Here is a 72,089-nt window from a genome sequence, read left to right as displayed (position 1 = left end):
GGTGAGAGGCCTGCGTACCGCAAAAAAGAAAAAAAAAAAAAATAGGCAAAGGATTTGAACAGACATTTCTTCAAAGAAATATACAAATGGCCAACAGGTATATAAAAAGGTGCTCAACATCACTAATCACCAGAGAAATGCAAACCAAAACCACAATGAGATATCACCATATACTAGTTAGGACAGCTATTATCAAAAAGACAAAAGATAGCAAATGTTGGTGAGGATGTGAAGAAATTGGAACCCTTGTGCTCTGTTGGTGGGAATGTGCATATTATTTTATACAATTGCTTATTAAGTTCATTAAGAAAAGAAAGGAGAAAATGCATTAATAATACATGTTATAATTGCATAATTACCTTACTGGTGCTTTTTGTTTGTACTTGTGGATGCGAATTACCATCTGGGGATCGCTTGCTTTCAGCTATAAGAACTTCCTTTAGCATTTCTTGCATGGTGTGTCTTCTAGCAATGAATTCTCTCAACTTTTCTTTTTCTGGGTAAGTCTTTATTTCCTCTTCATTTTTGAACAATAGTCTTGCTGGATATAGGATTATTGTTTAAACAGTTTTATTTCTTTGAGCACTTTGTTTTTAAAGAATCCTCTTTTGTTTATTTTAATTTTTCTTTCAGTTTTATTGAGATATAATTGACCTACAGCACTGTATAAGTTTAAGGTGTACAGCAAAATGATTTGACTTACATGCTTCATGAAATTATTATCACAATAAGTTTAGTGAATATCCATCATCTCATGCAGATACAAAATAAGAAAATAGAAAAAAAAAATTCCTATTATGAGAACTCTTAGGATCTACTCTCTTAATAACTTTCATATATAAAATAGAGTAGTGTTAATTATATTTATCATGTTGCACATAAAATCCCTAGTACTGGAATCTTATAACTGGAAGTTTGTACCTTTTGGCCACCTTTATCCAATTCCCCCTCCCCCCAATCCCCTCTAGTAACCACAAATATGATCACTTTTTCAATGATTTTGGTTTATTTTTGAAGTGTAATTGACCTACAACACTATGTTAGTTCCTGTTACACAACATAGTGATTCGATATCTCTATACATTTCAAACTGATCACCATGATAAGTCTATTATGCTATGTCACCATTACAAAGATATTACAGTTATTGACTATATTCCCCACACTGTATGTAGCCATATGTATATATATTATATATATATAATTATTTTAAGTTGCTGATCTCTTAAGTTCAAACACATTTTAACAACCTTGCATTTTCACTCCTCCCACTGACAATTACTGTTTTTGACATCATATTTTACATCATTTTGTTTTGTGTATCACTTAATTACTCATTGAGGATACAGATGATTTTACTACTGTTGTCTTTTAACCTTTCTACTAGCTTTATACACTGCTGATTTACTACCTTTACTATATATTTGCCTTTACCAGTGAGATTTTTCCTTTCATCATTTTCATGTTTCTAGTTGTGGCCTTTTCTTTTTCGTTTAGAGAAGTCCTGTTGACCTTTGTTGTAAAGCTGGTTTGGTGGTGCTGAACTCTTTTAGCTTTTGCTTGTCTATAAAATTTTGATCTCTCCATCAAATCTGAATGAAAGCCTTGTCAAGCAGAGTATTCTTGGTTGTAGATTTTCCCCTTTCATCCCTTTAAATATATTGTGCCACTTCCTTCTGGCCTGTAGAATTTCTGCTGAAAAGTGCTTTCTGTTGATAGCCTTATGGGAGTTCCCTTGTATGCAACTTGTTGCTTTTTCCCTTGCTGCTTTTAATATTCTCTTTATCTTTAATTTGGGTCATTTTGATTACAGTGTGTCTTGGTGTATTCCTCCTTGGGTTTATCCTGCCTGGGACTCTCTGAGCTTCCTGGACTTGGGTGATTGTTTCCTTTCCCATGTTAGGGAATTTTTTTAGCTATTATGTCTTCAAATGTGTTCTCTGCCCCTTTCTATCTGTCTTCTCCTTCTGGGACCTCTGTAATGTGAATGTTAGTATGCTTTGTTGTGCCAGAGGTATCTTAAACTGTCCTCATTCCTTTTTTTATTATTTTCTCTTTTTTCTGTTCAACTTCAGTGATTTCCACTACTCTGTCTTCCAGCTTTCTGATCCCTTCCTCTGTATCACTGACTCTATTGTTGATTCTTTCTAGTATATTTTTCATTTCATTTATTGTATTCTTCATCTGTTTAGTTCTTCTTTATATTTTCTAACTCTTTTTTAAAAACTTCTAACCTCTCACTCCATTAATCCAATCTTCTCCTGAGTTCTTTGAACAACTTTATGATCATTACCTTGAACTCTATTGAGCAGGTTGCCTATCTCCACTTTGCTTAGTTCTGTTGAGGTTTTATTTTGTTCCTTCATTTTGAACATATTCCTCTGTTGCCTCATTTTGCCTAATTTGCTGTTTTTATTTCTATGTATCTGGTAGGTTGGTTATGTTTCCCGATCTTGGAGAACAGGCCTTTTGTAGGAGACATCCTATGTGTCCCAGCAGTGCACTCCCTTCTGGTTACCAGAGCTACATGTTCTAGGGGTGCCCCTTATTTGGGCTGCATGAGTCTTTGTGTTGTGGTGGGCTGACTACTGTGGGTGGTCTGGTAGGTGTGGCTGGTAACCACTCAAGTTTGTTGCCAGGCCCTGCCTTGTGTGGAGGCTGCTGGCCCTGGTAGATGGGGCCAGGTCATAAGGGTGCTTGTTGTGGGGCCCTGGGGGGTCCTAGGGCAAGTGCTGGCCCACTGGTGGGCAAAGCTGGGTTCCTAGGTCACTGGTTGCAGGGCCTTGGGAGTTCTGGAGCTGTTGTTGTCCCTCTGGTAGGCAGGGCCATTTCTTGACACATATGGCTGTGGGGTCCAGGGTGCCCTGAAAATGGTGTTGAACAGCTGGTGGGTGGGGCCAGACTCAAGGTTGGCTGGCTGAGAGGTCTAAGGTGTCTCAGAGCTGGTGCCAGCCTTCTGGTGGGTATGCTGGGTCCTGGGGCTCGTAGGGCTGGTGCCCACCCCTTGGTGTGTGAGGCCAGATCCTGGGGCTAGAGTTGGCCCATTAATGGACTGAGCCAGGTCCTGGGGTCTCTTGCTGTAGGGCCCGAGGTTCTTGGAGCTGGTGTGGGCCCACTGGTGGGTGGGGCCAAGGCTCAGGGGTGTCCCAGGGCTAATGCCAGCTCACTGGTGGGTAGAGCTGGCTCCCCAGGGTCTCTGTCTTCAGGGTCCTGTGGGTCCTGGAGTTGGTGTTTCAGCCTGCTGGTGGGCAGGGTCAGAGGTCAGGTGGTCCTAGGGCTTGTGCCTACCCACTGGTGGATGGAGCCAGGTCCCAGTGTCCCTGGCTGCAGGTCCCTAGTAGTCCTGGAGCTAGTGCTGGCACACTGGTGTGTGGCACCAGGTTCCAGATCAACTATGGGTTCAGGGGTTCTTAAGGCAGCAGGCCTGTAGTTGCTTGGTCTGAGGCATCCTAGTACTGGCGATGACAGGCTGGTAGGCAGGGCTGGGTCTTGGTGCTGATAAGCTAGGGGGAGTATTCCAAAATGGCACTTGCCAGCACCAGTGTCCATGTAGCAGAATGAGCGCCCCAAAATGGCTGCCACTGGTGTATATGTCCCCAGGGTGAGCTACAGTTGCTTCCTGCTTCTCCAGGAGGCTTTCCAAGATCAGCAGGTGTTCTGACCCAGGACCCTTTCAAATTACTGCTTCTGCCCTGGGCCCCAGAGTGGGTGAAATTTTGTGTGCCCCCTTTAAGAATATCCCACAGCCATCTGGCTCTCCTGAAAGTAAGCCCCACTCACCTTCAAAGCCAAACATTCTGGGGGCTCATCTTCCTGTTACAGGACCCCCAGGCTGGGGAGCCTGATATGGGGCTCAGACCACTTGCTTCTTAGGGAGAACCTCTGCAGTCGTAATTATCCTCCTGTTTATGGGTCACCCACATGGGGGTATGGGTCCTGATTATATCATGTCTCCACCCCCCTACCTGTCTAGTTGTAGTTTCTTCTTTATATCTTGTAGAAGATATTTTCTTCTAGCCTTCCAGTTTTTCTCATCAATAGTTGTTCTGTAAGTAGTTATAACTTTGCTGTGCCCATGGGAGGAGGTAAGCTAAGTGTCTTCCTACTCTGCCATCTTGGACACTCCCTCCTCTTGGGGAGCACTTTGAATATGTTATCCTACTGCCTTCTGGCCTTCATTGCTTCTACTGAGAAGTCTGCTGTTAATATTACGGGGGTATCCTTCTACGTGACATGTGGTTTTTCTCTTCCTGATTTCAAGATTGCGTCCTTGTCATTGATGTTCAGTATATTTACTATGATGTGTCTGTTTGTGGGTCTCCTTGCATTTAACCTTCTTAGAGGTTGCTGAGTTTTCAGGATGTGTAAACAATTCTGGGGCTTTTTTCAGTAAATGTGAATTTCAGTCATTCTATCTTCAATTTTTTCTTCTCCTTTCTCTTCCTCTCCTCTCTTTCTTGCATTTCATTTATGAGTATGTTGGTGTACTTAATGGTATCCCACACTTCTCTGAGGCTCTGTTCATGTTTTCTTCAAGTTTTTCCCCCTCTGTTGTTCAGCATGCACAATCTCTATCAATATCTCTTCAAGTTTATTGGTTATTTTTTAGGCCAGTTTGAGTGTAGTGTTGAGTCCCCATAAAGATTTTTAAAAATTTTACTTATTGTACTTTCGACTTCAATATTAATCTGGTCACTCTCACAGGTAGTTTTTGTTGCCTGTTTTTTCCCAAGTGTATAGGTCATATTTTCTTGTTTCTTTGCATGCCTTGTAATTTATTGTTGGAAACTGAACATTTTGGATAATATATTATAGCAACTCTAGGTACTGCTATCCCTCTCCAACTTGTTATTTGCTTCTTTATTTGTTTAGAGACTGGTTGAATTTTTTTAGTGAAGTCTGCTTCCTCCTCCATCTTCAACACTGTTAAGTTTCTGGTTTTGCTTCTCAGGGGAGCACAGCTTTGTGTGTGCCACAGTCACCTTGGAATAACAGTAGTAAAGACAGTCCCTGAATTATGATTTTTCCACTTTACAATAGTGTGAAAGTGATACACATTCAATAGGAACTGTACTTCAAATTTTGAATTTTGATATTTTCCTGGGCTTTTGATATTCAGTACAATACTTTCTCATGATGCTGGGAAGCTGCAGCAAGCTGCAGCTCCCAGTCAGCCACATCCCATGAGGGTAAACAACCAGTGCACTTACAACCATTCTGTACCCACACAACCATTCTGTTTTTCACTTTTATTAACAGTATTCAATCAATTACATGAAATATTCAGCACTTTATTATAAAATAGGCTTTGCGTTACATGATTTTTCCCAACTGTAGGTTAATGTAAGTGTTCTGAGCACATCTAAGATAGGCTAAGCTCATGCTCTTTCAAGCAGTAGACATTGACTTCTTTCTTGTGGGGTGCTCTAATTTCAGAGAACCTCTAAAGTCAACAGAAATATTGTAACAGAAGCCAAATGCAATATGAAACAGGGTGCCAGAGTATTTCATCTCAGCAATAACTGAGGATTGTGTCAAGACTTTTGCAAGCAGGTACGTATGAGATCATAGTCTTCTAACTTCCTTTTAACAAATCAAAGCAGAACACATTTAATTAATCTTGTCATTCCAACTCACTGATAACTAGGTTTGATACTGCAATTTGTAAAGCAGGAGTCTAAACAGCTACAGCATTGCTTCTTTCCTTTTGATTGTTTTGAAAGTTTGAAGCATCAGGTTTACACAGGTAGTATGATAGTGGGATTGTTTGGAATTATATTTCTTTCCATCATAAGTTGTGTGCCTTTGGAAACAGACTCTGAAGTAGAGATCTGTGTACAAGAAGTTTAATATGGAGTGATTTTGAGAACCACACTTAGGAATAAAGGAAGCAGAATTGTAGAGAAAAAAGTTGCAACAGAGGACTCAGACAACTTCATGAGAAGCTCTGAGGTTGGGATGGCCTTTCAGAGATGTTTCAAATTGAAGCAAGGGGTCTGAGTCTTTGTATCCTCACATGGAGCTGTCAGTGGATGCAGGCTTCCCCTGGAGAGGAGAAAGGGGTGTAGCACTGTGTGGAGGCAAATTCCTCAGCATAGGACAGTTCCTGTAGAGGGAATAAGTTGTGAGCTTGGCAGGTAGCTGCAGGGATGAGTGCCTAAGTCCTTCACAAGGGGGTGAGGGTGACACACTACAGTATTCACACTTTCCTTCCTTTATATTGGTCTTCTCCCAATTCCCCACACTGCCACCTCCAACTGGTTTCTTTAACTCATTCCTTGTCTTACTCTTTGCACTATTAAGCCTGTAGCAGGGTTCAGCAGAATTGCACTCTCTTTCTTTTTGGTTTTGAAATACGGCTTTTGTTAATTACTTAAAATCTTCAGGCAGGAAGAAGTGAGGGAGACTGACCAGAAGCCAAAAGCCAGGAGCCATAACACCTCAGTTCTTTATAAAAACTTTTATTGTGGTAAGAACACTTAATGCGAAATCTATCCTCTAAACAAATTTTAAGTGTACAGTACATTACTGTTGACTATAGGTACAATGTTGTACAGCAGATCTCTAATGCTTATTCATCTTACTTAAATGAAATTTTATGCCTATTGATTAATATCTTTCCATTTCCCCTCCCCCAGCCCAAAGTAACCAGTCTTTGATTTTATGAATTTGACTATTTAAGATACTTCATACAAGTGGAATCATGTAGTAGTTGTCTTTCTATGTCTGGCTTATTTCACTTAGCATAATATCCTCAAATTGCATCCATATTGTCACATATTACAGATTTTTCTTCTTTTCTAAGGCTAAATAGCATTTCATTGAATGTATATGCCACATTTTCTTTCTCCATTCATCCATTGACAGACACTTAGGTTGTTTCCATATCTTGGCTACTGTGAATTATGCTCCAATGAACATGGGAGTGCTAATATCTTTCTGAGATACTGATCTCAATTCTTTTGGATATATACCCAGGAGTGGGATAGCTGCACCATACAGTTCTATTTTGAATTTTTTTGAGGAACATCCATATTTTTTTCCATAGCAGCTACACAATTATTCATTTCTACCAACAGTGTGCAAGGGTTCCAATTTCTCCACATCCTCACCAACATTCGTTGTCTTTTTTTTTTTTTTTGCAGTTCACAGGCCTCTCACTGTTGTGGCCTCTCCCGTTGCAGAGCACAGGCTCCGGACGCACAGGCTCAGCAGCCATGGCTCACGGGCCTAGCCGCTCTGTGGCATGTGGGATCTTCCCAGACCGGGGCACAAACCCGTGTCCCCTGCATTGGCAGGTGGACTCTCAACCACTGTGCCACCAGGGAAGCCCTCTTAGCCCATTTTTATTTTTTTATTTTTATTTATTTATTTTTTTAAACATCTTTATTGGAGCATAATTGCTTTACAATGGTATGTTAGTTTCAGCTTCACAACAAAATGAATCAGTTATATATATACATATGTTCCCATATCTCTTCCCGCTTGCGTCACCCTCCCTCCCACCCTCCCTATCCCACCCCTCCAGGCGGTCACACAGCACCGAGCTGATCTCCCTGTGCTATGCGGCTGCTTCCCACTAGCTATCTACCTTACGTTTGGTAGTGTACACATGTCCATGCCTCTTTATTGCTTTGTCACCGTTTACCCTTCCCCCTCCCCATAGCCTCAAGTCCATTCTCTAGTAAGTCTGTGTCTTTATTCCTGTTTCACCCCTAGGTTTTTCATGACATTTTTTTTTTCTTAAATTCCATATATATGTGTTAGCATACGGTATTTGTCTCTCTCTTTCTGACTTACTTCACTCTGTATGACAGACTCTAGGTCTATCCACCTCATTACAAATAGCTCAATTTCGTCTCTTTTTATGGCTGAGTAATATTCCATTGTATATATGTGCCACATCTTCTTTACCCATTCATCCGATGATGGACACTTAGGTTGTTTCCATCTCTGGGCTATTGTAAATAGAGCTGCAATGAACATTTTGGTACATGACTCTTTTTGAATTATGGTTTTCTCAGGGTATATGCCCAGTAGTGGGATTGCTGGGTCATATGGTAGTTCTATTTGTAGCTTTTTAAGGAACCTCCATACTGTTCTCCACAGTGGCTGTATCAATTTACATTCCCACCAACAGTGTAAGAGGGTTCCCTTTTCTCCACACCCTCTCCAGCATTTATTGTTTCTAGATTTTTTGATGATGGCCATTCTGACTGGTGTGAGATGATATCTCATTGTAGTTTTGATTTGCATTTCTCTAATGATTAGTGATGTTGAGCATTCTTTCATGTGTTTGTTGGCACTCTGTATATCTTCTTTGGAGAAATGTCTATTTAGGTCTTCTGCCCATTTTTGGATTGGGTTGTTTGTTCTTTTGTTATTAAGCTGCATGAGCTGCTTATAAATTTTGGAGATTAATCCTTTGTCAGTTGCTTCATTTGCAAATATTTTCTCCCATTCAGAGGGTTGCCTTTTGGTCTTGCTTATGGTTCCCTTTCCTGTGCAAAAGCTTAGAAGTTTCATTAGGTCCCATTTGTTTACTTTTGTTTTTATTTCCATTTCTCTAGGAGGTGGGTCAAAAAGGATCTTGCTGTGATTTATGTCATAGAGTGTTCTGCCTATGTTTTCCTCTAAGAGTTTGATAGTTTCTGGCCTTACATTTAGGTCTTTAATCCATTTTGAGCTTATTTTTGTGTATGGTGTTAGGGAGTGATCTAATCTCATACTTTTACATGTAGCTGTCCAGTTTTCCCAGCACCACTTATTGAATAGGCTGTCCTTTCTCCACTGTATATTTCTGCCTCCTTTGTCAAAGATAAGGTGACCATATGTGCGTGGGTTTATCTCTGGGCTTTCTATCCTGTTCCATTGATCTATATTTCTGTTTTTGTGCCAGTACCATACTGTCTTGATTACTGTAGCTTTGTAGTATAGTCTGAAGTCAGGAAGCCTGATTCCTCCAGCTCCATTTTTCGTTCTCAAAATTGCTTTGGCTATTCGGGGTCTTTTGTGTTTCCATACAAATTGTGAAATTTTTTGTTCTAGTTCTGTGAAAAATGCCAGTGGTAGTTTGATAGGGATTGCATTGAATCTGTAGATTGCTTTGGGTAGTAGAGTCATTTTCACAATGTTGATTCTTCCAATCCAAGAACACGGTATATCTCTCCATCTGTTTGTATCACCTTTAATTTCTTTCATCAGTGTCTTATAATTTTCTGCATACAGGTCTTTTGTCTCCTTAGGTAGGTTTATTCCTAGGTATTTTATTCTTTTTGTTGCAATGGTAAATGGGAGTGTTTTCTTGATTTCACTTTCAGATTTTTCATCCTTAGTGTATAGGAATGCCAGAGATTTCTGTGCATTAATTTTGTATCCTGCTACTTTACCAAATTCATTGATTAGCTCTAGTAGTTTTCTGGTAGCATCTTTAGGGTTCTGTATGTATAGTATCATGTCATCTGCAAACAGTGACAGCTTTACTTCTTCTTTTCCGATTTGGATTCCTTTTATTTCCTTTTCTTCTCTGATTGCTGTGGCTAAAACTTCCAAAACTATGTTGAATAAGAGTGGTGAGAGTGGGCAACCTTGTCTTGTTCCTGATCTTAGTGGAAATGCTTTCAGTTTTTCACCATTGAGGACGATGTTGGCTGTGGGTTTGTCATATATGGCCTTTATTATGTTGAGGAAAGTTCCCTCTATGCCTACTTTCTGCAGGGTTTTTATCATCAATGGGTGTTGAATTTTGTCAAAAGCTTTCTCTGCATCTATTGAGATGATCATATGGTTTTTCTCCTTCAATTTGTTAATATGGTGTATCACGTTGATTGATTTGCGTATATTGAAGAATCCTTGCATTCCTGGAATAAACCCCACTTGATCATGGTGTATGATCCGTTTAATGTGCTGTTGGATTCTGTTTGCTAGTATTTTGTTGAGGATCTTTGCATCTATGTTCATCAGTGATATTGGCCTGTAGTTTTCTTTCTTTGTGACATCCTTGTCTGGTTTTGGTATCAGGGTGATGGTGGCCTCGTAGAATGAGTTGGGGAGTGTTCCTCCCTCTGCTATATTTTGGAAGAGTCTGAGAAGGATAGGTGATAGCTCTTCTCTAAATGTTTGATAGAATTCACCTGTGAAGCCATCTGGTCCTGGGCTTTTGCTTGTTGGAAGATTTTTAATCACAGTTTCAATTTCAGTGCTTGTGATTGGTCTGTTCATATTTACTATTTCTTCCTGATTCAGTCTTGGCAGGTTGTGCCTTTCTAAGAATTTGTCCATTTCTTCCAGGTTGTCCATTTTATTGGCATAGAGTTGCTTGTAGTAATCTCTCATGATCTTTTGTATTTCTGCAGTGTCAGTCGTTACTTCTCCTTTTTCATTTCTAATTCTATTGATTTGAGTCTTCTCCCTTTTTTTCTTGATGAGTCTGGCTAATGGTTTATCAATTTTGTTTATCCTTTCAAAAAACCAGCTTTTAGTTTTATTGATCTTTGCTATCGTTTCCTTCATTTCTTTTTCATTTATTTCTGATCTGATTTTTATGATTTCTTTCCTCCTGCTAACTTTGGGGTTTTTTTGTTCTTCTTTCTCTAATTGCTTTAGGTGCAAGTTTAGGTTGTTTATTCGAGATGTTTCCTGTTTCTTAAGGTAAGATTGTATTGCTATAAACTTCCCTCTTAGAACTGCTTTCGCTGCATCCCATAAATTTTGAGTCGTCGTGTCTCCATTGTCATTTGTTTCTAGGTATTTTTTGATTTCCCCTTTGATTTCTTCAGTGATCACTTCGTTATTAAGTAGTGTATTGTTTAGCCTCCATGTGTTTGTATTTTTTACAGATCTTCTCCTGTGATTGATATCGAGTCTCATAGCGTTGTGGTCGGAAAAGATACTTGATACAATTTCAATTTTCTTAAATTTACCAAGGCTTGATTTGTGACACAAGATATGATCTATCCTGGAGAATGTTCCATGAGCACTTGAGAAAAATGTGTATTCTGTTGTTTTTGGATGGAATGTCCTATAAATATCAATTAACTCCATCTCATTTAATGTATCATTTAAAGCTTGTGTTTCCTTATTTATTTTCATTTTGGATGATCTGTCCATTGGTGAAAGTGGGGTGTTAAAGTCCCCTACTATGAATGTGTTACTGTCAATTTCCCCTTTTATGGTTGTCAGTATTTGCCTTATGTATTGAGGTGCACCTATGTTGGGTGCATAAATATTTACAATTGTTATATCTTCCTCTTGGATCGATCCCTTGATCATTATGTAGTGTCCTTCTTTGTCTCTTCTAATAGTCTTTGTTTTAAAGTCTATTTTGTCTGATATGAGAATTGCTACTCCAGCTTTCTTTTGGTTTCCATTTGCATGAAATACCTTTTTCCATCCCCTTACTTTCAGTCTGTATGTGTCTCTAGGTCTGAAGTGGGTCTCTTGTAGACAGCAAATATATGGGTCTTGTTTTTGTATCCATTCAGCCAATCTGTGTCTTTTGGTGGGAGCATTTAGTCCATTTACATTTAAGGTAATTATCGATATGTGTGTTCCCATTCACATTTTCTTAATTGTTTTGGGTTTGTTATTGTAGGTCTTTTCCTTCTTTTATGTTTCTTGCCTAGAGAAGTTCCTTTAGCAGTTGTTGTAGAGCTGGTTTGGTGGTGCTGAACTCTCTCAGCTTTTGCTTGTCTCTAAAGGTTTTAATTTCTCCATCAAATCTGAATGAGATCCTTGCTGGGTAGAGTAATCTTGGTTGCAGGTTTTTCTCCTTCAACACTTTCAATATGTCCTGCCACTCCCTTCTGGCTTGCAGAGTTTCTGCTGAAAGATCAGCTGTTAACCTTATGGGGATTCCCTTGTGTGTTATTTGTTGTTTTTCCCTTGCTGCTTTTAATATGTTTTCTTTTTATTTAATTTTTGACAGTTTGATTAATATGTGTCTTGGCATATTTCTCCTTGGATTTATCCTGTATGGGACTCTCTGTGCTTCCTGGACTTGATTAACTATTTCCTTTCCCATATTAGGGAAGTTTTCAACTATAATCTCTTCAAATATTTTCTCAGTCCCTTTCTTTTTCTCTTCTTCTTCTGGAACCCCTATAATTCGAATGTTGGTATGTTTAATGTTGTCCCAGAGGTCTCTGAGACTGTCCTCAGTTCTTTTCATTCTTTTTTCTTTATTCTGCTCTTCAGTAGTTATTTCCACTATTTTATCTTCCAGGTCACTTATCCGTTCTTCTGCCTCAGTTATTCTGCTATTGATCCCATCTAGAGTACTTTTAATTTCATTTATTGTGTTGTTCATCGTTGCTTGTTTCATCTTTAGTTCTTCTAGGTCCTTGTTAACTGATTCTTGCATTTTGTCCATTCTATTGTCCATTCTATCTCCAAGATTTCGGATCAACCTTACTATCATTATTCTGAATTCTTTTTCAGGTAGACTGCCTATTTCCTCTTCATTTGTTAGGTCTGATGGGTTTTTATCTTGCTCCTTCATCTGCTGTGTGTTTTTCTGTCTTTTCATTTTGCTTATCTTACTGTGTTTGGGGTCTCCTTTTTTGCAGGCTGAAGGTTCGTAGTTCCTGTTGTTTTTTGTGTCTGTCCCCAGTGGCTAAGGTTGGTTCAGTGGGTTGTGTAGGCTTCCTGGTGGAGGGTACTAGTGCCTGTGTTCTGGTGGATGAGGCTAGATCTTGTCTTTCTGGTGTGCAGGTCCACGTCTGGTGGTGTGTTTTGGGGTGTCTGTAGACTTATTATGATTTTGGGCCGCCTCTCTGCTAATGGGTGGGGTTGTGTTCCTGTCTTGCTAGTTGTTTGGCATAGGATGTCCAGCACTGTAGCTTGCTGGTCGTTGAGTGAAGCTGGGTGCTGGCGTTGAGATGGAGATCTCTCGGAAATTTTTGCTGTTTGATATTATGTGCAGCTGGGAGGTCTCTTGTGGATCAGTGTCCTGAAGTTGGCTCTCCCACCTCAGAGGCACAGCACTGACTCCTGGCTGCAGCCCCAAGAGCCTTTCATCCACAGGGCTCCTTAATTTGGGATGATTGGTTGTCTATTCAGGTATTCCACAGATGCAGGGTATATCAAGTTGATTGTGGAGCTTTAATCCGCTGCTTCTGAGGCTGCTGGGAGAGATTTCCCTTTCTCTTCTTTGTTCTCACAGCTCCCAGGGGCTCAGCTTTGGATTTAGCCCCGCCTGTGCGTGTAGGTCGCCGGAGGGCGTCTGTTCTTTGCTCAGACAGGACGGGGTTAAAGGAGCCGCTGATTCGGAGGCTCTGGCTCACTCAGGCCCGGGGGTAAGGAGGGGCACGGAGTGTGGGGCGGGCCTGCGGCGGCAGAGGCCGGCGAGACGTTGCAGCCTGAGGCGCGCCTGTGCGTTCTCCCGGAGGAGTTGTCCCTGGATCCCGGGACCCCGGCAGTGGCGGGCTGCACAGGCTCCCCAGAAGGGCGCGTGGCCAGTGACCTGTGTTCGCACACAGGCCTCCCGGTGGCGGCAGCAGCGGCCCTAGCCACTCTGGGCGGCCCTAGCCACGTCCGTCTCTGGGCTCCGCACCCCTAGCCGCGGCCCGCGCCCGTCCCTGGAGCTCTCTCAAGCAGCGTTCTTAATCCCCTCTCCTCGTGCACCAGGAAACAAAGAGGGACGTAAAAGTCTCTTGCCTCTTCGGCAGTTCCAGACTTCTCCCCAGACTCTCTCCCGGCCAGCCGCGGTGCACCAACGCCCCGCAGGCTGTGTTCACGCCGCCAACCTCAGTCCTCTCCCGGCGCTCCGACAAAAGCCGGAGCCTCAGCTCCCAGTCCCGCCCGCCCCGGCGGGCGAGCAGACAAGCCTCTCGGCTGGCAAGTTCCGGTCGGCCCGATCCTCTGCGCTGGAATCTGTCCGCTTTGCCCTCCGCACCCCTGTTGCTGTGCTCTCCTCCGCGGCTCCCAAGCTACCCCACTCCGCCTCCCGAAGTCTCCACCCGCGAAGGGGCTTCCTAGTGTGTGGACACTTTTCCTCCTTCACAGATCTCTCCCGCTGGTGCAGGACGCGTCCCTATCCTTTTGTCTCTGTTTAGTTTTTTCTTTTGCCCTACCCAGGTACGTGGGGGGTTTCTTGCCTTTTGGGAGGTCTGAGGTCTTCTGCCAGCGTTCAGTAGATGCTCTGTAGGAGTTGTTCCACGCGTAGATGTATTTCTGGTGTATCTGTGGGGAGGAACGTGATCTCCGCGTCTTACTCTTCCGCCATCTTCCCGGAAGTCTCTTAGCCCATTTTTAAATGAGGTTATTAGCTTATTCAGTTGTACGAATTCCTTATATTTTGGAGATTAACCCTTTATCAGATATATGCTTTACAAATGTTTTCTCCCATTCCACAGATTGCCTTTATTCTGTTGTACAGGAGCTTTTTAATTCAATGTAGTATGACTTGTTTACTTTTGCTTTTCTTGACTGTGCTTTTTGTGTCATATCCATGAAATCATTGCCAAAACCAATGTCATGAAGCTTTTCTCCTATATTTTCTTCCAGGAGTTTTACATTTTCAGGTCTTATATTTAAGGTTTTTTAAATTTTATTTTTTTATTGAAGTGTATAGTTGTACAGTATTATATGTTACAGGTGTGCAACATAGTGATTCACAACTTTTAAAGGTTATACTCCATTTATAGTTATTATATTGGCTATATTCCCCATGTTGTACAATATATCCTTGTAGCTTATTTTATTAAAAATATTTAAGATTTAATCCATTTTGAGTTGGCTTTTGTGTATGGTGTAAGATAAGCATCCAATTTCATTCTGTTACATGTGAATATCTAGTCTTCCCAACACCATTTGTTGAAAAGACAATCCTTTCTCCGTTGTGTATTCTTGGCATCTTTCTCAAAGATTTGTTGACCAAATAAGCGTGGGTTTATTTCTGCACTCTCTATTCTGTTCCATTGGTCTATATGTCTGTCTTTATGACAGTACCATACTGTTTTTATTACTGTAGCTTCATACTATATTTGAAGTCAGGAAGTGTGATGCCTCTAGCTTTCTTCTTCTTTCTAGGATAGGCTTGGCTATTCATGGTCTTTTGTGGTTCTATATGAATTATAAAATTGTTTTTTCTATTTCTCTAAAAAATACCTTTGGAATTTTGATAGGGCTTGCATTGAATTCATAGATTTCTTTGGGGAGTATGGACATTTTAACAATATTAAGTCTTGCAATTCATGAACACAAGTTTTCTTTTCATTTGTTTGGGTCTTGTTTAATTTCATCAATATTTTGTTGTTCTCAGTATATGAATCTTTTACCTCCTTGGTTAAGTTTATTCCTAAGTATTTTATTCTTTTTGGTACTATTATAAAAAATGATTATTTTCCTAATTTCCTTTTCAGATAGTTTGTTGCTAATGTATAGAAATGCAAATGATTTTTGTATGTTGATTTTGTATCCTGTAACTTTATTTAATTCATTTGTTACTTTTGTTTTTAAAGGAACCCATGGTCATTTTTTAAAAAATTTATTTATTTTCTTTACTTTTATGGCTGTGTCGCATCTTAGTTGCGGCACGTGGGATCTTTCGTTGCAGTGTACAGGCTTCTCTCTAGTTGTGGTATGCAGGTTCTCTAGTTGTTGTGCACGGTCTCCAGGGCACATGGGCTCTGTAGTTGTGGCACGTGGGCTCCAGAGTGTGTGGCCTCTGTAGTTTGCAGCACACGGGCTCTCTTGTCGAGGCACACAAGCTCAGTAGTTGTGGCGCGTGGGTTTAGTTGCTCCATGGCATGTGGGATCCTAGTTCCCCAACCAGGGATCGAACCCATGTCCCCTGCATTGGAAGGTGGGTTCTTTACCACTGAACCACCAGGGAAGTCCCCATTTGTTAGTTCTAATAGTTTTTTTAAAATGGTGTCTTTGGGGTTTTCTATATATAAGATCATACCATTTTGCAAACAGGGATAATTTCACTTCTTCCTTTCCAATTTGGATAGCTTTTATTTCTTTTTTTGCCTAACTGCTCTGGCTAGGACTTCCAATACTATGTTAAATAGAAGTGCTGAGAGGTGGGCATCCTTGTCTTGTTCCTGATTTTAGGGGAAAAGCTTTCAGTTTTTTATGATTGAGCATGATGTTATCTGTAGGTTTTTCATATATGATCTTTATTATGTTGAGGTATTTTCCATCTACTCCTAGTTTGCTGGAAGTTTTTAACAGGAAACTGTTGAATTTTGACAAATACTTTTCCTGCATCTATTGATATGGTCATGTGATTTTATCCCTTATTCTCTAGATGTTATGTATTATTTGATTTTAGCATATTGAACCACCCTCACATTCCAGAGATAAATCCCACTTAGTCATGGTATATGATCCTTGTAGCTTGCAGACACCATAGTTCCCACTCCTGCCCAGTACAGAGCATGTGGACAAAAGGGTTGAGCTCTCTGCTTCCCCCTGGGGAGGGAAAGAGTCAAGCTCTGTGTACAATGACCCAACTTCTCCAAGACCTCACTCCCAGAGTACTGACCTCTGTCCTGCCAGTCTCAGCCAGGTCCACCACAGTCAAGCAGTCTGGGGGGAGAATGGAAATGGCAGCTTGGGCTGGAAGACACCATAGGTCACCCTGCTGGCTCACCATAAAGTGACCTGACAAAAACCACAGCTGCCTCCTTCTCCCTGGGGAGGGAAATGGTTGATAGAGGACCCCAGAATCTTGGGCTGGGCTGATTGGTAAGAGTTGTCTCCTGTACAAGTCAGTGTGAAGACCAGGAGACGTGCTTACTTTGTCTAACACAAAGATATCAACATAGAGAATCAATAAAAATGAAAAATCAATCAAAGATGTTCCAAGCAAAGGAACAAGATCAGTTTACAGAAATCAACCCTAATAAAAGGAAGCTATATGATTTACCTGACAGAGAATTCAAACTAGGTGTCACAAAAATGCTCACTGAGGTCAAGAGAATTGTAAGCGAGAATTGCAACAAAGAAATAGAAAATATTTTTTAAAGCCAAATATAAATTAAGGAGCTAAGGAATGCAATAATTAAGTGAAAAAAATCACTATAGGGATTCAACAGCAAACTAGATCAAACAAAGAAAGGATCAGTAAACTTGAAGACAAGTCATTGGAAATAATCCAGTCAGAGTAACGAGAAGAACAAAGAATGAAAAAAAGTTAAGAAACGTTAAGGGACTTATGGGAGACCATCACAACATCCAATATACACATTAAGGGAGTCCCAAAAGGAGAAGAGAGAGAGAAAGGACCAGAAAGGTTATTCAAAGAAATAGTGACTGAAAACTCCCCATATCTATAGAAGGAAACAGATATCCAGATGCAAAAGTCCCAAAATCATCAAATAAGATGAATCCCCCCCAAATCCACAATGAGACATTTTATAATCAAATTGTCAAAAGTCAAAACAAAGAGAGAAATTCGAAAGCATCAAGAGCAAAGTGACTGGCCACATACAACGGAATCTCCATAAGACTATCAGTGGATTTTTCAGCAGAAACCATGCAGACCAGAAGCGAGTAGGATGACTTATTCAAAGTGCTGAAAGACAAAAACTACCAAGAATACTATATGTAGTAAAACTGTCCTTCAAAAATAAAGGAGAGATAAACACTTTCCCAAACAAAAGCTGAGGAAGTTCATCCCCACTATACCTGCCTTATAAGAAATGCTATAGCCAAGATATAAAAGCAACCTAAGTGTCCATCAACAGATGAATGTAGCAATATAAAGATGTGGGGTATACACACACACACACACACACACACACACACACACACACACACACTGGAATATTACTCAGCCATAAAAAAGAATGAAATTTTGCCATTTGCAACAACATGGATGGACCTGGAGGCTATTATGCTTAGTGAAATAAGTCAGGTAGAGAAAAACAAATACTGTATGTTTTCAAATTATATGTGGAAGATAAAAAATAAAACAAATGAACGAATATAACAAAACAGACTCACAGATACAGAGAACAAACTAGTGCTTACCTGTGGGGACAGTAGTGGGGGTGGGGCAAGGTAGGTGAAGGGGATTAAGAGGTACAGACTACTAGTTATGAAATAAATAAGACACAAGGATGTAATGTACAGCACAAGGAAAATAGCCAATATTTTATAGTAACATTATATGGAGTATAACCTATAAAAATATCAAATCACTATACTGTACACCTGAAACTAATATAATATTATAAGTCAACTATACGTCAGGAAAAAAAGTGCTATATGATGTCCTTCAAGTTGAAACAAAAGGGTGCTAGATAGTAACATGATAGCATAAGAAAATATTAAACTCATTGGTAAAGGTAAATATTCAGGCAAATAAAGAACACTATTACTGTAATGGTGTAGGTAAATCTATTTTAATTCAAATATAAAAGTTAAAAGAGAAAATTATTTTAAATAGCTATAACTAAAATATGTTTAAAGATACATATTAGGAACGAATGTAAATTGTGACAACAGTAACTTAAAGTGGGAGAGAAGTTAAAATGTAGAGTTTTTGTATGTGATTGAACTTAAGTTGTTAACAACCTAAGTTAGACTGTTATAAGATATCTTATGTAAGTCCCAAGGTAACCAGAAAACAAAAATACCTCTAGAATTTACACAAAAGAATAGAAAGGAATCAAAGCATGTCAATACAAAAAATCAACAAAACACAAAGGGAGACACCTCAGTTCTTAATATATCATTTTTACAGGTTCTCTTTTATACTTTTTATACAAGGTAAACTCTTTTATAGAAGATGGTATAATCTTTTATACAAAATCTGCCTGTCCTGCCCCACACATCTGCCAGGAATTGTTTAAGATCTACAGGAGAGGTTTTGTATTCACAAGTAAACTAACTTCATAAGGCTGTAAATATGTATTTGAAAAGTGATTCAAAAATTTTTGAATCTATGGGGAGTAAATGGTAAAGAAGAAATGATATATATATCTGAAAAGATATCCAAATAGACATTTTGAGATCATTGGGAACCACAGAACAAAGGTAAGGTATACATCTGAAAGGTGATACAGCTATTCATTTTGAAAGCAAAGTGAATCACACTATTTTCTCAGAACATTGGCTATTCTTTTAATTAATAGATTTTTGTTCACAAGAAATTACAATGCAATGGTGTAAGCATCACCAAGTCAACTTCAGTTAGAGAACTGCTGGAGTTTATGGCACGAAGGGATTGTCAAGGAGTTCATCAGAGTGCTAAGCATTAATAGAAAACTATATCGGAATTCCCCAGCTCAGTCATAAAGTACAATTTTGGGTTCATAGGTTAAATCTGGTATTGCAGGTGAGATACTATATAGTACAAGCAAAAAGTATGGTGTACAGTAGAGGAATATAACCTGGGCTACTCTAAGGACCTGGGTTATAGAAACAAATTAACCTGATCACACTTAGGTTCAAATCCCTGCTCCTGCACTTATCACCTGTGTGACATTATCAAGATACCCAATCTCACTACATCTATTTTCCTATCTATAAAATGGGGATAACAAAATAGAGCCTACCTCCTAAGGTTGTTGAAAGGCTTAAATGAGATAACTAAAGCATACTGCATGGAAAATAGAGTTTAGTATTAATAATTTAATAATAAATTAACTCTTCTGCCTTCTCCTAACTCTACTACTTATGATGTGACTATAAATTCGGCTCCTAAGTTTCAATTTTCTCACCTGTAAAACAGGAATTGTAATACTGAGGCCAACTGCTCCACAATGTCGAATGAGCTAACCTATATAAAAGTGTTTTGTAAAGGCACTGTGTAGACGCATGTGAAGGATATCTACTGATACACGCAATTGGTTTACTGCTTCCCATAATTTTTAGGGATCATCTCAAATTTATAACTCAAAACCTAAAATGAAGTTTATAGTCATCTCAATTATTACAGGAGAATTTTCCAGCTTTTTGCTTTATCTGGCTTTGTACCTCCATCAAAAAGTGGGAAGCAAGAGAGCTATATTCACATTTGTCAGTTCTGCTGTTAGTATCTTTAGCGTAGGCTTCCATGCTGCCTAACATTATCCTTTGGTTTTCAAAGATCCATATTATCCATGACCTCCATGCCCTCTACAACCATGGAGAATTCTAAGATCTTCATTCATTTTTCTTTGTATCTGTTCTAGCACCTAGAAACATGATTGGCAAATAGTAAGGACTCAACCAATATTTGTTAACTAAATGATTTCATGAATCTGTAGGTATGTGTAAAAAAGACTGGATTTAAAGTGAAAAGACTGGGGTTTCTGTCTCTGCTTTTCTCCATTTTGGATGTGTGACCTTGGAGAAGTCACTTTAGGAAAAAGAATTACATAGTTATCGTCTATAAACAGGGCTTGGTAATCCTCAAACTTTTTTTTGAGAATGTATAGAAGGTCTTTGTAGGTTATAAACCACCAAATTTAAGGTGTTATCATTAATCATCAGTGAATTTTACTTCAATAGCATCTTAAATAATTAAATTGACTAGATAAATAGATTTGCTAATGATTATTGGTTAATATAGGTAAGTATATGCATGGGTGTTTCTTATAAGAGTGAAAACACAAGACACACTGGTGGTTGTACTGTTCTAATTCATATTCTGTGGCACTGAGAACAAGGTCATTTGCCTGATGAAACACTAGACAAAAATGACTTCAGTACAGTTTTGGTCCTGGGATGTCTCACAATACCATTTTAAATTCATTACTGCATTTAAAGTACTGATAATGAAAAATATTGTATTTCATTGTTTTCCTTAGAGTATTCATTGGCAAAGTAGCCATTTAACTGCTCCTGCCCACTTCATGTTATCAGATTCAGCTTTTAAACCCAGAGATCCTTTGAGTCACATTGTGTGCTAGGAGAAAAGATGCACAGGCTTTCAAAAATGAGTGGGATTACAGTTTAAGGCTGCAATTTTTATCATCCAATCAAATTTAAACTCTCTATAATTACAGCTAACAGTGTACTGACCTAGAGGGTAAGACACAAAGCAGAGAATATGGGAGAGAAAAAAGGGAGAAAAATACCATTAATACTGATACCAAAACAAAAACCAAACAAACAAAGAAAAAATGGAAAAGAGAGCCAGATCAAGGCTCAAGTCTCACCAAAGGCCTCGATATTCCTGTTATCCGTTACTCATATTTGTTTGAATCTCTGCATATGCTGGTTATGTTCCGGTGTGGAACAAGGAATTTTAAGAATTGGCTTTTGGAAGGCAAAATAGAATTACAGAATGTCAAAATTGGAAGAACATTTAGGGGTCAAATAGTTAATGCATCTCATTTATAGATGGACAAAGTCAAGTCCAGAGACGGGAGGGAAATTGTTAAATACTGCTCAATAATTTTTTAGTAGAATTAGCAGGTTTCTGACTTTGTAGCTCTTCAAAAAGGGAGCCTGTAAGCCACTGTTCTCAAAAAGTACCATTTAAAAAAAAATCAGAATTGTTGGGTTACGTGTTAAAAATAAAGATTCTTGGGTCCCATCTCAGATCTACTGAATCAGAATCTCAAAGGTAGGCCACGATAACCTGCATTTTAACAAACTTTATAATTGTTCTAACACACAAAGGTGTTGAAAAGCACTGCCCTAGACATTCTTAGCTCAAGCCTTTATACTATATCCTCACGTTAAAAACAAACAAACAAACAAAAAAAGTGTCTTTCCAAGTATTTAAAAGAAGCAAAGCGGTAGTGGATCTGAAATGCTGTCAGAATCCTCATGGTAACTGTACAGTGTAGGGTCCAACCAATAAACATAAGGAAAGCTCTAGTAGTCAAGCACACTTGGGAAGCTGCAGCTGGTACAACAGTCTAGTAGAGGGCAGGCTCTTCAGCATGCTGCTAGGCATTTTTAAACTTCCTTTTTGGGCTACACAGACAAGCATACAGTAGATGCAGTTACTGAAGTTTAACTTTTCTGCCAAGACACAAAGTCTGAAAACATGGGTCTTTGTGTGTCATCATTTTAGCACTCTCCAGCCCTAGTTTTCTCCCGGCTCTCTCACTCACTCAAAGTTCTGCAGGCAGAATCCCTAGAGGCTCCCGGGAGACCCGGAAACCAAATATCCCTGGCCTCACCTTGTCTGCCAAGTTCGGTGTGGGATCCCCACGCAGCTGGGGCAACGCAAAGGGTTAACAAGCCGTTCGCTGCAGAGTGGCAGGGAGCAAAGCCAATCGAGTGTCTAGGCGGGCTGTAAGTCTGGTGTGGGCGGGGCCGGGACGTAATGTGCGAAAGGGAAGCGGTGGAGGCCAAAGGGGTGAGAGGGCAGCGGCGGTTAGAGGTTGCGAGGAGGCGGGGCGACCGGGAGAGCATAGGAGCTTTGGTCCGTTCTCCCTGCTCTCCTTTATCCTTAGGGGTCGGGGACGGCCTGGTGCCTGGTGTATGGCCACGGAGTTACGGTGTCTGGACTCCATGCCCTGTCACAACCAGCAAGTAAACTGTGCCTCGACCCAAAACCCCGAGCCGCAGCAAGCTGGCGAACTGATCCCGGACCATGCCGGGGGAAACAGCGACTTCGCGGGCAAGCTGACTCTCCTCAGGGGGAGAGTAAGCTCTTCTAGCGTACCGGCTGAGCGGGACTCACAGGCCTGCGGCGGCGCCACCCTCAACTCGGAGAGCAACGGTGGCACTGGCAACTCTGACGCGCCAGCCAGCGACTCCCTCCTAGGGGACTGCGAACTCTCCCGACAGATCGGGGCGCAGCTTAAGCTCCTGCCAATGAATGATCAGATCCGGGAGCTGCAGACCATCATCCGGGACAAGTGAGCCAGAGCGGAAGGGGAAGGGGAGGTGGAGGGTCTCTCAGGGGTTGGGCGGGGATTGGAAGTAAAAGGGCGAAGGTTCTTGGCCTAGGCAAGCTGGTCTGGAGATTTCGGCAGGGCATTTTCTTTGCGGGACGGTGTCACTTGACTCAGGCCTCCTACCCTTTTTCCCAGTACCTGTGTTTAACATCGCTTTGTGTAGTTTGGAAGCATTTTAGGTAACCTCCTGTTTCCTCTTTGTCTCTTATGAGCGGAATACTCAGTCATTCCAGTCAGGTAAACGTGCTGATCTGCCCTGTGCCTGTTCTCGTGGGCAGTAACCATTTCTGGGTTGTAGGTTTACCACGTGAACAGACACAGGGCAGAGAGCGTAGCCCTTTCACTTCATACTGTTTAATAGACTCCCAGTTTGTTTCCTTGTCTCCATTTCTCTCTTCTACGTGTACCCACACATTACTGAACAATTAATCTTCTTAATATACTGCTTTGATTCGCTAACTACCGTACTCAGCAGCCTTCTTTGGCTTCTCTGAGCCTACCAAACAAAGTCAGGATCCTTAGCTTGACATTAAGGCCCATCTTCGTGGTCCCTAGGAACTATTCTGAAACATCCCCACTTCTCGCATCTCAAATTCTCTTTACTCCTCTGCATGTTCAAATCCTACCTACTCTTCAACATTCAGCATTAAATGTCCACCTCTGCCAAGAAGCTTTCCTTCAATCATTCTTCCTCACTGATCTTCCCTGGCCTTTTTAGTGCAAGATTCACCTTCTGTTTTGTGTATTGTTGTTCGTTTCGCTCTTATCGCACTTGTTAGATTTTAAGCTCCTTGAGGGCAGAAGTATCTTTTACATTTTTGAATTCCAACTATGCCTTGCAAGCAGTAGTCATTCAATTACTAAAAGTTCTTTGTAGCTGTTAAAGTTATATTTATGAAAGTATTTAATGGTTTTTAATGAATTAATATTGAAAACTGTGGTCACATGAACCAATAAATGAAGTAGTGATCTTAAAAAGTAGGAGACAGGCTTGGTAGTTGTGGTGGGGGGAACTGAAATAAGACTTAATCTGTAAAACAAAGAAAATAGGATGATTCTTGTTTCTATAGAGCAAGAGTTACTGACTTTGTGTCTTGGACCTGTGCTGTCTTGGACCTTGTGCTGTACCTGTAGATGGGTTTCTGGGCTTTAGCAAACCCTCAGAAATTATCTGGGAAATGTTATTTGTATGTGCATTTTAAATGATTTTTTTAAATAGCATTATTTTTTAGTATTTTTAAAATTTATTTATTTTTGTAAATAAATACAAAAATATTGCATTGGGTCTTGGTTGCTGCATGCAGGCTTTTTCTAGTTGCGGCGAGTTGAGGCTACTCTTCGTTGTGGTGCACGGGCTTCTCATTGCAGTGGCTTCTTCTGTTGTGGAGCATGGGCTCTAGGTGCACGGGCTTCAGTAGTTGTGGCACACGGGCTTAGTTGCTCCATGGGCATGTGGGATCTTCCCAGGCCAGGGCTCAAACCCATGTCCCCTGCATTGGCAGGCAGATTCTTAATCACTGCACCACAAGGGAAGTCCCATAACATCTTTATTGAGCTATAATTTACATACCATACAATACACCTTTTAAAGTGTACAATTCAGTGGTTTTCAAGTATGTTTATTGCTTTGCAGCCACCCACACAATTTTAGAACATTTTCCTCAGCTCAACAAGAAAGCCCACACCCATGAGCAGTCACTCCCCACTTCCCTCCAACCCACCAAGAGCCCTAGACAACCACTAATCTACCTTCTGTGTCTATTGATGTGCCTATTCTGGTTGTTTCATGTAAATAGAATCATATGACATGTGGTCTTTTGTGGCTAGTTTCTTTTATTTAGCATAATGTTTTCAAGCTTTATCCATCTTGTATCAGTACACCATTTCTTTTTTGGCTGAATGATATTCCTCTGTATGGATATACCACATTTTGTTTATCCATTCATCAGGTGATGGACATTTGGGTGGTTTGGTTTCCATTTTTTGGCTATTATGAATAATGCTACTATGAACATTTGCATATGTGCTTTTTTATGGGGTGGGGATTCCTTCGCTTTCATTAGATTTCACAAAGGGGTCTTCCTGACCATGTAAAAGTTAACAGTTGCTATAGAACTTGGAGAGGGCATGACATTCAGCATTCATATATGACAGTATTAATACCTGATTTTACTGCATTACTCAGAAAAGCCTGGGTGGTGTAGTAAACCTGGGTGTAAGCAAAATATTTTTTTTCTTTTTTTTTTTCTGAGTTTGGGAGGAGACAGCAGGATCCAGAATCATCTTAGGCAAGATGTTTAGCATCTCTGTGCTTCAGCTTTATCATTTGTAAAATGAGGATGTTCCTAATATCTCATGAAGCTCCTGGGAGGCTAAAACAAGATACTGTCTATGAACATTTGTTGTAAACTGTGAACAGTATGCATATTTACGGCATTTCAAGCCTTTATGTTTAGATTTGTGCATGGTTCAGATTGTATCTGTAAGTGCTGGTTTCTTCAGCTTTTGGGAGACAGTAAAAGGAATTTAACTACATAGAATGCACATTCTTATTTTAAAAAACAACACTGAGAGATCCTAGATTATTTTTATCCTGCTATGATACAGAATAGAAAAACTCATTACAATTTTTAATAACTAATTGATGCTTATTTAGGGTGGAGACAGAGTTTTAGTTTTGTTTCTGTTAATCAAATCTGTTAATGGAGGCCTCTGTTCCTTTATCTTAAAAAATTGGCATCCCCTCACACAAACAGGACCTGTTTTATCCGGGGCTGGTGTGGAGTGCTCGTGGTTAGAGGAGCTATATTTACAGGGGTCTAGTTATGGAAGGTGCCATCAGTTATCAGTCTGTCTTCCTTGTACCCTTATGCTCTTCTCTATTTTGATGTGACATCATATATGTGCACTATGGAACTGTCTGATGATAGAGGCCATTGAAGTACTTGTTATTCCTTTTATTGTTCCTGGTCCTTAGTGTCTATCTAGTGAAGGGATTGCTTTCTGAATTGACTTTGGCATGGGGAAATGGGGTTGAGCCAGAGAACTGCATGTTGTTGTAAATACATAAAGCAGGCAAGATTGAGAACATTGGACTTATTTAAAATATCTTTTTACTTATTTTTTTGAAATGTGCTGTATTTGCAGCATAAAATGTTGGTGGTATTATTGAATTTCAAGGAAATGTTTTTTTCTCTATTTGAGTATGCAGTAGTCTAAACATCAAATGATCAGATAATTTACTCTGTCACACAGGGGTCACTCATGAACTCAGGAAGAAATGACTGCTTCATTTGCAGTTTTTGTTGTTGCAGTGGATTTAAACCACACATCCTTCCCTTTCTGCCTCCTTTATATACTAAACCCAGCAAAATCTGAGTGTAATGCACTGTTCCCTTGAACACAGTTCATGACCTCATATATAAGGCAGTGCAGTGTATTTAAAAGATCATCTCCTAGCCCCAGTTTTTGTTTTCTTTCGTTTTCTGAAACATTAAAGTAAAGCTGTTTCATGAGCTATTGAATGTTTCCTGTATATTTGCCCTCAAAGGGGTTTCACCATGGCCTCAGCAGGCAGCTTGGATGAAAGTTGAGCCATCTTAGAGTATTTTAGTCCATGAAATAGCGCTAAAGAAAGAACACATTCATTCTTGTGACTTTTTTTTTTTAGTCACCTGGTGGGGAGACAATTAACCTCAGGATGGATGAACATCCTGTGCAGCCCTAATATGAGCACAGCCTGATGTGATTTGCGTCATTTGGCTAGGTAGTGTTCTTAACCAAAGCTGTACATTTGAATTGCTTGGGGAGTCTTTTTTTTTTTTTGGAACCCATCCTTAGAGTGGAGTAGTAGAGTAGTCTTGGGTGGAACCTGAGCAGTTGTAGCTTTTCAAACACCACAGGTTATTGTGCTGTGCTCAGGCTGGGCCACTGCCTGCGGGAGAATGGCCATTCTCCCTTGCGTGGTGATTTGGCTAGTTTTGGATTTAGGGTGTAGGCTGAGCCAAGGATTCTAAACTAAACAGAACCAGCCTAGAGAACCTGGCCTGGTATCACCCTGAGACTGGAGGAATCTCAGAACTGTTCCCTTCAACTTATACAAAACCAAAATGTCCACCACAGAAAACACTATGACCTACAAGTTATTTATCAATAAATCACGGACATGGTTTTGGTTTTCCATGTGAATTTTCTAACTGGCTTTTAGGCCAGGAGTGAGGAAGTCGACTTTTTATACATACCTCTGTTATAATATTTATTGGGCATATCCTAGTAATCTCTTACCAGCTAGTCTGGACTCTGGGGAGGCAGAAAGAAAGTGTGGCCTGGCACAGTACCTGGCATATAGGGGAATTAATGTTCCAATCATTATAAAAATTAATAAATCAACTTGAATGACTGAGGCCTGGGTTCTAAAGGAAAATGATAGCTTCTCTTCTTTTTCTACCTGATCTCGAATGTTTACATTGAACTCTGCTTTGAGGTGCAAATAAATAATTAATGACACTATTTTATGAGATTCTTAAGAAGGTGCTGAAGATCTGTGGCCCTGATGACATGCACCTGGCAGGTAGTAAAAGCTATTTTCATTTTTTTGTTGTTGTTTGTTTTGGTTTTCACATCAGATTAGGTTTGCTGCAAGTACTTCACTGCATTTTGTTTTTTTTGAGGGGGAAGGAAGGAGGAGGAAAATCATTTATAAATCATCTGCATACAATGACAGACTGAGCTTAGAGCTTCTTTATTTTAATGATCACATAACAAAGTAGCTATGGAAGTAGTGCTTGTGTTTTCAGAGCTTCCACTAAACATTAACTCTAAGTGAAACATTCCTTTGGTTTAAACCTGCCAGAAAAGCTTATATTTTTTACTTCCCTTTAAACTGTTGCTTAAAAAAACAAAACAAAACAAAAAACCAAGAACATATTAGAGCTAAAACTGAGTCCATTTAGTTCTTCCTCCTTAGCTTAGATTGCTAGATAAATACAGGACACCCAGTTAAAGTTGAGTTCAGATAAACAATGAATACTTTTCTTAGTATATCCTAAACATTGTATGGGACATACTTCTGAAATACAAATTTAACTGGGTGTCCTGTATTTTTATTTGCTAAATCTGGCAACTTTATGCCCAGACTTAACTTCTCCCACCCCCAATGCTAAAGACAATCTTTGTGTATAATCCTCATTTTCAAAAATGAGACCTAGGACAGCAGAAGCAAGAATAACTACAGTCCTGCAGCCTATGGAACAAAAACCACATTCACAGAAAGATAGACAAAATGAAAAGGCAGAGGACTATTTAGGAACAAGGAACGAGATAAAAAGAACAAGATAAAACCCCAGAAAGACAACTAGATGAAGTGGAGATAGGCAACCTTCCAGAAAAAGAATTCAGAATAATGATAGTGAAGATCATCCAGGACCTTGGAAAAAGAATGGAGGCAAAGATCAAGAAGATGCAAGAAATGTTTAACAAAGACCTAGAAGAATTCAAGAACAAACACCTAGAAGAATTCAAGAACAAACAGAGATGAACAATACAATAACTGAAATGAAAAATACACTAGAAGGAATCAATAGCAGAATAACTGAGGCAGAAGAATGGATAAGTGACCTGGAAGACAGAATGGTGAAATTCACTGCTATGGAACGAATAAATAAAAAAGAATGAAAAGAAATGAAGACAACCTAAGAGACCTCTGGGACAACATTAAATGTAACAACATTCACATTATTGGGGTCCCAGAAGGAGAAGAGACAGAGAAAGGATCCGAGAAAATATTTGAAGAGATTATAGTCAAAAACTTTCCTAACATGGGTCAGGAAATAGCCACCCAAGTACAGGAAGCACAGAGAGTCCCAGGCAGGATAAGGAGAAACACGCCAAGACACATAGTAATCAAATTGACAAAAATTAAAGACAAAGAAAAATTATTAAAAGCAACAAGGGAAAAATAACAAATAACACACAAGGGAACTCCCATAAGGTTAACAGCTGATTTCTCAGCAGAAACTCTACAGTCCAGAAGGGAGTGGCATGATATATTTGATGAAAGGGAGGAACCTACAACCAAGATCACTGTAGCTGGCAAGGATCTCCTGAAGATTCAACGGAGAAATCAAAAGCTTTACAGACAAACAAAAGCTAAGAGAATTTAGCACCACCAAATCAGCTCTACAACAAATGCTAAAGGAACATCTCTAAGTGGGAAACACAAGAGAAGGAAAGGACCTACAAAAACAAACCCAAAGCAATTAAGAAAATAGTTATAGGACCATACATAACAATAATTACCTTAAATGTGAATGGATTAAATGCTCCAACCAAAAGACACAGGCTCGCTGAATGGATACAAAAAGACCCATGTAGGGTTTCCCTGGTGGTGCAGTGGTTGAGAGTCCGCCTGCCGATGCAGGGGTCATGGGTTCGTGCCCTGGTCTGGGAAGATCCCATATGCTGCGGAGCAGCTAGGCCTGTGAGCCATGGCTGCTGAGCCTGCGCGTCCAGAGCCTGTGCTCTGCAACGGGAGAGGCCACAACAGTGAGAGGCCCACATACAGCAAAAAAAAAAAAAAAACCATATATATGCTTTCTACAAGAGAATCACTTCAGACCTAGGGACACATACAGACTGAAAGTGAGGTGATGGAAAAAGATATTCCATGCAAATGGAAATCAAAAGAAAGCTGGAGTAGCAATACTTGTATCAGATAAAATAGACTTTAAAATAAATAATGTTACAAGAGACAAGAAGGGACACTACATAATGATCAAGAGATCAATCCAAGAATATATAACAATTATAAATATATATGCACCCAACATAGGAGCACCTCAATACATAAGGCAACTGCTAACAGCTATAAAAGAGGAAATCGACAGTGACACAATAATAGTGGGGGACTTTTAACACTTCACTTACACTAATGGACAGATCATCCAGACAGAAAATTAATAAGGAAACAGAAGCTTTACATGACACAATAGACCAGATGGATTTAACTGATATTTATAGGACATTCCATCCAAAAACAGCAGATTACACTTTCTTCTCAAGTGCACACGGAACATTCTCCAGGATAAGTCACATCTTGTGTCCCAAATCTAGCCTCGGTAAATTTAAGAAAATTAAAATCGTATCAAGCATCTTTTCTGACCACAGCACTATGAGATTAGAAATAAATTACAGGGAAAAAAATGTGAAGAATACAAACACATGGAGGCTAAACAATACGTTACTAAATAACCAAGAGATCACTGAAGAAATCAAAGAGGAAATAAAAAAATATTTAGAGAAAAAAATGACACCTAATTCAGTACTACTTGGATTTAAATTAAATTGTTTTTTAAGTTATGAGTCAGAGGTTTTAATTTAATCATTTGGAAAGGGTGTATTCTTGTTTTAACCTTAATTACATACTCTTTACAAGCCACATTATAATAGCAGCTTCTCTATCTTGAGAAGGAAAATTTTAATGATGTTTTATGTGCCGGCCAGTCTCTTTATTTCATTATTTGCATTGTATGTACATGCCAGTCTGATTGACAGGGAGAGAAATCTCATTAAAATACACCTAAAAACTGGTTACCTTTTAGTAAACGTTCCCTTATTAGAGCAAAATATAGATAATGGCTTTACTCAGGGACTTAAGAGAGCTTCAGTCTGGGAAGAACCTTGGAATACTTCACCTCTATAAGCCTCACTACTTTCTTCACTAAAGAGGTGGTAAGAATAGAATCTACCTTTTAAGATTATGTGAGGATTAGACCAGGTAATGCACGAAAAGTGCTTAATACTTGGCACCAAAGCAGCTTTTAATAAATGATGACCTGTGGGAACGAAGGGAGTAATATATGTATAATATTACGTACCTGCTGTAACTTTTGGACCTTTTAAGAAAAGCCTTTTAAATAAATCTTGTACACTTGGGTGTGTGTGTGTGTGTGTGTACACTTATTAAATGAATTTTCTTTAAAAAAGAAGAGGAGAGGTTGTCAAGTTTATTCTGAATAGAGAGAAGTAGCAGATAGTGATCAAATGGAAGTTTCTGCTGTAGAAATTGAAGTGTAATTGCCCCAGGAGAGGATGTCTTCCAACACACTAGAGAATCCCTCTAGTGGTGGTGATGATGGTGGTGGTGATGGTGGTGGTGGTGGTAGTAGTAATAGCAGCAGCAGCAGTAGTAGTAGTGAGATCTAGTAAGAAGAGGGGAGAGGATCTCTACTAGAAGTCTTAATTTTTTAATATTATAAAGACATTCCTCTCATAGTTCCATATGTTATGGATGATAAGTAAATACCTATTAGCCTTTTGGAAGAAAGGTCAGAGATTTCTCTTGATTTCATCTTCGTTGGGGTTTGCTATGAGATGTACGTGTCTTAAAATATATAAATATACAATTGCTATAGCCTCTCTGGAAATTTTAAAGTGCTTTATAGACGGTCTTAAGTAGGGAAGAGTCCGGTTTACCAAATCCACATTAAAATGAGGATTTGGCTTCTGGTATGATTCTCATTCTTTTGTTGTTTCTGTGTGAAGATCATTTTTTTAAAAAATGGCTACCTTTGGCTTTCATTTTGTTACTATAGATGTGTGACACATTTGTTGGGGGGAGTGTCAAGAAAAGTATATTCTCAGATATGGTTAGGTCTGCATTGTTAATCCTATATGGGGTTTGCACAATTTAAAAGATACTCTGCTTAACATTAGTTAGATTTCTATGCTCTGAATTATGAGCACCTGGATCTCACTGTTTAAATATTTGAATATATTTTAGAATATTCCAGGGATGTGTGTCAGTGTGTGTGTTGCTTTGTGATAATTTTGCATTAGATATTATTTGGGACAGTTATCAGATACAAGATGATTAAAATCTCTTTCAAAACTTTGTTTCCAGTATGATAGATTTTTTTTAAAAGTGGTTTTGAGACAAAAGTGTATAGAGTTATGATTTGAAACAAAGCATATGGAGTCAATAAGACCTGGGGTCTGGTTTACATTAAAACATCTTTATTAACACATACTTTAGTCCAGTGTTGGGCCTAAAGTAGGGGTCCAAAGATTATGTGCAACTCAATTGATCCAACAAGTAAATATCTGTTTTATGAAACTCTAGTGTTAACAGTGTAAGGGATATAGATGTGGATATTGCAGACCACTGTGGGTTTTTTGTTGTTGTTTGTTTGTTTTACATCTTTATTGGAGTATAATTGCCTTACAATGGTGTGTTAGTTTCTGCTTTATAACAAAGTGAATCAGTTATACATATACATATGTTCCCATATCTCTTCCCTCTTGCATCTCCCTCCCTCCCACTCTCACTATCCCACCCCTCTAGGTGGTCACAGAACACCGAGCTGATATCCCTGTGCTACGCGGCTGCTTCCCACTAGCTATCTATTTTACGTTTGGTAGTGTATATATGTCCATGCCACTCTCTCACTTTGTCACAGCTTACATTTCCTCCTCCCCATATCCTCAAGTCCATTCTCTAGTAGATCTGTGTCTTTATTCGTGTCTTACCCTTAGGTTTTTCATGACATTTTTTGCCTTAAATTCCATATATATGTGTTAGCATACGGTATTTGTCTTTCTCTTTCTGACTTACTTCACTCTGTATGACAGACTCTAGGTCCATCCACCTTATTACAAATAGCTCAAATTCGTTTCTTTTTATGGCTGAGTAATATTCCATTGTATATATGTGCCACATCTTCTTTATCCATTCATCAGATGATGGACACGTAGGTTGTTTCCATCTCCGGGCTATTGTAAATAGAGCTGCAATGAACATTTTGGTACATGACTCTATTAGAATTATGGTTTTCTCAGGGTATATGCCCAGTAGTGGGATTGCTGAGTCATATGGTAGTTCTATTTGTAGTTTTTTAAGGAACCTCCATACTGTTTTCCATAGTGGCTGTACCAATTCACATTCCCACCAGCAGTGCAAGAGTGTTCCCTTTTCTCCACACCCTCTCCAGCATTTATTGTTTCTAGATTCTTTGATGATGGCCATTCTAACTGGTGTTAGATGGTATCTCATTGTACTTTTGCTTTGCATTTCTCTAATGATTAATGATGTTGAGCATTCTTTCATGTATTTTTTGGCAATCTGTATATCTTCTTTGGAGAAATCGCTATTTAGGTCTTCTGCCCATTTTTGGAATGGGTTGTTTGTTTTTCTGTTATTGAGCTACATGAGCTGTTTGTAAATTTTGGAGATTAATCCTTTGTCAGTTGCTTCATTTGCAAATATTTTCTCCCATTCAGAGGGTTGCCTTTTGGTCTTGCTTATTGTTCCCTTTCCTGTGCAAAAGCTTAGAAGTTTCATTAGGTCCAGTTTCTTTATTTATGTTTTTATTTCCATTTTCTAGGAGGTGGTTAAAAAAGGATCTTGCTGTGATTTATGTCATAGAGTGTTCTGCCTATGTTTTCCTCTAAGAGTTTGATAGTTTCTGGCCTTACATTTAGGTCTTTAATCCATTTTGAGCTTATTTTTGTGTATGCTGTTAGGGAGTGATCTAATCTCATACATTTACATGTACCTGTCCAGTTTTCCAAGCACCACTTATTGCAGAGGCTGTCCTTTCTCTACTGTACATTCCTGCCTCCTTTATCAAAGATAAGGTGACCATCTGTGCGAGGGTTTATCTCTGGGCTCTCTATCCTTTTCCATTGATCTATATTTCTGTTTTTGTGCCAGTACCATACTGTCTTGATTACTGTAGCTTTGTAGTATTGTCTGAAGTCAGTGAGCCAGATTCCTCAAGCTCCGCTTTTCTTTCTCAAGATTGCTTTGGCTATTCAGGGTCTTTTTTGTTTCCATACAAATTGTGAAATTTTTTGTTCTAGTTCTGTGAAAAATGCCAGTGGTAGTTTGATAGGGATTGCATTGCATATATAGATTGCTTTGGGTAGTAGAGTCATTTTCACAATGTTGATTCTTCCAATCCAAGAACATGGTATATCTCTCCATCTATTTGTATCATCTTTAATTTCATTCACCAGTGTCTTATAATTTTCTGCATACAGGTCTTTTGTCTCCTTAGGTAGGTTTATTCCTAGATATTTTATTATTTTTGTTGCAATGGTACATGGGAGTGTTTTCTTGATTTCACTTTCAGATATTTCATCATTAGTGTATAGGAATGCCAGAGATTTCTGTGCATTAATTTTGTATCCTGCTACTTTACCAAAGTCATTGATTAGCTCTAGTAGTTTTGTGGTAGCATCTTTAGGATTCTCTATGCATAGTATCATGTCATCTGCAAACAGTGACAGCTTTACTTCTTTTCCGATTTGGATTCCTTTTATTTCCTTTTCTTCTCTGATTGCTGTGGCTGAAACTTCCAAAACTATGTTGAATAAGAGTGGTGAGAGTGGGCAACCTTGTCTTGTTCCTGATCTTAGTGGAAATGCTTTCAGTTTTTCACCATTGAGGACGATGTTGGCTGTGTGTTTGTTATATATGGCCTTTATTATGTTGAGGAAACTTCCCTCTATGCCTACTTTCTGGAGAGTTTTTATCATAAATGTGTGTTGAATTTTGTCAAAAGCTTTCTCTGCGTCTCTTGATATGACCATATGGTTTTTCTTCTTCAATTTGTTAATATGGTGTATCACGTTGATTGATTTGTGTATATTGAAGAAACCTTGCATTCCTGGAAAAAACCCCACTCGATCATGGTGTATGATCCTTTTAATGTGCTGTTGAGTTCTGTTTGCCAGCATTTTGTTGAGGATTTTTGCATCTATGTTCATCAGTGATATTGGCCTGTTGTTTTCTTTCTTTGTGACATCCTTGTCTGGTTTTGATATCAGGCTATGGTGGCCTCGTAGAATGAGTTTGGGAGTGTTCCTCCCTCTGCTGTATTTTGGAAGAGTTTGAGAAGGATAGGTGTTTGCTCTTCCCTAAATTTTTGATAGAATTCACCTGTGAAGCCATTTGGTACTGGGCTTTTGTTTGTTGGAAGATTTTAAATCACAGTTTCAATTTCAGTGCTTGTGATGGTCTGTTCATATTTACTATTTCTTCCTGATACAGTTTTGGCAGGTTGTGCATTTCTAAGAATTTGTCCATTTCTTCCAGGTTGTCCATTTTATTGCCATAGAGTTGCCTGTAGTAATCTCTCATGATCTTTTGTATTTCTGCAGTGTCAGTTCTTACTTCTCCGTTTTCATTTCTAATTCTATGGATTTGAGTCTTCTCCCTTTTTTTCTTGATGAGTCTGGCTAATGGTTTATCAATTTTGTTTATCTTCCCAAAGAACCAGCTTTTAGTTTTATTGATCTTTGCTGTCGTTTCCTTCATTTCTTTTTCATTTATTTCTGATCTGATTTTTATGATTTCTTTCCTTCTGCTAACTTTGGATTTTTTTGTACTTTTTACTTTAATTGCTTTAGATGCAAGATTAGCTTGTTTATTCGAGATTTTTCCTGTTTCTTAAGGTAGGATGGTATTGGTATAAACTTCCCTCTTAGAACTGCTTTTGCTGCATCCCATAGGTTTTGGGCCTTCGTGTCTCCATTGTCATTTGTTTCTAGGTATTTTTTGATTTCCTCTTTGATTTCTTCAGTGATAACTTCGTTATTAAGTAGTGCATTATTTAGCCTCCATATGTTTGTAGTTTTTACAGGTCTTTTTCTGTAATTGATATCTAGTCTCATAGCGTTGTGGTCGGAAAAGATACTTGATACGATTTCAAGTTTCTTAAATTTACCAAGGCTGGATTTGTGACCCAAGATATGATCTATCCTGGAGAGTGTTCCATGAGCACTTGAGAAAAATGTGTATTCTGTTGTTTTTGGATGGAATGTCCTATAAATATCAATTAAGTGTTTCTTGTTTAGTGGATCATTTAAAGCTTGTGTTTCCTTATTTTCATTTTGGATGATCTGTTCATTGGTGAAAGTGGGGTGTAAAAATCCCCTACTATGAATGTGTTACTGTCGATTTCCTCTTTTTTTTTTACATCTTTATTGGAGTATAATTACTTTACAATTGTGTGTTAGTTTCTGCTTTTTAACAAAATGAATCAGTTGTACATATACATATGTTCCCATATCTCTTCCCTCTTGCATCTCCCTCCCTTCCACCCTCCCTATAGCACCCATCCAGGCGGTCACAAAGCCCTGAGCTGATATCCCTGTGCTATACGGCTGCTTCCCACTGGCTATCTACCTTACGTTTGGCAGTGTGTATATATATATACACTATATATATAGTGAGAGAGCCTCTCTCTCACTTTGTCACAGCTTACCCTTCCCCCTCCCCGTATCCTCAAGTCCATTCTCTAGTAGGTCTGTGTCTTTATTCCTGTCTTACCCCTAGGTTCTTCATGACATTTTTTTTCTTAAATTCCATATATATGTGTTAGCATATGGTATTTGTCTTTCTCTTTCTGACTTACTTCACTCTGTATGACAGACTCTAGCTCTATCCACCTCATTACAAATAGCTCAATTTCGTTTCTTTTTATGGATGAGTAATATTCCATTGTATATATGTGCCACGTCTTCTTTATAAATTCATCTGATGATGGACACTTAGGTTGTTTCCATCGCCGGGCTATTGTAAATAGAGCTGCAATGAACATTTTGGTACATGACTATTTTTGAATTATGGTTCTCTCAGGGTATATGCCCAGTAGTGGGATTGCTGGGTTATATCATAGCTCTATTTGTAGTTTTTTAAGGAACCTCCATACTGTTCTCCATAGTGGCTGTACCAATTCACATTCCCACCAGCAGTGCAAGAGTGTTCCCTTTACTCCACACCCTCTCCAGCATTTATTGTTTCTAGATTCTTTGATGATGGCCATTCTGACTGGTGTGAGATGATATCTCCTTGTAGTTTTGATTTACATTTCTCTAATGAATAATGATGTTGAACATTCTTTCATGTGTTTGTTGGCAGTCTGTATATCTTCTATGGAGAAATGTCTATTTAGGTCTTCTGCCCATGTTTGGATTGAGGTTTTTGATTTTATGTTATTGAGCTGCAGGAGATGCTTATAAATTTTGGAGATTAATCCTTTGTCAGTTGCTTCATTTGCAAATATTTTCTCCCATTCTCAGGGTTGTCTTTTGGTCGTGTTTATGGTTTCCTTTGCTCTGCAAAAGCTTTGAAGTTTCATTAGGTCCCATTTGTTTATTTTTGTTTTTATTTCCATTTCTCTAGGAGGTGGGTCAAATAGGATCTTGCTGCAATTTATGTCATAGAGTGTTCTACCTATGTTTTCCTCTAAGAGCTTGAAAGTTTCTGGTGCTACATTTAGGTCTTTAATCCATTTTGAGCTTATTTTTGTGTATGGTGTTTGGGAGAGATCTAATCTCATACTTTCACATGTACTTGTCCACTTTTCCCAGCACCACTTATTGAAGAGGCTGTCCTTTCTCCACTGTACATTCTTGCCTCCTTTATCAAAGATAAGGTGACCATATGTGTGTGGGTTTATCTCTGGGCTTTCTGTCCTTTTCCTTTGATCTATGTTTCTGTTTTTGTGCCAGTACCATACTGTCTTGATTACTGTAGCTTTGTACTGTAGTCTGAAGTCAGGCAGCCTGATTCCTCCAGCTCCGTTTTTCGTTTTCAAGATTGCTCTGGCTATTTGGGGTCTTTTTGTTTCCATACAAATTGTGAAATTTTTTGTTCTAGTTCTGTGAAAAATACCAGTGGCAGTTTGATAGGGATTGCATTGAATATATAGATTGCTTTGGGTAGTAGAGTCATTTTCACAATGTTGATTCGTCCAATCCAAGAACATGGTATATCTCTCCATCTATTTGTATCATCTTTAATTTCTTTCATCAGTATCTTATAATTTTTTGCATACAGGTCTTTTGTCTCCGTAGGTAGGTTTATTCCTAGATATTTTATTATTTTTGTTGCAATGGTACATGGGAGTGTTTTCTTGATTTCACTTTCAGATTTTTCATCATTAGTGTATAGGAATGCCAGAGATTTCTGTGCATTAATTTTGTATCCTGCTACTTTACCAGAGTCATTGATTACTTCTAGTAGTTTTGTGGTAGCATCTTTAGGATTCTCTATGTATAGTATCATGTCATCTGCAAACAGTGACAGCTTTACTTTTTCTTTTCCAATTTGGATTCCTTTTATTTCCTTTTCTTCTCTGATTGCTGTGGCTGAAACTTCCAAAACTATGTTGAATAAGAGTGGTGAGAGTGGGCAACCTTGTCTTCTTCCTGATCTTAGTGAAATGCTTTCAGTTTTTCACCATTGAGGACGATGTTGACTGTCGGTTTGTCATACATGGCCTTTATTATGTTGAGGAACGTTCCCTCTCTGCCTACTTTCTCCAGGACTTTTTATCATAAATTGTTGTTGAATTTTGTCAAAAGCTTTCTCTGCATCTATTGAGATGATCGTGCGGTTTTTCTCCTTCAATTTGTTAATATGGTGGATCACATTGATTGGTTTGCATATATTGAACAATCCTTGCATTCCTGGAATAAACCCCACTTGATCATGGTGTATGATTCTTTTAATGTGTTGTTGGATTCTGTTTGCTAGTATTTTGTTGAGGTTATTTGCATCTATGTTCATCAGTGATATTGGCCTGTAGTTTTCTTTCTTTGTGACATCCTTGTCTAGTTTTGGTATCAAGGTGATGGTGGCCTCGTAGAATGAGTTTGGGAATGTTCCTCCCTCTGCTATATTTTGGAAGAGTTTGAGAAGGATAGGTGTTAGCTCTTCTCTAAATGTTTGATAGAATTCACCTGTGAAGCCATCTGGTCCTGGGCTTTTGTTTGTTGGAAGATTTTAAATCACAGTTTCAATTTCAGTGCTTGTGATTTTTCTGTTCATATATTCTATATTTTCCTGGTTCAGGCTCAGAAGTTTATGCATTTCTAAGAATTTGTCCTTTTCTTCCAGGTTGTCCATTTTATTGGCATAGAGTTGCCTGTAGTAATCTCTCATGATCTTTTGTATTTGTGCAGTGTCAGTTGTTACTTCTCCTTTTTCATTTCCAATTCTATTGATTTGAGTCTTCTTCCTTTTATTCTTGATCAGTCTGGCTAATGATTTATCAATTTTGTTTACCTTCTCAAAGAACCAGCTTTTAGTTTTATTATCTTTGCTATCATTTCCTTCATTTATTTTTCATTTATTTCTGATCTGATTTTTATAATTTCATTCCTTCTGCTAACTTTGGGGTTTTTTTGTTCTTCTTTGTCTTATTGCTTTAGGTTCAAGGTTACTTTGTTTATTTGAGTTGTTTCCTGTATCTTAAGGTAGGATTGTATTGCTATAAACTTTCCTCTTAGAACTCCTTTTGCTGCATCCCATAGATTTTTGTTCGTCGTGTCTTCATTGTCATTTGTTTCAAGGTATTTTTTGATTTCCTCTTTTATTTTTTCAGTGATCACTTCGTTATTAAGTACTGTATTGTTTACCCTCCATGTGTTTGTATTTTTTAGAGATCTTTTTCTGTAATTGATATCTAGTCTCCTAGCATTGTGGTCGGAAAAGATACTTGATACAATTTTAATTTTCTTAAATTTACCAGGCTTGATTTGTGACCCAATATATGATCTATCCTGCAGAATGTTTCATGAGCACTTGAGAAAATGTGTATTCTGCTGTTTTTGGATGGAATGTTCTATAAATCTCAATTAAGTCCATCTTTTTTAGTGTATCATTTATAGCTTCGGTTTCCTTATTTATCTTCATTTTGGATGATCTGTTCATTGGTGAAAGTGAGGTTTTAAAGTCCTCTACTATGATTGTGTTACTGTCGATTTCCCCTTTTATGGCTGTTAGTATTTGCCTTATGTATTGAGGTGCTCCTATGTTGGGTGCATAAATATTTACAATTGTTATATCTTCTTCTTGGATCAATACCTTGATCATTATGTAGTGTCTTTCTTTGTCTCTTCTAATAGTCTTTATTTTAAAGTCTATTTTTCCTGATATGAGAATTGATACTACAGCTTTCTTTTGTTTTCCATTTGCATGGAATATATTTTTCCATCCCCTCACTTTCAGTCTGTATGTGTCTCTAGGTCTGAAGTGGGTCTCTTGTAGACAGCATATATATGGGTCTTGTCTTTGTATCCATTCAGCCAGTCTGTGTCTTTTGGTGGGAGCATTTAGTCCATTTACATTTAAGGTAATTATTGATATGTATGTTCCTATTCCCATTTTCTTAAGTGTTTTGGTTTGTTATTGTAAGGCTTTTCCTTCTCTTGTGTTTCTTGCCTAGAGAAGGTCCTTTAACCTTTGCTATAAAGCTGGTTTGGTGGTGCTGAACTCTCTCAGCTTTTGCTTGTCTGTAAAGGTTTTAATTTCTCCATCAAATCTGAATGAGATCCTTTCTGGGTAGAGTAATCTTGGTTGCAGGTTTTTCTCCTTCATCACTTTAAATATGTCCTGCCAGTCCCTTCTGACTTGCATAGTTTCTGCTGAAAGATCAGCTGTTAACCTTATGGGGATTCCCTTGTGTGTTATTTGTTGTTTTTCCCTTGCTGCTTTTTTTTTTCCCTTGCTGCTTTTAATTTGTTTTCTTTTTATTTATTTTTTGACAGTTTGATTAATGTGTGTCTTGCTGTGTTTCTTCTTGTATTTATCCTGTATGGGACTCTCTGTGCTTCCTGGAGTTGATTAACTATTTCCTTTCCCATATTAGGGAAGTTTTCAACTGTAATCTCTTCAAATATTTTCTCAGTCCCTTTCTTTTTCTCTTCTTCTTCTGGAACCCCTATAATTCGAATGTTGGTGCGTTTAATGTTGTCCCAGAGGTCTCTGAGACTGTTATCAGTTCTTTTCATTCTTTTTTCTTTATTCTGCTCTGCAGTAGTTACTTCCACTATTTTATCTTCCAGGTCACTTATCCGTTCTTCTGCCTCAGTTATTCTGCTATTGATCCCTTCTAGAGTATTTTTAATTTCATTTATTGTGTTGTTCTTCGTTGCTTGTTTCATCTTTAATTCTTCTAGGTCCTTGTTAAATGTTTCTTGTATTTTCTGTATTCTATTTCTAAGATTTTGGATCATCTTTACTATCATTATTCTGAATTCTTTTTCAGGTAGCTTGCCCATTTCCTCTTCATTTGTTAGGTCTGGTGGGTTTTTATCTTGCTCCTTCATCTGCTGTGTGTTTTTCTGCCTTTTCATTTTGCTTATCTTACTGTTTTGGGGGTCTCCTTTTTGCAGGCTGCGGGTTCGTAATTCCCGTTGTTTTTGGTGTCTGTCCCCAGTGGGTTAGGTTGGTTCAGTGGGTTGTGTAGGCTTCCTGGTAGAGGGGAGTAGTGCCTGTGTTCTGGTGGATGAGGCTGGATCTTGTCTTTCTGGTGGGCAGGTCCACGTCTGGTGGTGTGTTTTGGGGTGTCTGTGGACTTATTATGATTTTAGGCAGCCTCTCTGCTAATGGGTGGGGTTGTGTTCCTCTCTTACTAGTTGTTTGGCATAGGGTGTCCAGCACTGTAGCTTGCTGGTCGTTGAGTGAAGCTGGGTGTTGGTGTTGAGATGGACATCTCTGGGAGATTTTCGCCATTTGATATTATGTGGAGCTGGGAGGTCTCTTGTGGACCAGTGTCCTGAGGTTGGGTCTTCCACCTCAGAGGCACAGCACTGACTCCTGGCTGCAGCACCAAGAGCCTTTCATCCACACGGCTGGTTGCAGGTATTGATGTATATGCCCACCTTGAGATATTCCACTACTTTGTCTAAGTTGCCTGCTCTGGCAGCACGGAGTAAGCTTGCATTGGTGTCAGACATTTTTCGCCCCTTCAGTCCAGAAATTGTGCTTGAAGTGTCTGCTCAGAAATCCCAAATGATGCTGCTGATTGATGTGGATAATTTAAACATAAAACCATAGCCCAGAATGAGGACTGCGACAGCCCCTGGTCACAAACCCGTGCGGTGTGACTGTGGGTTTTTAAGGAATTCAACCCACTTACTGTATTCTAACTGTACTTTAATTTCTAAATTGATTTAAGTAAACAGTGTCCATCTGAAGCCTGTCAAAAACATCAGGGGATAAGTTAGTAATTACTGTTTGTAGTGGGATGACCTGGAGCAGTGACTGCTTTAACTGGAAGTCAAATAGCTATGAAGAGATAACAGTTCACATTAGGTTCTCATAGTGTGTACCTTTTTTGGAATGTAGAGAAGTGCTTATCATCCAGAAGTTATCAGATGATGCTGATACTTTTGAGGAGAGTGTGAAGATGTTACAATGTCTGTTTCTAAAGTAAAATAATGAATTTGGGCAACTCTGATCAATTAACCTAACTTTTCTATGTAATATATTTGTGTAACTGTTTAAAAATTAAAGACAAACATTTCAGATGTGTTCTCAAGATATACTATTGAATATTTCTTTAAGACAAATCCAGACTTATCTTCCCTATTGAAAAACTGTGTTCTGGCTACTTAGACAAGTTTATGTAGGTCTAGCGAATGGGGAAGTAGGCGTCAGTCTTTTTTTCTTTTTTCTTGGTAGTTCGCTGACTTTTACTTCTTTGACAAGCATGTTGTGAAGGTTAATTATAGAAATGAAAGGTGAAAGTGTAATATTATTAGTATAGTTTCATTTGAAAACCACAGTACATAAAGCCTGTTTTAAATGGGCTGTCTATGTGTAGGTGTGTGGATAGAGTTTTCTGAGTTTAGGGAGTATTTATATATAAAGAATACAGACTTAGGGATTTTGGAAGATGGCAGAAGAGTAAGATGCAAGATCACCTTCCTCCCCACAGATACACCAGAAATACATCTACACGTGGAAGAACTCATACAGAACACCTCCTGAATGCTGGCAGAAGACCTCAGACCTCCCAAAAGGCAAGAAACTCCCCACATACCTGGGTAGGGCAAAAGAAAAAAGAATAAACAGAGACAAAAGGATAGGGACAGGACCTGCACCATTGGGAGGGAGATGTGAAGGAGGAAAGGTTTCCACACACTAGGAAGCCCCGTCGTGGGCAGAGACTGCGGGTGGCGGAGGGGGAAAAGCTTCGGAGCCACGGAGGAGAGAACAGCAACAGGGGTGCAGAGGGCAAAGTGGAGAGATTCCCGCACAGAGGATCAGTGGACCAGCACACACCAGCTCAAGAGGCTTGTCTGCTCACCCGCCGGAGTGGGCAGGGCTGGGAGCTGAGGCTCGGGCTTCGGTCAGAGTGCAGGGAGAGGACTGGGGTTGGCGGCATGAGCACAGCCTGCAGGGCGTTAGTGCACCACGGCTAGGCGGGAGGGAGTCCGGGGAAAAGTCTGGACCTGCTGAAGAGGCAAGAGACTTTTTCTTCCCTCTTTGTTTCCTGGTGTGGGAGGAGAGGGGATTAAGAGCGCTGCTTAAAGGAGCTCCAGAGACGGGCGTGAGCCGCGGCTAAAAGCACGGACCACAGAGACGGGCATAAGATGCTAAGGCTGTTGCTGCCGCCACTAAGAAGCCTGTGTGTGAACACAGGTCACTATCCACACGCCCCTTCTGGGGAGCCTGTGCAGCCCACCACTGCCAGGGTCCTGGGATCCAGGTACAACTTCCCCGGGAGAACGCATGGCGCGCCTCAGGCTGGTGCAACATCACGCCGGCCTCTGCCGCCGCAGGTTCACCCCACACTCCGTACCCCTCCCTCCCGCGGCCTGAGTGAGCCAGAGTCCCTGAAGCAGCTGCTCCTTTAACCCCGTCCTGTCTGAGCGAAGAACAGATGCCCTCCGGCGACCTACACTCAGAGGCGGGGCCAAATCCAAAGCTGAGCCCCGGGAGCTGAGAGAAAAAAGAAGAGAAAGGGAAGGCTCTCCCAGCATCCTCGGAAGCAGCGGATTAAAGCTCCACAATCAACTTGATGTACCCTGCATCTGTGGAATACCTGAATAGACAACAAATCATCCAAAATTGAGGAGGTGGACTTTGAGAGCAAGATTAATGATTTTTTTCCCCTTTTCCTCTTTTTGTGAGTGTGTATGTGTATCCTTCTGTGTGAGATTTTGTCTGCATAGCTTTGCTTCCACCATTTGTCGTAGGGTTCTATCCATCCTTCTTTAAAAATTTTTTTCTTAATATTTTTTATTTTAGTAACTTTATTTTATTTTTATTTTATTTTACTTTATCTTCTTTCTTTCTTTCCTTCCTTCCCTCCTTTAGACAACAAATCACCCCAAATTGAGTAGGTGGACTTTGAGAGCAAGATTTATGATTTTTTCCCCTTTTCCTCTTTTTGTGAGTGTGTATGTGTATGCTTCTGTGTGAGATTTTGTCTGTATAGCTTTGCTTCCACCATTTGTTGTAGGGTACTATCTGTCCATTTTTTTTAATGTTTTCTTCTTAATAGTTATTTTTTACTTTAATAACTTTCTTTTGTTTTATCTTACTTTATTTTATTTTACTTTATCTTCTTTCTTTCTTTTTTCCTTCCTTCCCTCCTTCCTTCTTCCCTCTCTCCCTCCCTCCCTCCCTCCTTTCTTCCTTTCTTTCTTTCTTTCTTTCTTTCTACTTCTACTAATTCTTTCTTTCTACTTTTTCTCCCTTTTATTCTGAGCCGTGTGGATGAAAGGCTGTAGGTGCTGCAGCCAGGAGTCAGTGCTGTGCCTCTGAGGTGGGAGAGCCAACTTCAGGACACTGGTCCACAAGAGACCTCCCAGCTCCACGTAATATCAAATGGCGAAAATGTCCCAGAAATCTCCATCTCAACACTAGCAGCCAGCTTCACCCAATGACCAACAAGCTACAGTGCTGCACACCCTATACCAAACAACTAGCAAGACAGGAACACAACCCCACCCATTAGCAGAGAGGCTGCCTAAAATCATAATAAGTCGACAGACACCCAGAAACACACCAACAGACGTGGAATTGCCCACCAGAAAGACAAGATCCAGCCTCATCCACCAGAACACAGACACTAGTTCCCTCCACCAGGAAGCCTACACAGCCCACTGAACCAACCTTAGCCACTGGGGACAGACACCAAAAACAACGGGAACTATGAACCTGCAGCCTGCAAAAAGGAGATCCCAAACACAGTAAGATAAGCAAAATGAGAGGACAGAAAAACACACATCAGTTGAAGGAGCAAGATAAAAACGCACCAGACCTAACAAATGAAGAGGAAATATGCAGTCTACCTGAAAAAGAATTCAGAATAATGATAGTAAAGATGATCCAAAATCTTAGAAATAGAATACAGAAAATACAAGAAACATTTAACAAGGACCTAGAAGAACTAAAGATGAAACAAACAATGATGAACAACACAATAAATGAAATTAAAAATACTCTAGATGGGATCAATAGCAGAATAACTGAGGCAGAAGATGGGTAAGTGGCCTGGAAGATAAAATAGTGGAAATAACTACTGTAGAGCAGAATATAGAGAAAAGAATAAAAAGAACTGAGGACAGTCTCAGCGACCTCTGGGACAACATCAAATGCACCAACATTCGAATTATAGGGGTTCCAGAAGAAGAAGAGAAAAAGAAAGGGACTGAGAAAATATTTGAAGAGATTATAGTTGAAAACTTCCCTAATATGGGAAAGGAAATAGTTAATCAAGTCCAGGAAACACGGAGAGTCCCATACAGGATAAATCCAAGGAGAAATACGCCAAGACACATATTAATCAAGCTGTCAAAAAATAAATAAAAAAAAAACATATTAAAAGCAGCAAGGGAAAAACAACAAATAACACACAAGGGAATCCCCTTAAGGTTAACCTCTGACCTTTTAGCAGAAACTCTGTAAGCCAGAAGGGACTGGCAGGACATATTTAAAGTGATGAAGTAGAAAAAACCTTCAACCAAGATTACCCAGCACGGATCTCATTCAGATTTGATGGAGAAATTAAAACCTTTACAGACAAGCAAAAGCTGAGAGTGTTCAGCACCACCAAACCAGGTTTACAAGTGCTAAATGAACTTCTCTAGGCAAGAAACACAAGAGAAGGAAAAGACCTACAACAACGAACCCAAAACAATTAAGAAAATGGGAATAGGAACATACATATCGATAATTACCTTAAATGTAAATGGAATAAATGCTCCCACCAAAAGACACAGATTGGCTGAATGGATACGAAAACGAGACCCATATATACGCTGTCTGCAAGAGACCCACTTCAGACTTAGAGACACATACAGACTGATAGTGGATGGTAAAAGATATTCCATGCAAATGGAAAGCAAAAGAAAGCTGGAGTAGCAATTCTCATATCAGAGAAAATAGACTTTAAAATAAAGGCTATTAGAAGAGACAAAGAAGGACACTACATAATGATCAAGGGATCGCTCCAAGAAGAAAGTATAGCAATTGTAAATATTTATGCAGCCAACACAGGAGCATCTCAATACATAAGGCAAATACTAACAGCCATAAAAGGGGAAATCGACAGTAACACATTCATAGCAGGGGACTTTAACACCCCACTTTCACCAATGGACACATCATCCAAAATGAAAACAAATAAGGAAACACAAGCTTTAAATGATACATTAAACAAGATGGACTTAATTGATATTTATAGGACATTCCATCCAAAAACAACAGAATACACATTTTTCTCAAGTGCTCATGAAACATTCTCCAGGATAGATCATATCTTGTGTCACAAATCAAGCCTTGGTAAATTTAAGAAAATTGAAATTGTATCAAGTATCTTATCTGACCACAGCGCTATGAGACTAGATATCAATTACAGGAAAATATCTGTAAAAATACAAACACACGGAGGCTAAACAATACATGACTTACTAATGAAGTGATAACTGAAGAAATCAAACAGGAAATCAAAAAATACGTAGAAACAAATGACAATGGAGACACGATGACCCAAAACCTATGGGATGCAGCAAAAGCAGATCTAAGACGGAAGTTTATAGCAATACAGTCCTACCTTAAGAAACAGGAAACATCTCAAATAAACAACCTAACCTTGCACCTAAAGCAATTAGAGAAAGAAAAACAAAAAAACCCCAAAGTTAGCAGAAGGAAAGTAATCATAAAGATCAGATCAGAAATAAATGAAAAAGAAATGAAGGAAACGATAGCAAAGATCAATAAAACTAAAAGCTGGTTCTTTGAGAAGATAAACAAAATTGATAAACCATTAGCGAGACTCATCAAGCAAAAAAGGGAGAAGACTCAAATCAATAGAATTAGAAATGAAAAAAGAGAAGTAACAAGTGACACTGCAGAATTACAAAAGATCAGGAGAGATTACTACAAGCAGCCCTCTGCCAAAAAAATGGACAAACTGGAAGAAATGGTCAAATTCTTAGAAATGCACAACCTGCCAAGACTGAATCAGGAAGAAATAGAAAATATGAACAGACAAATCACAAGCACTGAAATTGAAACTGTGATTAAAAATCTTCCAATAAACAAAAGCCCAGGGCCAGTTGGCTTCACAGGCAAATTCTATTAAACATTTAGAGAAGAGCTAACACCTGTCCTTCTCAAACTCTTCCAAAATATAGCAGAGGGAGGAACACTCCCAAACTCATTCTACGAGGCCACCATCAGCCTGATACCAAAACCAGACAAGGATGTCACAAAGAAAGAAAACTACAGGCCAATATCACTGATGAACATAGATGCAAAAATCCTCAACAAAATACTAGCAAACAGAATCCAACACATTAAACGGATCATACACCATGATCAAGTGGGGTTTATTCCAGGAATGCAAGGATTGTTCATTATACGCAAATCAATCAACGTGATATACCATATTAACATATTGAAGGAGAAACACCATATGATCATCTCAATAGATGCAGAGAAAGCTTTCGACAGAATTCAACACCAATTTATGATAAAAACCCTGCAGGAAGTAGACATAGAGTGAACTTTCCTCAACATAATAAAGGCCAGATATGACAAGCCCACATCCAACATCATCCTCAATGGTGAAAAACTGAAAGCATTTCCACTAAGATCAGGAAGAAGACAAGTTTGCCCACTCTCATCACTCTTATTCAACATAGTTTTGGAAGTTTTAGCCACAGCAATCAGAGAAGAAAAGGAAATAAAGGAATCCAAATCGGAAAAGAAGAAGTAAAGCTGTCACTGTTTGCAGATGACATGATACTATGCATAGAGAATCCTAAAGATGCTACCAGAAAACTACTAGAGCTAATCAATGAATTTGGTAAAGTAGCAGGATACAAAATTAATGCACAGAAATCTCTGGCATTCCTATACACTAATGATGAATAATCTGAAAGTGAAATCAAGAAAACACTCCCATTTACCACTGCAACAAAAAGATTAAAATATCTAGGAATAAACCTACCTAAGGAGACAAAAGACCTGTTTGCAGAAAATTATAAGACACTCATGAAAGAAATTAAAGATGATACAAATAGATGGAGAGGTATACCATGTTCTTGGATTGGAAGAATCAACATTGTGAAAATGACTCTACTACCCAAAGCAATCTACAGATTCAATGCAATCCCTATCAAACTACCAGTGGCATTTTTCACAGAACTAGAACAAAAAATTTCACAATTTGTATGGAGACAGAAAAGATCCTGAAGAGCCAAAGCAATCTTGAGAACAAAAAACGGAGCTGGAGTAATCAGGCTTCGTGATTTCAGACTATAGTACAAAGCTACAGTAATCAAGACAGTATGGTACTGGCACAAAATGAAAAAGATAGATCAATGGAACAGGATAGAAAGCTCAGAGATAAACCCAGGCACATATGGTCACCTTATCTTTGATAAAGGAGGCAGGAATATACAGTGGAGAAAGGACAGCCTCTTCAATAAGTGGTGCTGGGAAAACTTGACAGGTACTTGTAAAAGTATGAGATTAGATCACTCCCTAACACCATACACAAAAATAAGCTCAAAATGGATTAAAGACCTAAATATAAGGCCAGAAACTATCAAACTCTTAGAGGAAAGCATAGGCAGAACACTCTATGACATAAATCACAGCAAGATCCTTTTTGACTCACTTCCTAGAGAAACAGAAATAAAAACAAAAATAAACAAATGGGACCTAATGAAACTACACAGCATTTGCACAGCAAAGGAAACCATAAACAAGACCAAAGGACAAGCCTCAGAATGGGAGAAAATATTTGCAAATGAAGCAACTGACAAAGGATTAATCTCCATAATTTATAAGCAGCTCATGCAGCTCAATAACAAAAAAAACAAACAACCCAATCCAAAAATGGGCAGAAGATCTAAATAGACATTTCTCCAAAAAAGATATACAGACTGCCAGCAAACACATGAAAGAATGCTCAACATCATTAATCATTAAAGAAATGCAAATCAAAACTTCAATGAGATATCATCTCACACCAGTCAGAATGGCCATCATCAAAAAATCTAGAAACAATAAATGCTGGAGAGGGTGTGGACACGCTTGTGCTGCTGGTGCGAACGTGAATTGGTACAGCCACTATGAAGAACAGTATGGAGGTTCCTTGAAAAACTACAAACAGAGCTACCATATGACCCAGCAATCCCACTACTGGGCATATACCCTGAGAAAACCATAATTCAAAAAGAGTCATGTACCAAAATGTTCATTGCAGCTCTATTTACAGTAGCCCGGAGATGGAAACAACCTAAGTGTCCATCATCGGATGAATGGATAAAGAAGATGTGGCACATATATGCAATGGAATATTACTCATCCATAAAAAGAAACGAAATTGAGCTATTTGTAATGAGGTGGATAGAGCTAGAGTCTGTCATACAGAGTGAAGTAAGTCAGAAAGAGAAAGACAAATACCATATGCTAACACATATATATGGAATTTAAGAAAAAAAATGTCATGAAGAACCTAGGGGTAAGACAGGAATAAAGACACAGACCTACTAGAGAATGGACTTGAGGATATGGGGAGGGGGAAGGCTAAGCTTTGACAAACGAGAGAGAGGCATGGGCATATATACACTACCCAATGTAAGGTAGATAGCTAGTGGGAAGCAGCCGCATAGCTCAGAGAGATCATCTCAGTGCTTTGTGACCACCTGGAGGGGTGGGATAGGGAGGGTGGGAGGGAGGGAGACGCAAGAGGGAAGAGATATGGGAACATATGTATATGTATAACTGATTCACTTTGTTATAAAGCAGAAACTAACACACCATTGTAAAGCAATTATACTCCAATAAAGATGTAAAAAATTAAAATTAAGAAAAGAATACAGGCCTATATTCTTCCTATTGCTCAATTATAGTCCATATTTTAGAGAGTTAGTATCTGTAATAATGATAGAACTGTGGTTACTCTAAGAAACCTAATGCCATTTGTGTCAGGGGTATTTCATTGCTTTTCCCTGTCAGAGAAAGTAAATGAAGCTTGAAAAAGAGTCATGATTAATCGTATAGTGAGATAATATATGCTTACATATGCCATTTTGATGCTGTGTTGGGGAATATTTTAGGTATGCTATGGATAGGCAGATGGGGATTTTTAAGTACATAAACTGTAAGTCTGTCAGATCGTTTAACTTACATGAGAGAAAGAGGAGGAACAATGCTAGGTTTTTACATACAGAAAAAATGTCAGCCTTATAAACATTCTTCTTTTGGCTGGGTAACAGTTTGTGGGTAGGTGCAACCCTCGATTATTATTACTTGGGTACCTCAGGATCTGAAAGTACTGGCCAGAAGGAAGTGTACAGGCAGTAGGTAGAAAGATGTACGGAATAAACTATTTGGTTGAAAAACAGGCAAAGGGAAAAAGTTATCAATAGTTTGAGAAAGGTCTTGGAAATTAGGTTATGTCTTCTTGAAAGCAATGGCAGAAACAGAGGATTTACTTGTTTGTGCCAATCTCATTCCAAAAAGGATTAGAGACAGAGTATCAATAGATGGGTTACTTATGTTGGTAATAGGGTTTTAGATCAAGGTGAATGGTGCGCGAGAATGGGGAGAACCTGGTTTTCTAACTGCAAAGTTTTTTTCTTAACTTGAGCTCTGGACTTGCTGCCATCTTCCAGGGGGAACTTGTTCATCTCCTGATTGAAGAGTATATACTTGGGCAGTTCCGTGGGAGACTGCATGATCTTTTCAATTCCTCTCTCTAGTGTTAATATCAAATGAGCATTTTCAATAATATTTACCAAGTCATTCCATTTAGGTTCCTGTATCCTAGTGAAAAATGTCATGTCTCAATAATAGTCTGTTACAGGTAAGCCTTTAAGCTTTTAGCATGTAATACGTTTTAATATCAGAGTTACTATATATATTAAGTAATATTTCACTTTAAAGCTCTAATCTAGACTGAAACTTGTACTTTTTTTTTAGGACAGCCAGTAGAGGGGACTTCATGTTTTCTGCGGATCGTTTGGTAGGTGGATGGAGGCTTTCCATTTTCATTTCACTGTTGTTCCTAGTGATACAATCGTAGTAGGCCAAGGGGCTTTTTTGTTCTAGAGCATTCTGGGGTCAAAAGAGATTGTACCAAGTAACCCACATCTTGCTAGACTTTGCAAGTGTTGTTTCTACTGTTGCATTAAAGCTCTGCCTCAGTCCCATTCACCTCAAAGCATTGTCCATGAACTAATTCTCTGTAGTTCTGAGGTACCACTTACTACCTTTCAAGTGGATCTTGGTAACCTGATCCTGAGGCTTAAATGCCTCCTCTTAGGGCAGTGAAGTGAAGTAAATTAAAAGGAAATCAAAGATGTAAAAGACCTAGTAGTTACCCTTGTGGGATCCATCGAATGCACAAAAACTAATACCTAGCTTGTAGTTTACATGGGGTTGGATATCTATTTTGCCTCTTCTTTTCTGTAGTATCCTCACACGTGAAATACTAAGTTGTACTGTCTATGCTCAGGGACTTGCTGTTAAGAATTGACCAAGCCCAATTCTGTTTAGTTAGTGTCATCTGAGAGGTTCTCAGGCCAAATTGGGCTGTCTTGGGTAAGCCCTGTTTACTTCTTGTGTTTATATCTAAATTTGTTCAGTGCTTAGAATGAGGTTGACACATATTCTGCTGTGGTTATTAGTATTCATCTGTTCATGAAATATACATTGAACTCATGTGAGTCAGACACTGTGCTAGACTGTGTTGTGGGGGGAGGAGATACAGTGGTAAAGCATATAGCATGGTGTCTGATATTGTGGGGTTTACAATCTAAATACTGTTCTCAGTATTTAGTTTGGGAAAGAAAGAAAAGTGACTTATTAAGCTTATAGTTATAATCAGATAGTAGAAGATATATTATTAAAGGGAATGTGATGGTGTTGGTGGGGGGAGGCGTGAAACTCTTTATTTACCTTTTCCCTAGGGAAATCTTTATTCCAAAAGAGTGTAGACAACTCCTGTTCCATTTTTGACTTTAAGTATTCTTGGTTCAAAGGCCACTTCTATTTGAGCTTCCAGGGCCAGTAATAATCCTTGGACTGCATCAAGATAAATGTAGTTGACATTCTTGGAGTGATAGGTTATTCTGTCTTTATGCTTTTATCAAACCAAAGGGACAGGTTCAAGGCAATTGTGTCAGTGGCTGCTGTGGGGAAAACAAGAGGTCTTGGTGTTCACTGGTAGAAAATGATTGCTCTTTCTTTTGCTCTCCTTGTTCCATTTTTCTGGAGAACATAGGAAGTAAGTTCATGGTTATTGTAAAATGCTTGCCTGGAAGGGCAAGTATTATATCTTAGTCAAGTGAGATAATAAGGATCCAGGGCATAATTCACCTCAGGGGATGGTAATTAGGACCTGTCTGTTCTCTGCAGTTGGATTTGAAGGTCCTGATATTGGGGGTGGGGGGTGTGGAGGGTCAGTTGTGATTGTGGTAGGGACAGGAGCTGTTGAGGTTTCTAGTGTTGAGGATTTCTAGTACACTGTCTCTTCTAGCACAAGGGTCCTGTTATAGTGGACATTAATTCTATCCTGAATTTGTCAGGATTGGCTCTCCTGGTGCTCAGATCTTGAGTTCTTTATATTTTAGTCACCCTTCTTCTGGTTTTATGTTCTCCTGTAAGGCTTGGACACACTAGTTTCTGTCCCAGAGTTGCAGGAGATGGGCAGGAGGTAAGACTCTTTAGAGGAGTGTTACTAGGAGAACTAGGCTCTTCAAAGAAAATGATCCTCTTCTTCCCTTGTACTTTTTGCTCGTAAGAAACATTAACCTCCACAGAAGGTGGCGGCTAGAGGTGAGTATGCACACACACACGGTATTCATGAGCTTCCTTGACCCTCTGGTGCTGCAGGTTGACAAAGTGCTGGCCCATTTAGCATTGATCATTTTAATGGCAGCAGGATGTTTTGTTGTGATAACAGAGCATGGGGCCTGACATTTCTCCCTGATGTTCCTGAGTCTCAATCAGTAATGTAATATTGATTGGAGAAAATGTGCTTTGCAGACTCAGCACTGCCTTTTTGTAATGGGCTCTGGGTAGTCATAGAAATACCATAACCGGTGGTTTTTGGAGGCTATTCCTAGTAGTTCTGATGGATTCTTTCCTCTGTACCACATATTAAGATCATTAGGAGCCTTTTTTTTTTTTTAAGCTGGGAAGTCCCAATGCATTCGACTGGATCCTTCTTCAAGTTCAGTAAATTGGTTCAGCCCCATCCACTCATTTATTTCCTCCTAAGAAATTCAGGCTTTATTTTGCATTATGGTGGGCCTTTGTTAAAAAGTATCTGACTTGACAGTTTCAGAGTACTAAACAAGGCAAAGAAGTTTCCAGTGAGCACTATTTCTAGAGTAGCCAGAAGTATATTACTTCCAAGTGTTCCTGCCATGACTCTTGACACTTGCTGTAGTATTGCATTTCTCATAATATAGCCTGGACTGACTGAATGAGAATCAGAAAGCATACTTGAGCCTTTTAGTGGCAATCATGTGCCTAACCGAGGTTGGATACCTAGCAGCAAGCAGCCTGGCATTTGTTTCTATCTCTGTATCTAACACATGATAGGGGCCCCCTTCCTACTTCCATAAGCTAAATCCTTGCCTAGTATGTTACTGACTTTTTGCCTAGTTTTCAGCTCCTGAGGCTTACAGCTAACAGGAGATTCTTAGCAAGTTCTCAACTTATTCTTCCTTTGACTCTCTAGATCAGACTTGTTGTGGAAGAGGGATTGAATCAGCTACCATATAAAGAATGCATGGTGACCACTCCAACAGGTAACCAGGGCTGTTACTCTCATATTCGCCTCATAAAAATTCTGAGATAGAATTGGGGGAAAATGGAAAAAAAGCAGTCTGAGTAAATCAGTATGCAAAATGAGGAGTCTATGTGGAGCTGTTCTTTTAAACAACTTAATAAACTTGGAGACATTTAGCAAAGAAATTTATGTGGATGACCTTTTGTTAATGGCTTGCTGGTCAGTTCAAGTTAAAGGTTAATAAATATTCTTCAGCATGCAGGTGTTGCCTTTGATGATGGCACATTGGGACCAGAGCTAAGAATTGCTGGCAGCTTATCTTCACCTCTGTAGGGAAGCTTCTGGTGTTAACAAATGGGTGGGCTGGTTTGGCATTGAAACTCCAGGTAAAAGGATGAAAAGTAAAAAAAAAAAAAAAAGGAAAACTAAAAATGATGAGGATTAGAGAAGGGGCTTTGTTCTGCTCTAATAGAAAGAAACCAAGGATCCCTATTTTAGGGATTTGAAATTCTGATTTGGTTCTTTAGTAAATAATGGAAGCTGTTATATCCAAAGGTTGATTTTATGAAAATTGGGGGCTGAATTTGCTGCATCATAATTGATACAAATTCAGGATGAGACCAAGGCATGAACATGTCTTGATAATTACTTCAACCTTTCTCTTCTGCTTTTTAATGCAGAATGGAGGCTCATAAAAAGGGACCGGAATGAGGAGGCTCTCTGCTGTGGCTCACAGTGGGGTCCCAGTTTGAATTGATGGGCTTTCTAGCATTCTTGGAGTACAATTCTTGTCTGAATTCAGTTTGAGGAACATGTATGTGAATATCATTCTATCATAAGGCCTGTTCCCAGTCGATGAAGTCTACCTCTCTCCCAATTATTCCCACAGGTTTTTTATGAAGAATTAAAAAGTAAATATGAAAAATCATGGCTCTTCTTATTACTTTCACAGGGAACCTATGATGTTATACAGTATGTCTGGACAAGAGTTGCTCTGTACCCATCTGCTTTAAAGCTTAGATACTTTATTAAATAAGTAGGTCTCTCCAATGATGAAAGATAAATTCTTCGGTTTTATTCCCCAACAGGGTACAAGTATGAAGGAGTGAAATTTGAGAAGGGAAACTGTGGGGTCAGCATAATGAGAAGCGGTAGGTTTGCATATGTGTGACTTTGTCTCTTTGCGTGCATAGATGCAGTTGCTATTTTCCAGGAGAGAGGCGGTCTTGTCTGTCACAATTGCAGCCTTCCTTAGCTTAAATCTCACCACCTGTGTTGTCTATCCTCATGGTGCCTTGGAATCATAGCCTATGTGTCGCCGAGTTTGGCTAATTTTAACTGCAGAGCATCTTCCCTAGTGGCCTATCCCCATGGGCAAGCCAGCTTTGAAAGATTCAGAGGAGGGTGGGAGAACAAGAGGATGCAATGATGCTATCTTGGAGAGAACAGGGCAGCTTGAATTTTGAGGGAATACAGCACAAATTCAGGCCTGCAGAACTCTGAGCACCCAACTAGAGAAAATCTTTGTTCTGTTTTTTTTAATTTCTTTTGTGAGGAACAGTCCTACCCTGTCAGGAACTGGACTGAATGGCTTGTTTAATATTTTTAGTTTTATATTTGATGAGTATGTGACTATGTAGGCAAAAGAACTTAACTGTGATTAACTCTAGGTATTTCCAATTGCTAGTCTTATAAATATTTGTGTTTGAGTCCAACCGATTATCCTTCTAAACCAACCTTTGTGCAGCAAAATCACATGCCTGTAATTAGGACCTATACCTGTTACATGGGGATGATTATTTCCGTTCAGCAACTTAATTCCTTAATTATTCTTTGTACAGGATCCAAGGTATGGTAGAAGCCCCACTTGCTTGCATTGGAAACAGATTTTTTTTTTTTTGCCACACCATGCAGCATGTGGGATCTTAGTTCCCCTAAGGATCCAACCTGTGTCCCCTGCAGTGGCAGCATGGAGTCTTAACCACTGGACCACCAGGGAAGTCCCCGGATTTTTATTTCACATATAAACATTCCCTTTTCTTCTCTGGCTATGAAGTTCTGTTTGTGAACAATTGAATATCTCCAATAAAATAGGAGCTTTAAGCTCCCTTTTTTATAGAAGGTAGCTCTTAAGCAACGATAGGATTTTCAGGACAATGGTGTTCAACCTTTTAAAACTGGTGAAGACAATGGAGATGGGCTTTTAAGGCACAATTTCTTCTGTTTTAGTCCAGCTTCTGCCCTAAAGGCAGCAGCATGGTCCTCGCACCCCTAGTGTATACAGGATGACCTTGGGGGTGATGCATAGACAGGGTGTTTTTAACCTTAATAGCTATTGGTTGATTTTCATACCTAATAGAAAGAAACTGTTTTTATATTTTCACTAATGATATAAAGTTTCCTTTTAAAATAAATGTAAAAAAACCAGTTAATTTAAAGAAAAATATTAAGTAAATAACCATACAAGTAGAATTTTGATGTGGCCTAAAATCTTGACGATGGTATGAAAATGGTTGACCTTTGGCAAACACTTCCTTAAAGGAATTCAGACTCAAAAATAGCTCTGTGTTCAGAAACCAAGGGTGTGGTGGTGGTGTTGGTTGTGGTTCTCTAGCGGGGAGAGGGAACATATATTACTTTTTCACTGTTTGCCAATGAAGCCTCTGCCATTGAAGTCATTGCTGGGTCTAAGTGATATCTCTTGACGCCAGCTTAATCTAAATGGAGAGCCTTTGGTCTGTAGCCCCCATTCTTCCATAAATATTTTATATTTTTGCCAGATGAAAGTAACACAGTTTCTTTAAAATAATAGGAGCAAAATGTTCCTGATATTAGAAAAGTTCAAGGAGCAGCTTAATAAAACACTTTATTTACTGTAATCATGGAAGCATGACAGCTCTAAAACTTGCAAGCCAGCAATAAAACTAGCGTATCCTAGTTTCATTGACCTGAACTAAGTATAAAATATGAGCATATCCGAAGTAAAAGCTGTTAGCTTAAGAAGAATTGCTTCCATTTTGACAATGTCTTTATTTATTGTATTAATAACAGTCAAAAACTCTGCTTTGGCCTATTCTTGGACTTTCACTGTATCTCCTCCTAATCCCTCTTTCCTTCTTTTTTATTTCCTTCTTCAAGGTGAGGCAATGGAACAAGGTTTACGAGACTGCTGTCGATCCATACGAATTGGAAAGATCCTGATTCAGAGTGATGAGGAGACACAAAGAGCCAAAGTATATTATGCCAAGTTCCCCCCAGACATTTACAGGAGAAAAGTCCTTCTGATGTATCCGATTCTCAGTGAGTGGCTTGTGTTTAATTTGTAACCTTTGGTTAGGGTTTAAATTCAACTTAGTGCCTGCCTTCTAGGTACCCTTATATAAAGGCGAAAACCATTTCTAAATGTGTTTTTTGTTTTTCTCAAAAACCATTCTTTAGAAAGCCATTTCTAAATGTTTTGTTTTGTTCTAAATGTTTTGTTTTGATTTGGAGTTGCCCTGGGCAGTTCTCTGGGGAATTCTTATTGTGTAATAAGAGAATACACATTAGTCAAACTTTATTAGCTCCAAAAACTTCTATCTTAAAATTAACACATTGAAGCAAAGGATTTAATGAGGCAAAATATATAGAACACAGAAAATACATTGAAATATGTCCCTTCTCTAGCCCAATGAGTATAGCAATGATTTTCTCAAGGATTTATCCTCTTTGGAGGTAATTTTTTTTTTCCTATTCTAGTCTGTTTCCTAAGCTTACTCATATCCTGGGGTTAGGGGTGGTGGGTGGGTGTTATATTTGATATCTCAAATACTGAACGAATTTAGGGCTTGTTGTGCATTTGAAAACTGAAAAGTATATGGGTTATGTCTGTTATTGAAAATAACATCATTGATAAAAAACAGGCACCTTCAAATGAAGCTTTGTCTTGTAGTATCTTTTTTTTTTAACAGCTTTATTGGAGTATAATTCCTTTACAATGGTGTGTTAGTTTCTGCTTTATAACAGAGTGAATCAGCTATACATATACATATACCCCATATCTCCTTCCTCTTGCATCTCCCTCCCACCCTCCCTATCCCACCCGTTTAGGTGGTCGCAAAGCACCGAGCTGATCTCTCTGTGCTATGCGGCTGCTTCTCACTGGCTATCTGTTTTACAATTGGTAGTGTATATATGTCCATGCCACTCTCTCACTTCGTCCCAGCTTACCCTTCCCCCTCCCTGTGTCCTTAAGTCCATTCCCTACATCTGCATCTTTATTCCTGTCCTGCCCCTAGGTTCTTCAGAACCCTTTTTTTTTTTTTAGATTCCATATATATGTGTTAGCATATGGTATTTGTTTTTCTCTTTCTGACTTACTGCATTGTATGACAGACTCTAGGTCCATCCACCTCACTACATATAACTCAATTTTGCTTCTTTTTATGGCTGAGTAATATTCCATTGTATATATGTGCCACATCATTTTATTTTTATTTTATTTTTTATTTATTTATCTATTTTTTACATCTTTATTGGAGTATAATTGCTTTACAATGGTGTGTTAGTTTCTGCTTTATAACAAAGTGAATCAGTTATACATATACATGTTTCCATATCTCTTCCCTCTTGCGTCTCCCTCCCTCCCACCCTCCCTATCCCACCCCTCTAGGTTGTGCCACATCTTCTTTATCCATTCATCTGTTGATGGACACTTAGGTTGCTTCCATGTCCTGGCTGTTGTAAATACAGCTTCAATGAACATTGTGGTCCATGACTCTTTTTGAACTATGGTTTTCTCAAGGTGTCTAGTAGTATCTTTTTTTTTAATTAATTAATTTATTTATGGCTGTGTTGGGTCTTCATTTTTGTGCGAGGGCTTTCTCTAGTTGTGGTAAGTGGGGGCCACTCTTCATTGCGGTGCGCGGGCCTCTCACTATCGCTGCCTCTCTTGTTCTCTGCGGAGCACAGGCTCCAGACGCGCAGGCTCAGTAATTGTGGCTCATGGGCCCAGCTGCTCCGCGGCATGTGGGATCTTCCCAGACCAGGGCTTGAACCCGTGTCCCCTGCATTGGCAGGCAGATTCTCAACCACTGCGCCACCAGGGAAGCCCTCTAGTAGTATCTTGTATTACATTACTAAACTGCCTTTACTTCAAAGAAACTCAAAGACATTTTGAGATGAATGTTAAAGTTGCCAATGCATTTGGTTGTCATTTTATTTCAGGCACTGGAAACACTGTAATTGAAGCTGTAAAGGTTCTCATAGAACATGGAGTTCAACCTAGTGTTATTATCCTACTCAGTCTGTTCTCCACTCCTCATGGTGAGTTCATGCTCTTGATGGTCATGGGGTGGTTAGGTGTACATCTGCCCAGCCTCTTATCCTGAGGAAAAGTTCATTTGCTTCCACATTAAATTCAGATTGAATTTTGGTAGTTATAACTTGTGTTTGTCATCTCTAAGCTTAGTGGTAATACTTTACACCATTCTACTGTTGTTCAAATTCAAATGAAGAAGTACGAACTAATTCCATTGAAGGGGATTGCAGTTGTTTTCATGGTGGCCCTGTTTGAGTAGAGCTTGCAAATGGCTGAAAGGTCACTATTTCTCCTGCCTCCCGACCTGAGCCTGAAAACTGCTCTCAAACAGCAAGAAACTCGAGGTTCTAGCTAGCCCTGTGGTCTTACTGAAGTAAGCTTTGCAGTGTGAAGCAAAGATCAAAAGTTTGTAAAGTTAGACTTCTGCTCAAAGGGCACAGTGAAAGAACTTGTGTCCTCTATTTCCTGAGAGAGGTAAGCCTAATTTACGACCCTAGTTTTTTTTGCCATGTAATCTAAGACGATTGTGAAAGTATCCTAAGAAAATAATCATAAAGGCATGTAGAAATTCAGCATTTAAGATAGTCACTGTAAAGCTGTATTTCATGTAAGAGAAAATTTGAAAGTATATAAATGACTTACTTGGAAATGGTTAAATAAATATACAGTTGACCCTTGAACAACGTGGGTTTGAACTGCGTTGGTCCACTTATACGTGGATATTTTTCAATACTGAAAACTACAGTACTACACAGTCCATGGTTGGTTGAATTCATGTATGCAGAGGAATTGCAGATACAGAGGGTCAACTATAAGTTATATATATGGATTAACCCCCATGTTGTTCAAGGGTCAACTGTATATTCAAAGAGTATAATATTATATAACTGTTAGATCATGTTTTTGAAAAAACATTTAATGACATCAAAGAATCTGGTAAATGTAAGAGCAGAATAAACAACAGCATTAGAATAGTATAAAATGTCATCACCAAGTTTAGAGATGACTAATACAAATTATGACTATTATGACTACCAAAATCAGACTTGGATTAAGATGGGACCTAATAAATCTTTCCTCAGCATGAAAGGCTAGACAGATGCACAATACTATTTCAATTTTCATTTTAAATCACATAATATTAATAGTGGTTGTCTTAGGGTGGTGGGATTCTAAGTGATTCATTTTCTTTTTTAAGCTTTTTTTTGTATTTTCCAAATGTTCTACAATGAATTTGTATTTGTTTCATAATCGAAAAGAAAGAAATATGTGGCTTCTAGTTAGGGCGTTTCCTCATTTCCAAAGGTTCCAAGTCTCAGCCAACCCTGAAGAGGCTACAGAGAAACCAGTTGGGATGGCTGCATTTAGTATGCCATTGATTATCTTGCTGTTTCATAATAAAAAATTACCTGTAGTTCAAATGTTGATGGTGACAAAGGGTAATTTGCTTGGTTATCCATCCATATAACAGAGGTGGCATTGTAAACACTGAGATAACCAAATAATTATTGGGTTTTCTGTCTTTGGGAGTAGAAAAGTAACCATGTTAGTTGTAATAGTATACATTAGAATAGTATACTAATTCTTTGACATTATAGATGAAAAAATCTTATTCCGTGGCAGCCTTGCTATGGCTTTTTAGTTTGACTGGCATCCTAGCTAGTCCCTTTCCTTTCTTCCTCCATCTCCTCCCCACCCAAGCTAGAGTCATAACTTCTCAAAAGCTAGCGTTCTCTAACATAACAAAGAAGTCTTTGCACTTGTTTCAACAGTGTTCCAGTTGAGAAACCAGCATCTTATGTATGATCCTGTTTCCAGAAAGGACTGTATTCTCTGTGTTCCAGCTGCCTTTAAAATAAAACAAAAAAAGACTCTTCAGGGGAAAAGTTGCTATAACTGAATATATTTTTCAAATCTTGGATAGAAAACAATTTGATTCTAAGAATTTATTAGTGAGTGGGTGGAAACATAGTCTGACTACTATCAAAATTTTTCAGATACAGACATTATATAAACTAAGAGATTAACCAAGTCTGACTATGTGTCCAAAGGTCATTGCTCTTGGTCTGTCAATATTAGACCTAGTGACTGATTATAAAATTACTGAATTCCAAGTAATGTTATCAAAAAATTCTGCCATAATGACAATTCTCTTTTATTTTTTGAAGGTGCCAAATCAATCATTCAAGAGTTTCCAGAGATCACAATTTTAACTACTGAAGTTCATCCTGTTGCACCTACACATTTTGGACAGAAATACTTTGGAACAGACTAAGTTATTGAAGGAAAATTATTCTATTGTGTAATATTACAGTTATGAGTTTCTACCTGTTTGACTAATTCACTTGAGGAATGACATAGAAAATCATTTTAAAGATACTTTGTAAGTTTTGGAAATAGGTATATTAAAAGGAAATACTTGAGGTTTGTTTTTTTATTTAGCTATTTCTTGACCGTTGGCACCAAATTCAGCAATGAAGCACACGCAGCTCTTCAAAAATATTTTAATGATGTCCTTATGCAAATTGCTGATCCATCAGTGCATTAAACTGTTCCCTAATTTATGAATCTCAGTTTAGAGGTTGCTTGCAGCCACAAGTAAAACCCAAATGGGAGTCAGTTCATTGGCCCACTCTAGTTTGCATTTTGTTTAGTTTGCTTTTAGTTCTAGGGAGATTTCATATATGTGGCTGTTGTCACCTTCCTCTACTCTTTACTTCCTAGTACAATACACACTGGTAACTTGGAGAGGATGAATAAAGAATGCCTCATATAATTTTACGTTTCCATTAGTGTCCTTACTCAGTTGGCAGATCCAGGGTATACAGTTAGCTCTTCGTTCAAGCCATTATGTTCTTCATGGCTCACTTCCTACCATGTGCATTGTTGGTAGGTGCCTTGTCAAGTGTAATGCAGTGAAGACGATGGTGGGGCATTCCAGCAACTGGAAATGTAACACTAATTGCTCAGACTGAACCAGGGATGTCTGGATGTTGACAAGGGAGGGCTAAATACTGTTAATGCCATCAATGACCTAGAAATGAATTGGTGGTGATTTTTCTGAGGTGTGGGGGAATGGATGGTTTTTTGCTGGGCGTATGGCCAATAAGTAAATTAAAATGCTTCATTTTTGTGTTTTCATATAAATTGTGAAATTTTTTGTTCTAGTTCTGTGAAAAATGCCAGTGGTAGTTTGACAGGGATTGCATTGAATCTTGTAGATTGCTTTGTGTAGTAGAGTCATTTTCACAATGTTGATTCGTCCAATCCAAGAACATGGTATATCTCTCCATCTGTTTGTATCATCTTTAATTTCTTTCATCAGTGTCTTATAATTTTCTGCATACAGGTCTTTTGTCTCCTTAGGTAGGTTTATTCCTAGATATTTTATTATTTTTGTTGCAATGGTAAATAGGAGTGTTTTCTTGATTTCACTTTCAGATTTTTCATCATTAGTGTATAGGAATGCCAGAGATTTCTGTGCATTAATTTTGTATCCTGCTACTTTACCAGATTCATTGATTAGCTCTAGTAGTTTTCTGGTAGCATATATAGGATCCTCTATGTATAGTATCATGTCATCTGCAAACAGTGACAGCTTTACTTCTTTTCCGATTTGGATTCCTTTTATTTGCTTTTCTTCTCTGATTGCTGTGTCTGAAACTTCCAAAACTATGTTGAATAAGAGTGGTGAGAGTGGGCAACCTTGTCTTGTTCCTGATCTTACTTGAAATGCTTTCAGTTTTTCACCATTGAGGATGATGTTTGCTGTGGGCTTGTCATATATGGCCTGTATTATGTTGAGGAAAGTTCCCTCTATGCCTACTTTCTGCAGGGTTTTTATCATAAATGGGTGTTGAATTTTGTCAAAAGCTTTCTCTGCATCTATTGAGATGATCATATGGTTTTTCTCCTTCAATTTGTTAATATGGTTTATCACATTGATTGATTTGTGTATATTGAAGAATCCTTGCATTCCTGGAATAAACCCCACTTGATCATGGTGTATGATCCTTTTAATGTGCTGATGCATTCTATTTGCTAGTATTTTGTTGAGGATTTTTGCATCTATGTTCATCAGTGATATTGGCCTGTAGTTTTCTTTCTTTGTGACATCCTTGACTGGTTTTGGTATCAGGCTGATGATGGCCTCGTAGAATGAGTTTGGGGGTGTTCCTCCCTCTGCTATATTTTGGAAGAGTTTGAGAAGGATAGGTATTAGCTTTTCTCTAAATGTTTGGTAGAATTCGCCTGTGAAGCCATCTGGTCCTGGGCTTTTGTTTGTTGGAAGATTTTTAATCACAGTTTCAATTTCAGTGCTTGTGATTGGTCTGTTCATATTTTCTATTTCTTCCTGATTCAGTCTTGGCAGGTTGTGAATTCCTAAGACTTTATTCATTTCTTCCAGATTGTACATTTTATTGGCAGAACTATCAAACTCTTAGAGGAAAACATAGGCAGAACACTCTATGACATAAATCACAGCAAGATCCTTTTTGACCCACCTCCTAGAGAAATGGAAATAAAACCAAAAATAAACACATGGGACGTAATGAAACTTCAAAGCTTTTGCACAGCAAAGGAAACTAAACAAGACCAAAAGACAACCCTCAGAATGGGAGAAAATATTTGCAAATGAAGCAACTGACAAAGGATTAATCTTCAAAATTTATAAGCAGCTCATGCAGCTCAATAACAAAAAAACAAACAACCCAATCCAAAAATGGGCAGAAGAACTAAATAGACATTTCTCCAAAGAAGATATACAGACTGCCAACAAACACATGAAAGAATGCTCAACATCATTAATCATTAGAGAAATGTAAAGCAAAACTACAATGAAATATCATCTCACACCAGTCAGAATGGCCATCATCAAAAAATCTAGAAACAATAAATGCTGGAGAGGGTGTGGAGAAAAGGGAACACTCTTGCACTGCTCGTGGGAATGTGAATTGGTACAGCCACTGTGGAGAACAGTATGGAGGTTCCTTAAAAAGCTACAAATAGAACTACCATATGACCCAGCAATCCCACTACTGGGCACATACCCTGAGAAAACCATAATTCAGAAAGAGTCATGTACCAAAATGTTCATTGCAGCTCTATTTACAATAGCCCGGAGATGGAAACAACCTAAGTGTCCGTCATCGGATGAATGGATAAAGAAGATGTGGCACATATATACAATGGAATATTACTCAGCCATAAAAAGAAATGAATTTGAGCTATTTGTAATGAGGTGGTTGGACCTAGAGTCTGTCATACAGAGTGAAGTAAGTCATAAAGCGAAAGACAAATACCGTATGCTAACACATATATATGGAATTTAAGAAAAAAAAAATCATGAAGAACCTAGGGGTAAGGCAGGAATAAAGACACAGACCTACTAGAGAATGGACTTGAGGATATGGGGAGGGGGAAGGGTGAGCTGTGACAAAGCGAGAGAGAGGCATGGACATATATATACGCTACCAAATGTAAGGTAGATAGCTAGTGGGAAGCAGCCGCATAGCACAGGGAGATCAGTTTGGTGCTTTGTGACCGCCTGGAGGGGTGGGATAGGGGGAGTGGGAGGGAGGGAGATGCAAGAGGGAAGAGATATGGGAACATATGTATATGTATAACTGATTCACTTTGTTATAAAGCAGAAACTAACACACCATTGTAAAGCAATTATACTCTAATAAAGATGTAAAAAAAAATCTCCCACGTGAAAAAAATAAAAAAATAAAATGCTTCATTTTTAATTTGGATGTTTCTACTAGAGGCTTTTAATTTGGAACTTAGTTCTTTTGCATGTTTGTCAATTCTAGATGTATTAAAATGGGAAAAAATACCATGATATTAAAAAAAATCCCTAAGATTTATATGTGTTCATATTTAGGCTTCTGAAAGGAAGATAAATCATTTTAGGAAAGGATGTTCATGTTCTGAAACTTGCTTGTAAAACCCTGATCTCATTTTACATTGATATTAAAACATTTTAACAATGGTGGCTGGCTGATTACTTGATTAATTATACTCCTATAGCCCCATAGGCAGCTCTTGTGGCCTTCTGTTTTTTTTAAAAAAAAAAAAAGCAGAAAAGAACAGAAGCCCATTTCTTAGAATCAAAGCTGACAGAAGTCAGCAAAAATTCCGGGAAAGGAAGGAAAGCTGGTGTAGAATGGACTGCATTTTCCCTTTGGAGCCTAGAAGGACTTCACTATATTTTTCCCTTTATTTTTGAAGACTGTCATAATAAACTGAGATTAATTGATAGATTACCCATATTACAATTCTTCCAAGGCAAATGTTGCTCTCATGTTCTTGTTGAAATTATCATCTGTATTTGTCAGTTAAGTATGTTGATACAGTGTAGATTTTGTTTACTACTGATTAGCAGAAGCTCTAACTGAAGCCCATTAAAACCAAGATCTTCATCTCCTTGTCCCAGGAAAGATGTGAGCCAGCAAATTTAGATAGAGACCAGATCTGCTTCAGGTTGATGCACTGAATTAGTTTGGAAAGGTGATGTCTACCACTGTAGGAATCAGTGCTTCTGAGTTAGTGCTTATATTAGGGTTTCAGTATTTTGTTTGAAGTGACTTTCCAGAACATTAGACAAATTCATATTCGAGTATAGGTATAAAATATTTCAAGCAAATTAATTTTATATTATCAGCCATTTAAATTTAATGTGTCTCTGTTCCTTTTCATCACTGAACATGATTGGGAATTGACTACATTTGGTTCCCACATAAACGGAATTCCTACTATAAGCAGTAGGAATTATTCAGTGGGGTCACATTTCCCACTGGTGATTGTCCTCTACCCCTCTGCAGATTTCAAGAGCAGTTGTAACTATGTCTTTTGAAGTTTGAATCTTTTTAGCAAATGAGGCATTATTTGTAGGGTTAACCAATTGCAGGACTCTTTTGAACCCATGAAATTTTCTAAATGACACAAAATCAACAGTCTATTCAAAACTAGATTGTTTTTTTTTTAAAACTAGATTGTTTTTAAGGACGTGAACTTCACAACAGTATAAACTGTGTAGATTCCTTATTGAAGAAAGAAACCCTAACACAATAAAAACAAGAAGCAGTATACATGAGTGTCTATCAAAAGTTGAATGTGCATCAGAATCACCTGGAGGGCCACAGATGGCTGGGCCTCACACCTAGAGTTTCTGATTCAGTAGGTCTGGAGTAGGTCCCAAGGACTTGCATATCTAAGTTCCTAGGTGATACTGATGTTGCTGGTTGGGTGGCCACAACTTGATTTGAGACATTTCTTATATAAGCATTTAATTATACAAATTTCCCTATAAATACTGGTTTGGTTATACCCTACAAATTTTGATATGTTGTGTTTTCATTTTCATTTGGGTCAAAATACTTTTTTCATTTCCCTTTTGATTCCTTCTTTGATCTAGGGCTATTTAGAAGTGTGCTATTTAATCTTCAAATATTTATTGGATTTTCTAGATTTCTTTTTGGTATTGATTACTAATTTAATTCAGAGAATATACATCATATAATTTGAATCCTTTTCAATTTTAAATTTATTTGTCTTATGGCCCATAATATAGTCTCTCTTGGTAAATCTTCCCTGTGTGCTTTAAAAGTATGTGTATACTACTGTTGTTGGGTGGAATGTTGTATAAATGTCAGCTCATGTTGATTGATGGTGTTGTTCAGGTCTTTGATTTATTTACAAATTTTCTGTTTATTCTATCAATTATTGAGAGGGGTGTTGAAATCGCTGACTTAAATTCTGGATTTGTCTGTTTCTCCTTTCAGTTCTATCAGTTTTTCCTTCATGTATTTTGAAGCTCTGTTGTTAGGTGCATAAACTTTTAGGATTGCTATGTCCTCTTGATGGATTGATACTTTGTCATTATGAAATGTCTCCTTTTATCCCTAGTAATATTCTTTGTTCTGAAATCTACTTTGGCTGCTGTAAATATAAACATTCCAGCTTTCTTTTGATAGTGTTAGTATGGTATTTGTTTTTTTCATCCTTTTACTTTTAACCTATTGTGTTTTATGTTTATTCTGGATTTCCTGCAGGCAGCCTAGAGTTGGATCTTGCTTTTTCATCCAAGTCTCTTTTTTAATTGGGATGTTTAGATCATTTTAATTTAATGTGATTATTGATATGCTTGGTTTTTAAATCTACCATTTTGCTATTTGTCTTCTATTAGTCCCATTTGCTTTTTCCTCTTTTTTGACCTTCTTTGGATTAATTGAATATTTATGATTCCATTTTGTCTCTTTTAATGGCTTATTAGATATAATGCTTTGTTTTTTAGTGGTTCCTTTAGGGCTTATAGTATACATCTTTAACTTATCACAATCTATTTCACATTTCAGAACTTAAACAATATATTGTACTTCCATTCCCCCCTCCCCAGCCTTTGTGCTATTATTGTCATACATTTTACTTCTACATGTGTTACACTCCACAATTCATTGCTATTATATTTTGCTTTCAACAGTTATCTTTTAAAGAGATGTAAAAAGAAATAAGAAAAAAAAAGAAGTCATTTTAATTTATCTATTTTGGGTGCTTTCTATTTCTTTGTGTAGATCCAGGTTTCCATCACATATTATTTTCCTTCTACCCAAAGGACTTCCTTTAACATTTCTTATAGTGCAGGTCTCCTAGTAAGAGATTCTTTCAGCTTTTGTGTGTATGAAAAAGTTTATTTCACCTCTGCTTTTGAAAGATATTTCTCCAGTGTGGAATTTTAGCTTGGCGGTTTTTTCTCTTTCAGTACCATAAAGATGTTGCTTCACTCTCCTTCTTGTCATGTTATTGATAGGTCTGCTGTTATTCTTCCATTTATGTTTAATGCAATTACTGATAAAGTAGGATTTACATCTGCCATTTTGCTATTTGTTTTCTATATGTCTTATATATCTATTTTGTTCCTCTGTTCCTCCATTACTGCTTTCTTTTATGTTAATTGGATATTTTCTAGTGTGCCTGTGTCAGATATCTTCAAGACCACTCTCAGGGCTCATTAGGTCTCAGAATTCATTATAATTATGGTTATGATTTATTACAGCAAAAGAATATGAAGCACAATCAGCAAAGGGAAAAGCACATGGGGCAAAGTCTGGAGGAAATCAGGTACAAGCTTCCAAGAGTCCTCTTCCAGTAGAACTGCACAGGATGCACTTAATTCCTCTATCTATAGATTGTAACATGTGTGAAGTGTAGTCTACCAGAGAAGTTCACTTGCTTAAGATTCCAGAGTTTTTATTGAGGTTTGGTCACATAGGTACCCAATGCCTGCATGATTGATCACAGTTATCAAAACAGACCACCTTAAGGAAAGCAAGTGTTCACCATAAATTACATTATTTACAGACTATCTAAACATATTGATAGACTGTGTTTCAAACCTCCAAGTGTGCAAAAACACTTTTATGAGTTAAAATATTCTAAGAGCTCAATTCCTGGTAGTTGGACACGGGCCATTTATGAAAACAGACTCTTAATGGGAATGTGCAGATTTTGAGCAACTTAGACCTGCTAAGTCAACTCTTTCTGCAAAATTCACCCTCTTGGCCTTTGGCTCTCTTACAGGAAAATGATTGTATTTTTCTGAGTACCTACATTTAGTTTAGCATTTATATTGATATAAAAGATGTAGTAATATATTAACATGAGTATGCCCAGCATGGAGGAGCCAGTGCAGGATAGGGATAGACATGAAGAAGCAACTAGTCCATCCTATAAAGCCATTATATAAATCTCCATATTTTTTTATTAATTTGTCTTTGGCCTATAGTTATTTGTACCTTATGATAAACTTGTGTAGAACTATTTAGCACATTAATTAACTGATGTTAACTACATCAGATTCCTCTTAACATCAACCATTTCCCATTGATTTCACATCCTGGCGAGGCTTTAATTCAGTTTCCCAATACATACACTTATCAATATATATATGAGATAATTGAATCTTAGGAGCAATGCCAATATTAAACTGTATCACACTATGGTTTTAGTCCAGTTTTGTTTCATTCCACAGGCCAGTAAGAATCAAGAGAGGTACTTATTATACCTTCCCAGCATAACTGACCTTTGCTCGTTTACAAGGTGTTATTATGGATGGGTATTGTCGCAACTGGCCAGGATTGGGTTATTTCCAGGTTCTAAGTCACATGTATTAATTTGCTAGTGTTGTCATAACAAAATATCATAGACTGAGTAGCTTAAACAACAGAATTTTATTTTCTCAGTTTTGGAGTCTAGAAGTCTAAGATGAAGGTGTTGGCAGGTTTAGTGTCTTCTGAGGACTCTCTTCTTAGCTTGCAGATGGCTGTCTTCTCTGTCCTCACATGGTCTTTCCTCTGTGTGTACATATCCCTGGTCTCCCCTTGTGTGTCCTAATTTCCTCTTCTTATAAGGATACCAGTCATATTAGATAAGGGCCCACCCTAATGGCCCCACTTTAACTTAATCACCCCCTTAAAGGCCTTGTCTCCTGTACAGTCACACTCAGAGTTACTGGGGGTTAAGGCTTCAACATATGATTTTGTCCCTAATAGGGAGACAAAGCTAGTCATTTTTGGCGTTTACATGATTTTACTGAGACTGTTTCCATTATGTGCTGTTGTGTAGCAGGGCCTATCTCTTTCCTATGGCAAGGACAAGAGAGTAATTCAGTATGGTTCTTACTCCTGCTGACTGAATTACAGGGTATATCTGATTTTGATCCATTCTTGGGATGAGGGCTAGCAGAGTTGCATCAGTGGAAATTACTCTTTGCCCCTAGAGAACTTCCATATGTCTGAAGGTCCAAAAGTTTTCATAAATGTGCCCTAGGTGAAGAGTCATTGCTCCATTGCTACTTAAGGCTGAATCTGTTTTAAAATAATCAAGAGACCCTGTTGGGGATTAGGGTACAAGCCCTTTCCCAACATCAAGGCCTAGCATTGTCCAGCATTATTCATTGAATCTGCCTGGTTTAGTTCACTAAAGCCTCATCATCTTCCCAGGCTGATTCCCATTCTTTTCCTTTCTTCTGAAAGAGAATCCCTTCTAATTGGTCTGTCCTCACTAACACAATTTTTTCTTCTGATTGCCACTCATTAAAAGTGAATTGAGTTTGCCCTTTGATGCTTAAACTGGCACCTATCTCTCCTACAGCTCTCTTCTATATCATGACCAATGTCTCCTATCTCATGGACCAATCTACCAGGCATGTTGTTGCCATTGCACACTAATTGCCTGAGTTTGATTAGGATACATGTTTTGTACCCAAAAATGTTGGCTCCCCCATACTAAGGTTATATGTGTAGTAGTCACACCTAGATGCAATTTACTCTGAATATGCCATAAAGGCCTCCCCGGGCCCTCCTTGTCTCAAGGTAGGGTCATTTCCTGTGGGGATACAAGCCTACCAGAACATTTTCATCAACTCAGTAAGAAACCCTGTATTCATTACAGAAAGTCCCCTACATACGAACAATTTCCGTTCCAAGAGCATTTTTCATAAGTCCAATTTGTTTGTAAGTCCAACAAAGTTAGCTTAGGTACCCAACTAACACAATAGGCTGTATAGTACTGTACTGTAATAGGTTTATAATACTTTTTACACAAATAATACATAAACACAAAAAAATAAAACATTTTTAATCTTACAGTACAATACCTTGAAAAGTACAGTAGTCCAGTACAACAGCTGGCATACAGGGGCAGGCATCGAGTGAACAGGCAAGAAGAGTTACTGACTGGAGGAGGGAGAGGAGGTGGGAGATGGTAGAGCTGAAGGATCCTCAGCAATAGGAGACGAAGGGCAAGCTGCAGTTTCACTCACACCTGATGTTGATGGCACAGGTTCTGGTTCCTTGCTGGATTCAATTCTATCTACCCTCTTGAAAAAACGATCCAGTGATGTCTGGGTAGTAGCTCTTTTTTTCTCGTCATCCTGGGCTTGAAATAAAGATGCTGTACTACTGTCCTCTATACAGTACTGTACAATAAAGTACACAAAAGCACAACCACTTGTAGAAGATACACACATGTGACAACATATGCCAGACATGTGAATTACGTGATTCGACATGCAAACATACGTTCACATCTTTGAAAGTTCGCAACTTGAAGGTTCGTATGTAGGGGACTTACTGTAGTAGTCACTCTCCATTTTCCCTCCATCAGTCCCTGGAAACCACTAATCTACTTCCTGTCTTTTCGGATTTGCCTATTCTGAACTTTGATATAAATGTAATCGTATAATATGTGATCCGTTTTCAGTTGATTTTCATGTATATTGTAAGGAAAGAGTTCGACTTTATTCTTTTTTTTTCTTTTTGGCTGAGCTGTGTGTGGCATGCAGGATCTTAGTTCCCCAACCAGGGATCAAACCTGCAGCCCCTGCAGTGGAAGCACAGAGTCTTAACCACTGGACTGCCAGGGAAGTTCCTGACTTTATTCTTTTGCATTTTGTAGTTATCCAGTTATCTCAGCACCATTTGTTAAAAAGTATTTATTCCCCACTGAATTGTCTTGGTACCCTGTCAAAAATTAATTGACCATAAATGTAAGAGTATACTTTTGGACTCTCAATTCTGTTTCATTGTTGTATATGTCTACCCTTATGTCAGTTTTGATTACTGTAGTTTTTTAGTAAGTTTTGATATCAGGAAGTTTGAGTTCTTCTACTTTTTTCTTCTTTAGGATTATTTTGGCTACTTGGAATCCCTTGCAATTCCTTATGAATTTTAAGATAAGCTTTTCCATTTCTGCAAAATGGGCCACTGGGATTTTGATATGGATTACATTGAATCTGCAGGTCACTTTGAGTAATGTTGACATCTTAACAATATTGTTTTCCAATTCATGAACATGAGATCTTTCCGTTTATTTGTGTCTTTAATTTCTTTCAACAATGTTTTGTAGTTTTCATTGTACAAGTCTTGTACC

The 72,089-nt window shown here is 38.6% G+C and overlaps 1 protein-coding gene across 4 annotated transcripts; it reads left to right on the top strand.

Annotated features, from left to right (window-relative positions):
• The first annotated feature begins 22,210 nt into the window (after nucleotides 1-22,210).
• On the top strand, nucleotides 22,211-64,906 carry UPRT (uracil phosphoribosyltransferase homolog). Of its 4 annotated transcripts, none has more exons than XM_067724402.1 (8): nucleotides 22,211-22,757; nucleotides 50,873-50,923; nucleotides 51,040-51,082; nucleotides 53,807-53,876; nucleotides 54,946-55,008; nucleotides 56,996-57,157; nucleotides 59,063-59,161; nucleotides 61,325-64,906. In XM_067724402.1, the coding sequence occupies exons 1-8, from the start codon at nucleotides 22,378-22,380 to the stop codon at nucleotides 61,429-61,431; spliced, it is 975 nt and encodes a 324-aa protein (XP_067580503.1). In that variant the 5' UTR covers nucleotides 22,211-22,377; the 3' UTR covers nucleotides 61,432-64,906. The 4 variants fall into 4 exon arrangements, with proteins under 4 accessions (XP_067580503.1, XP_067580504.1, XP_067580505.1 ...); XM_067724404.1 differs by lacking the exon at nucleotides 50,873-50,923 and adding an exon at nucleotides 42,527-42,611 and having other exon boundaries at nucleotides 22,621-22,757; XM_067724405.1 differs by lacking the exon at nucleotides 22,211-22,757 and adding an exon at nucleotides 22,951-22,975.
• The last annotated feature ends 7,183 nt before the right edge of the window (nucleotides 64,907-72,089 follow it).

This window comes from Pseudorca crassidens, chromosome X (assembly GCF_039906515.1).
Source record: "Pseudorca crassidens isolate mPseCra1 chromosome X, mPseCra1.hap1, whole genome shotgun sequence".
NCBI lineage: Eukaryota > Metazoa > Chordata > Mammalia > Artiodactyla > Delphinidae > Pseudorca > Pseudorca crassidens.
Note: the sequence above shows the minus strand (reverse complement) of the source record. Positions and strands in the feature narration are given on the sequence as shown.

Coding starts and splice junctions, on each gene's coding strand:
- UPRT (XM_067724402.1), top strand. CDS start 22,378: ATGGCCACGGAGTTACGGTGTCTGGACTCCATGCCCTGTCACAACCAG. Junction 53,877..54,945: donor CATGGTGACCACTCCAACAG/GTAACCAGGGCT, acceptor ATTCCCCAACAG/GGTACAAGTATGAAGGAGTG. Junction 59,162..61,324: donor TCTGTTCTCCACTCCTCATG/GTGAGTTCATGC, acceptor TATTTTTTGAAG/GTGCCAAATCAATCATTCAA.